Here is a 72,089-nt window from a genome sequence, read left to right as displayed (position 1 = left end):
CACAAGATTTCAAGTGTCTAAGATGTTAAAAGTAAGATTTTTTCCTATGTCCAAAATCTCATTTATAGGCCAGGATTGTTAGGCATCCTTCTTACACACTTTTGAGTTCAGGTATGCTTGATAGGAATCTTTAGCCTCATCTATCATATTGCATGATGAGATGACAAAAACAGATGGCTAGGGCAATGTCTGCACCTCCTTATGGCTTACCAACTCCTCAATCTTTCCTTGAATGAGGGTCTTCCACATGGAATTGGGCCATACTTCTAGGTGTCGAGTCGTAACCCCTTTTGTCAATCTAGATGTGACCTCCAAGTGGAGTGAGGGCTTATGCATATAATACTGCTACTCTTCTGAGCATTTTCCTTGTTGTAATGAAAAGCTCCCATATCTATTGCAATTTTTCCTAGACTGTTACTTGCCTTGAGTGAGTAACCGTTGCCTTAGGCGTGTAACTCTTATTTCATCAAATCCAATGGCCTCTTTAGGTCCTCATTGTCGCTTCACAATTGGTGGCTTTTCTAGCTTTCTTACCGTAAGGCAAGATACTCATCTCCAACTTGCGATGGGATGTATCTACCAAGCCTTCTACAATGTGCGTGCTCACTCACATGTTGGACTATTTACACTTTGTGCCACCTACAACTATTTCTTCACCAAACCAATGAAGTGTTCGTTTTTATTTCCACGCAACTCCACTGATGGTCGATCCCTTGTGCAAGCATGGCCCTCACATTCTGCCTTTACTTGCCTACAAGTGGAACATCTCTCAATGAAGTGGGCATTGATTCCCACCATAAATATTTCCTCAAGTCTAGGTATATCTTTGTACTACCTGGGAGTATGGAATAAGGTGATGAATGGAATAGAGCGATGAATGAGCCTTATCAATTATTTTCCCCTTGATCTCTAAGTTCGTAGGGACCTTGATCTCTAAGTCCATAAGGATCACTCTTTGGCCCTTGTATGGTATGGAGCCATTCTTACTTAGACTAAAATGCATGGGCCCCTTCACCCTTCATCGAATCTCCAATAATTTTAATTCTTTTCATTGCCGCTCCTTTAGTCCATCGTAGTTCCTCACCCTCAACTCCTACACTGAGGCGAGGACTTCATCTTATTGCAAATCTCCACCAGTAGCCTCCTCATCTCAATAGGGAGGGTATCCATGTCCAAAAGTCCATTTGCTCCCTCTACCTGAGACTTTCGACTTAGTGCAGCAGCAACTAAATTAGCATTCCCCAGGTACTTGATCTCACACTGATAGTAGTTTATGACCTCCAGCCATCTCCTCTTCCGCATATCTAGGTTCTTCTGGGTGAAAAAGGTGCTTCAAGCACTTGTGGTCAATGTATATCTCACAAGCTTCTCTATAGAGAGAATATCGCTAAATCTTTAAGGCGAAGACCACCATTGCCAACTCCAAATCATGGATAGGGTATTTCTTCTCATGGTCCTACAATTGTCATGAGGCATATGCTATTACCCTCCCTTCTAGCATCAAGATGCATCCAACTCCATACTTAGATGCATCACAAAACACCAGCTTGTGGGGTTCTAGTAGTACTAACATAGTAGCCGTGCTTAATCTTTCCTTTCATTCCTTGAAATGCCGCTCGCATTGCTCAGTCCATATAAACTTAGCATTCTTCCTAGTCAACGTTGTGACTAAACTCAAAAGTTTAGAAAATCCCTCCATGAAGCTTCGACAATACCCAACGAGTCTTGTAAATCTTCTAACGTCATGGACCGAGGAGCTACCAATCTACGATTACTTCAATCTTTCTTGTTTCCACTGCTACTCCTTCATTGGATATCACATGACCGAAGAACTTAATCTCCTTTAGCCAGAACTCATACTTATTGAGTTTGGCGAATAACTAGTGTTCATCTAGCTTTCCTAGTACTAGCCTTAAGTGGTTTCTATGATCCTCTGTGTCCTTGGAGTAGACCAAAATGTCATCAATGAACACCACCACCAATATATCTAAAAATGATCCAAACATCATGTTCATAATATCTATAAATGTTGCTTGGATATTATCTAATCCAAACAGCATCACCGTAAATCCAAAGTGTCCATACATTTTCCTAAATGTAGTTTTAGACACATCAATCTCCTTAATTCTCAACTAGTGATACCCAGACCTAAAATTAATCTTAGAACATACTGATGCCTCTAGTAATTGATCAAACAAGTCTTGATCCTAAGAGTCTCGTCCTTCTTCGAAAATAGCACCTCCACTCCCCAAGACAATGAACTGGGTCTAATATATCCCTTAACTAGTAGTTCTTGTAGTTTAGCCTTCAATTCCTTTAACTCTGATGGGCCATTCTATAAAGTGCCTTTTGCATTGGAGCTGTTTTAACTCCTTTCACTTTATTTTGATTCAACTCCTTTCTCTATTTTGTATCTGATTAATTCCAAAACTGCCCGACTACTTCATCAATGTCTTTCGTGTTTGCTCTCCCAGATGGATATTCGGAAAACCCTCTCAAAGATTTATACTTCTCTCAGTTTTTGCTAGCTCTCTCGGTGCAATTTTTGGAAAAAACATAGAATCATAGCAACTTGGCTGCCGGTCTCGATGTATGAATTTCTTAGGCCAGACAATTCTGAATTTCTGACCCCATGTATGAAGCCGTGTTGGTGTTTTCTGGTTATTGGCCATCTTTTTCATTGGTGTGTCACTTCCCGCCATTGACACCTCAAGGACGAGGTGTTAATTTACTAAATGCGTCCTGCCCAACATTAAGCTACATAATTTATTGAGCTCGTAACAAGTCCTGGAGGGACTATCCCAACTGAAGGGCCCTAAAACATATAAGGAGGCTCGTAGTACAATAAAAGTCAAGAAGCCCAAAGGATGGGCCTAGGGGCCATAGAGGGATAGTTAAGAAGAGTTTGAAGGAAGATATGCATGGCACCACCTTTAATGGAAGGATAAAGACAGCAGGAAGTAACGTGATTACTCAAAATCCTAAGTAGTGATCCGTACCGGTAAATCCTGAATGAGATAGGTACAGCAGATGAGCCTATATATACAGCTAACCTTTGATAATTAGGGATAAATTAAATAGGACTACCTCTTAACTGACTTAAGCATCAGAGTATTTGTAGGAGAAGCCCCCTCAAGTTTCATCGATGAGTTGTGGTCGCGCAGTGGTAGATTGGAAGTGAGACACGTCTTTAACATTTGTCGCTGTCTGTGGGATCGGTGTGATTCAGCATGGTTCTCACATGCCAATTGTGACACACTCAGTAGAGAGCTGAACGATGGATGCCTTACCATCATCTATGGAAGCGTGACTAGCAGTAGCAGAGGAAAAATTAAGACAGGCTCTAGAAGCCATGGGAATCTTACAAAAAGAGAACGATGGCTTAAGACAGAAGAATGCCAATTCCCATAATGTCGATGTGCTTGCTCACAGTGAGCAAGGTGAGGTAGAGGCACATTGCAGTGTCGAAACGGATATCGAACGAACAGAAAAAGAAAGAATGCATGACGAGTTGAAGGAGCTGGTGGGAAAATATGAAGAGATGGCAAAAAAGATGGACGGTTCTTCCTTGATGGAAAGTCTACTACACCAAACAGATCTGCTGTATAGTACATGTATTATGGCTGTGACGCTCTCGCCAAAATTTAAAGTTTCCCAAATAAATATGTAAGATGGGTCTAAGGATCAGGTAGATCATCTAGAAAACTTTAAAGCTCATATCAGTCTCCACGGTTTCCCAAGGGAGATTGCGTACCGGGCTTTCCCTTTGACCCTGAAAGGGACCACTAGGGGTGGTTTGGGACCTCTAAACCGAAGACAATAGATAGCTTTGAAGAACTGGCAAAGCAATTCTTAACCAAGTTCATGCCTAGCAGGAGATGTCGGTGCCCAACCGCCTACCTATTAACGGTTAAGCAAAAGAAGGATGAGAATTTAAAGGCCTACTTGGCCCGTTTCAACAAAGAACGCTTAACAACGAATGACCAAGATGAGAAGATCACTCTGGCCGCCCTTTTAGGAGGGGTATGGCTACGTAGTCCTTTTATGGCAGAGTTGGCCCATAGAACTCCTTCCACCCTTAGGGAGTTCATGGACAGGGCAGATGATTTTGTCAATACAGAAGATACTCTACAAGCTTTGGTGGACCCTTGTAAAGAAGATACCAAGTTTGAGCAGAGAAACAAGCAGGCTGATAAGAAGGATAAGCAAAGTAGACGAGAAAGAGCAAAGGAAGGGCAGTCAGATCGCAACCTCAGACTGGTGCACAATAATCTAAGCATACGAGAAGAGGAGAGAGAGAGAGAGAGGGAAAGCCATCGTCCTATCAAAACGGGTAGTCGATATTGCAAGTATCATCAAACAAGCTCGCACTAGACTAAGGACTGCATGATCATGAGAAAGAGGGTTGCTGAGTTAGCAGGAATCGGCAAGTTGGAGCGAATGGTCTCGAAGCAGTCAAAACCCAGAAGGCGTTAGGAGACTAGACAAAGAACAAGGCAGAGTTTTAGTCCAGAAAGAATGCGCCACATTAATGATTGCCAGGATAGGGGGTGAGGTCGCCCCCAAAAGGCGATAGGAACAGGGCACCCATAGGAGAAATAAAAACTATAGTGGGAAGTTTTGCTAGGGTGGTGTTTCCACATCCAGCCGAAAGGCGTATGCACGGAAGGCAAGATATGAAGAGGTATTCGTGGCGGATAGAGCATACAAACAACCAAAGTTTAGCAACGAGTGAATGGTGATATCCTTTAAAGAGGTGGACAGGGAAGGAGTCCAATATCCGCATGACGATGCTCTAGTAATTACCCTCGTAATAGCCAATTATACAACCCGGTGGGTATTAGTAGACAATGGGAGCTCGGCTGATATACTATTCTAGGAAGCGTTTGTCAAAATGGGGATCGATATTGGCAAACTAAGGCTCTCCCCTACACCATTAAAGGGTTTCTCGGGGGATAATATCCAGCCTGTAGGAGCAATCACCCTTCCAGTAACTGTAGGAACTGGGGCGCTAACAACAACCACCATGACCCATTTCTTAGTAGTAAAAGCTCCTTCCTCTTACAATTGTATATTGGGAAGACCGACACTCACCATTTAAGAGGAGTAACGTCCACCTACCATCTCAAGATGAAGTTCCCAACCGATAGCGATGTGGGCAAGGCAAGAGGTGAGTAGACCCTAGCTTGAGAATGCTATGTACAAGAACTAAGGAAAGTCAAAAAGGAAGTCTGCATTGTGGTAGGACAAGATGGGGCCTTGCCACCCCTTCTGCCGCCCATAGCAGTAACTTGCGAAAGATACATAGAAGTCAGGGATGACCGAGGTCAGCAACATGCAGAAGTCAATGAACCTCTAGAACTCGTGACATTATATACAGACCGCCTTGGGAATACTACCCGTATCTGGACACAAGTCCCGCTATCAAATAGAGAAGCCCTGATATAGTTGTTGGTAGAATATAGGGGTATCTTCACGTAGAGCCATGAAGAGATGCCTGGTATAGACAACAAGGTCATTGAGCACTGCTTAGGTGTAGACCCAACGCATAAGGCAGTACAATAGAAGAGGAGATCGTTCAGCGCAAAAAAGTACACTACTATTAATGAAGAAGTTGAAAGACTACTCGCAGCCAGCTTCATCAGAGATGCCCACTACCTGGAGTGGTTATCCAACGTTGTCATGGTGAAAAAGGCAAATGGGAAGTGGAGAATGTCCGAAAGATAGCTTCCCCTTACCGCGCATTGACGTCATTGTAGATGCTACAGCAGGACATCATATGTTGAGTTTCATGGACGCGTATTCAGGTTACAACCAAATACGGATGAATGCAGCAGATGAAGAAAAAACATTGTTCATAATAGACCAAGGGCTATATTGCTACCAGGTCATGCCCTTTGGACTGAAGAATGCAGGGGCGACCTACCAAAGGTTGGTGAATCGAATGTTCAAGGAACAGATTGGGAGATCTATGGAGGTATAGGTGGATGACCTACTGGTAAAGAGCAAAGAGCTTGCCCAACACCTTGTGGATTTGCGAACGGCGTTTAGAGTCTTATGTCGTTATAAAACGAGGTTGAACCCAGCGAAATGTACTTTCGGGGTCCAGTCGGGGAAATTCTTGGGCTTCATTATGTCTGAAAGAGGAATTGAAGCCTCTCCAGATAAGATAGAGGCCATAATCAATATGAAACCACCAAAAAATCTGAATGAGACTCAACGACTGGCGGGGAGAGTGGCTACCCTGGGAAAGTTCATAGCCAGGTCAACAGATAAGTGCCTCCCCTTTTTTCAAGTACTGCGGAAGGTACATCCCTGGAATGAGCAGTGCAACGAAGTATTCGAGAGGTTAAAATGGTATCTGGCCAATTTTTCCCTTTTAAAGTGACCAGAGAAGGGTGACGTACTCTATGCGTCTCTAGCAGTCTCCCTACACGCTGTATCCGCCATTCTCATAAAGGAAGAAGGAACCATCTAGCATCCGGTGTATTATGTGAGTCGAGCGCTCAGAGAAGCAGAAACAAGGTATCCTCGAATTGAATTATTGGCATTTTCCTTAGTAGTGATGGCTAGGAAACTCCATCCTTAATTTCAAACCCATACAGTAAGGGTGCTAATGAAGGCTCTGTTGGCGAAATTCTGAGGAAGTCAAATAGCACAGGAAGGCTGATAGGTTGGTCAATCCAGTGTTGCCATTGTTTGTCCTTTAATTACTTTTCTTGGCTCATAACTTTTCAATTTAAGTTATGTCAGTTATGCTATATTGTACGTCAAGTTATGTTTTGATTACTTATGTATGGGGTCACAGCAATTGTAATGCATATACTACGTGAGACACAACAATTGTGATACGTAGAATACATGGGGCCACAACAACTGTGGAGTATGTATTTAAGTAGTTAAAGAGTAAGTTCAGTTCACGTTTCAATTTAAGTTATGTCAGTTATGCTATGTTGTATGTCAAGTTATACTTTAATTACTTATGTATGAGGTCACAGCAATTGTGACGCATACACTACGTGAGACACAGTAATTGTGACATGTAGAATACATGGGGCCACAACAACTATAGAGTATGTATTTAAGTAGTTAAAGAATGAGTTTCAGATCACGTTTATCTTAAGTCAAGTTTCAGAGCAAGTTAATGTTAAGTCAAGTTTCAGATCAAGTTCATGTCAAGTCAAGTTCAGTTCATGTTTCAATTTAAGTTATGTCAATTATGCTATGTTGTACGTCAAGTTATGCTTTAATTACTTATAAATTTGATTATGCATTCATGTTTTTACTGTTATCCATGCATCATTAGCCTGTGTGGAGATTTTTTATTAACTTACTGAGATTTGTAATCAAATTTCACTGTGGTAGTCCCAACTACCATTCCTCCTGAATGGTAAATCTTATTACAGGAGCTGAAGAAGAATCAGGAGCTGACCAACTAGATACAGTTAACTGAGCAACGGTGTAACATCAATGTTAATATAGTAGTTAACGTAAATTACTACTTATACGATGGAGTTGCATTTCCAGTACTTTTTAGATCATAACCATTTTGGACTAGTGTGGTGATCTTAGTTGTTCAATGGATCTTTATGTATGAAGTACGTTTTAAGCATTTTGGATATTTTCAATTTGGTGCATAGTATTGCTAAAGAAAAAATTTATCTGCTACGAATGTTGCATAATGTTAGATGCATGTTAGGAACATTGCATCTTATATGTAATGAACGGGGGCAGGTAACCTTGTGTTGCATGTCTCGACACTTCAAATGTCTATCCGATCCCAAACGGAATTTGGGGGCATCACAGGATGGTATTAGAGGAATACGTCTCTGGGTTATAAATCCACATGTCCTTAGGATATGCACCAAATATTAGGCTTGAAATTTTAGTCGTCATTAGGCTTGAATTTCCTAAGGTATGAGAGGTAGTTTCTGGTTTTAATACGTGTACTCATGTGTTTCAAGAAGAGACACATGACTCGTGGTAGAATATCTCGGAATCCTAAGAAAGAGAACAATCAAGAGGATCAGAATCCCCCGGTGGATGGAGGATTAGATGAGGTGGTACGTTTGCTTACCAACGTGCTTAGACATCAACTATTATAAGTGCACATACCCATTAGAGTGTATGATGTCACTCAGAGAGACGTAGATGCTGGCGCCCTAGGAACTGCAGGAGCTGGCGTCGTCACTGGTATTCTAGGACCTATGTGCGGTTAAATATAGTCAAGGTTGATTTGATTGCAATTGATGGTAGTATTGCATTATTGTTATTTTGGAGTATGTCAAGTCATTAAGGTTGGTAAATTGTACACGTTTGATTCAAATGAATCCTTGTTTTTAGTGATTGTGGTAACGCATGAGAATTCAGTTAGGAATCTGAATTGTTAACTTGGTGGTAAGAGTAACAATTCTCATTAGAAATATTATTGTTCATACCAATGTAGATATATAATACTTTTAAGTGATATGAGAAAGGATATTTAAGGTTGATGAATGGTATCCCACATATTTGGAGAATTGCTTTGATTCTAAGAATACGACGGAATTTGTGTTTGAAAGAGTAAATTGATTACAAGAAGCTTTGACCTGAGTAGGATTCATTTATGATAATAGTTTTACTACACCGCCAGTAAATGGTTTCTGGCGAAGCACTATCTTTATGGATACATAGATCGATCTTCTTTTGGAGACTATTATATGGGGAGTAAAATCTTGGTCTTGAGGATTTATGTGAATAGTAGGAACAAATCCTTTTATTTAGAGTTAGAATAAGTAATAGCTCATGATGGGTAGAAGAGTTATGACAATCATAAGAGAGAAAGTCTCAAGTTTAAATTATTAACTGGTCAGTTATCGAAGAACCACCTAGGAAGATGAATGATTGTTGCGATTATGAAGAAGTAAGTTAGTCCTAGACTAGTAGAACTCCTTGAGGTTTTTATTAGCTTGAAAATTATCGAGAGTTTGGATATGCATGATTAACTGCATATTTATATGGATCATTGGATCATAACATATATATAAAAATCCCTGAAAGATATAAAATGCCTAAAACTTCTAATCTGAATACATCCAGAAATATGTATTCTATTAAGTTTTAAAAATCCTTATATGATCTAAAACAAGCTATTTTCCATATATTTTCAGTATCTATATTAACTTATTGCAATTTATATAGATGATTTAAATATCATTGAGGTTCCAAAAGAGCTCATGAAAACTGCACATATTTGTTATATAAATCTGAAACCCTTGCAGCTTCAAGGGGGAGATGAATGAAATTATTAGATCTGATATACCATCTCTTAAATACAATTAGTATTTTATATTCATATTACGGTTTTGTAAGAAGTGTGCATTATTAAAAGAGAAATAAAATGGAGCACACAGAACATCTACCAGAAGATAGAAACACAAATATGAGTATTTGTGAAATATTATTTTATTATCTCAAAACAAAATTACAGAAATTTGAGACTCTTCGCCTTATTCTTTAAACGCTCTTTCTCTTCAAAAATCTGCATGGCATCCCTATTTAAAAGAGTAGGCAATCGAAAAGAAGATTTAAGCAAGGATTTTAAATTTCTATTATCTTGCTTTAATGCTCCTATCTTCATGTTGGACTCCAAAAGAAGTCGCTGAAGGATGGAAATATTCTCGTTGAGTTTGTCAACCCCACAAGTTTTGGATTGTAGTCACTGAGAAAATGCGACCATGGTTGATGAGTATCGGGTACCAAGAGTCACAAGCTCGTAGATAACTTCATTATCTGACTTATTAGTCAGATCATTATTGTATTGCATTATAGCACCTACGGTAGAAGCAGAAACAACTGGTGAATGAGATGCAGAATACCTCATATATTGGTCATGAGAAGATTGCTGAGCCATTGCAGAGTGAGAATGCAGAAAGAGATTGCAGAGTAAGAATGTAGAAAGAGATTGCAGAGTAAGAATGCAGACTAATTACAGAAAAGTGAAGAAGATGATATGCGAATGAAGATAAGCTGAATATTTCTTTTATAGATAAAATTATGACAAAGCATCTCTATTGCTTCACAGTATCTCTCTTGAAGCATCTCTTTATAAGAGACAAGAGATGTAGCATCATAGTTCTGTGGCGCCTGACAGCTACAGAAGAGCATCATAGAATCATAGCTCTACGGAGCCTGCGGTGCTTGTCTAGTCTAAAAAGATGGCCACCGCTTTTGTTGAAAAATGAGGTTAGCGGCTTAATGTTGATGAATTCTCTACTAACTATGTTATTTACAAGAACACTTAAAGTATATCGCTTATATTTTTCTAAGGAAGAAGTTTTGGAAGATTATTTACTTGAAGTTTTAGGTTTGGAGAGTATGTTGATACAACTTGGCTAACCTTGTGGAAAGAATTATAATATAATTGTTGATTAAAATGAGAGAGTTAAGGAATGACATAATCTCAAAGGTAGATATATACGGGATAGACAACAGGTTGGTAAGTAACACCTCTTCCTTAACTTGCTATTTCTTACTTACTTCGATTTCGAGGACGAAATCTTTTTTTCAGGAGGGGAGATTGTAACAGCCCACTAGAAATTCAATTGTAGAATTTCTATTGGCTTTAGGAACCTCGTAAAGACTCCATAAGTTTTCACGAATCTATTAATCATATAGGTTTTAGTCTAATCACATAGTTAGTGTTATCACTCACTACGATATCAAAAGTTTGTTTTTAATTATTGGAAATAGTTAGAAGTGTCAGAATGTGTTATGGTTTGTGCCATTAGATTCGATGGATTATTTAAGATCTTATAGTGCAATAACTCTTTTTTTATATTTTCGGACGAAATGCCTGTTAGAAACTGTGATTTTATTTTTAGGGTCACTTTGGGGCTTGTTGCGACTAAACTTTGACTCAAATTAATGAATCAAAAATCTAGTGCAGTTTTACCTGCAAGTATACAGGCGTTGTAGTATCTTACAGGATCGAATCCACAGGGAAAGGTTACTTAAAATTAAACTTGTTGAAAAATGTGAAAAAACTTCACAAAGAGAAAATAAGAGGATGATATGTACAATGGATGGAAAAGTGCAATGAAAATCAAAATTTACTGGTCGTGAACCAGATTCATGTTTGTTTGTTGGATTTAAGTGCAGCGATGAAATGTAAGGAATTAAAATGCAAGAAAGTAAATTAAAATTGCTGAAATTAATAGACTGAAATTTAAAGGAGAAAGAAAAATAAATGACATTAATTTAAATAGAGGAATCAAAGGTGCAAGGAAAAATAAATGACAGTAATGTAAATAGACATAAATTAAAGGTGAAAGGAAAAATAAAAGAGCATGAAGAAAAATAAACTTGTAAACTCCAAACGATGAACACAAACTAGAGAACGGAAAAAGAAAGGCTCAATGCTACAACCGAAAGAATAAAAACTAAATATGAGAAGTAAAACAAGTAAACAATTAAACAAAAATGAAAGTGAAACAAGTAAACTAAAACTAAAACTTTACGTGGTGCTACTACTAGATTCTAAACAGAAAATAAAACACGAAAACAAGAACTTCAAACGGAAACTCCCCCTCCTTCCATCTGAAAGCCGAATGAGATAACAAAGAAACAGAAAAAAAAACAACTTCACTTTGCTGTCCCGAATAAGAATACAAAGCAAACAGAAAATAAACAAACTTCACTCTGCTGTCCTGAAGGAGAATACAAAGCAAACACAACAAGTTCAACTCCTACTAAACTCCTACTGCTATCCCCCCAGCTGGTCTCACTCCAGCTCCAGTGGAAGTCCCTAGCACCTGCTGCCCCAACGAAAATTAATACCCTCTACTCCTCTCCGAAGGACTATCCATCCGAATGAATAAAAAAAACAGCACACCATTTCAACTCATTTGTGCCTCCATATTCAAAGCAAAGCCAACCCCAACAAGAATACCACCCAGCCGTCCCTCTCCACTCAAGGTAAGCATCATTCGGTCTCTCCACTCCAGAGTAAAGCAAAAAGTCCATCATCAAAGCAAAAGCAAGCTCCACCCAAGCACCACCAGCCGTCGCTCTCCACTCAAGATTCCTCCACTCAAGCTCCCCCACTTATCACTTCTTTTCTTTAATGAGAGGGTCCACGTTCAGCACACTCACATTCCCTTCTCACTTTTTCTTCACACCGGTGCACTTCTTCCTCTTTCCTTCATGTGCTTCTCTCAACTCACAGCCGATAGCCCCACAATCCACCTCTTCCACTTGCCTCTTGAAGAATAAATTATTCTCCAATCTTGCCATTCTCACATGCATTGAATAGTCTCTTTTCCTTTCTATTCTAATCATGCACCGATCGGCTTGTTGAGTGCTGCATGTGGCCCATGGTGTGAGTGGAATGAAGAATGTGTTGAGTGCTGCAGCAGCTTCCCAGTCCAAGCCGAAAAAGGATGAGCACGACTTGATGAGCTTTCTTTTCTTTAATGAACGAAAAGTATGAAGATGAGCACTTCGGCTGCTTTCTTTTCTTTAATGAACGAAAAGAATGACTAAACGAAAAAGTAACTCTCCACTCAAACGAAAGTGTGAGTGGAGTTGCTTTGCTGTCCATGTGTCCCATATCCGAATTTCTGTTCTTTGCTGCAGCATGTGTGTGTGAGTGGTTGCATCGTCCTGCTTGGTGTTTGGCATGTGCTTGGTCTAGGTTGCTGCACTTTGTGATGCTTTTCTGCATGTGCTGTGTCCAAAATGGTCTCCAAAGCCTCATTCTCTTATTCAATTTCTCTATCTCTTTCAATTTCAGATATCTTTCCGTCCTTTCCGGCTATATTCTTCTCCAAAGTCTCAACAACCGAAGCCTTCTTTGCAACTTCTTCCCTCAACCCATTCATCGTTGCTTCAAGCTGAGAAACCTCAATGACAATCTCATAATTCCTCTGCTCCATCTATTTGATGCGGAGTAAACTCTAGCTCTATCTCAAAATCAGCATCATTATCTTCATCTTCATCATCAAAATTTTCGTTCTCTTGATTTGGCTGATCATCACCATCTCCACCATGTAGAACAGAAGCAAGAAATCGTCAACAGTTCCAATTGGATTTATTTGAACTGAAAATAAAAATAACACTAAAAAAAAAAATTAAAAGAAAAATAAATTATCACAAATAAACTATATATGTGAGGAAATATTGTCCCATTAAATAATAGTTATAAAATTAAGCATAAACTCATGCTTTTAATCAATTTAAATCATAACTCGTATTTATGCTTATTAACTATTTTTCCATCTAAAACCAATAATAATGTCATGATGAATTTAAAATACATTGGTTTTAAATAACTAAAATATGCAATATTTCAGCTCAATCAGGGCTAATTATTGATAAATGATTGTCACCGTAGTTTCAAAATTACATTATGGAATGTCCAAATTAAGTTAGAAAAGTTTTAATTGGACACATGGAAAGATCTTAGCCATCTCACTCTTCCAAGTCTACACTCCACCTTTAGAAAATATCTTGAGCTGATTTTGTGGATATTATTGGATAAAAATATCTTGAGCTGATTTTTGTGGATATTATTGGGTAAGAAAGGCCAATACTCAACGCTCACTTCAGCCTCATCCTCTTCCATATCTTGTGCATAAATATCTTCAGCACACTCCCCACAAAATCATCTTCCTTTACACATTTCATTGAAAGAACACCAAACACTCTCTCGGACAGCTTTTAGGTATTCTTTTGCACGCCCATTTCAAAGCTTTTGTAGGTGTTTTATCATAAAGTCTCATGTATACAAGTTGTTTCTTTTTTAGTCTAGTTGATGTGGATAGCTTATTTGTTCCATTTGAAAATTATTTGGTTAGTCAAATATTATTTAAACTCTAGAAAGGTCATTCTGGGATATAAACTAAAGAATATGTTGTATTTTGGAGTTTTTGACCAAGCTAATGGATAGCTCTTGGTCCAAAATTTTTATAGAGTATTGTTAACATGTGTAGATGATTATTGGTTTGGGAGTTTTTGCATGATTAAAGGTTTTGATGAAAAATTTTCTTAGATCTAGAAACTTAGAAACTGGAAATGGAAAACCTATTCAGAAATCTTTGGTGGTTTAAATCTATTCCAATGGCTTTGATAATTTTATTGGAGGATCATAAGCCTCTCATATACATATTAGAATATTATTTTGAAGATATTTGATATTAGTTTTAAAGATATGAAATATTATGCAAAGAGATGTTCGGATAGGCCAAAGTGTGGATGTTCTTGGCTCAATTTATGTTTTGGTTAATGTTTAACCATGTGATCTTGAATTGGAAGCTTAGATATGGTTTAGGACATCTTTTTAAATCATGTGACGGTTTGGTTTGAAGATCACATCTTTATAAGTCATAGATAAAAAGGTTAATCAAAACAAGTTAAAAACAAAAATCAATGGAAATAACATATAAGAATTTCGGTCCTATGAAATTTTAATAGTTGTGATTAGTGTTAAATTTTTCTAAATTGATATTTGAGTTTAGGATAAACTTTACATGAGGCATGTAAATTTTGGTGACTTTTGGAGTTAGCATGCAAAACCCTTAAGTTAGGGGTAAAATGGTCATTTTCCCACATGTAGAGGGTAAAATGAAAATTTTACTCTTAAGTTAGTATTTTTCCATATTTCAAATTATTAGTGATTTAGTTCTAACTTTTAAAATTACTAATTACAGTTCCTCGTGATCGCGTTTGAGCTTTCATAATAAACGCGGAGATCGAGGTAAGTTAGTTTTTAACTTACTAGCAGTTTACTATGTATGTTTACTAATAAAAGAACTACAGTGTATGTATGTGTGTTATCATATATACCATGCCATGCCAAGTTATCATATATTTGTCTGTTACACAGAATTTAATCTGTCATGAGTTTTTATCTGTTACACAAGATATTCTGTCACTTATTACTATACATTGCAAGTACATTATGTTAAATATGTCATCTATTACATGTATGTCATGTCATGTTCACTGTTGCAGCAAGTATGTCATGTTAAATATATTGTCTATTACATGTTATGCTATGTTGTACGACTAGTTATGCTTTGATTACTTATGTATGGGGTCACAGCAATTGTGACACGTAGAATACAAGAGGCCACAACAATTGTGGAGTATGTAATTAAGCAATTAAAGAATAAGTTTAGTTCACGTTTCAATTTAAGTTATGTCAGTTATGCTATGTTATACGTCAATTTATGCTTTGATTACTTATTTATGGGGTCACAGCAATTGTGACGCAAACACTATGTGAGACACAGCAATTGTGACACATAAAATATATGGGGCCACAACAACTGTGGAGTATATATTTAAGCAATTAAAGAATATGTTCTGTTCACGTTTCAATTTAAGTTATGTCAGTTATGCTATGTTGTACGTCAAGTTATGCTTTGATTACTTATGTATGGGGTCACAACAATTATGACGCATACACTACATGAGACACAGCAATTGTGACACGTAGAATACATGGGACCACAACAACTGTGAAGTATGTATTTAAACAGTTAAAGAATGAGTTTCAGATCACGTTTATGTTAAGTCAAGTTTCAGAGCAAGTTCATGGTTAAGTCAAGTTTCAGATCAAGTTCATGTCAAGTCAAGTTCAGCTCACGTTTTAATTTAAGTTATGTCAGTTATGCTATGTTGTACATCAAGTTATGCTTTAATTACTTATGAATTTGATTATGCATTTATGCGTTTACTGTCATCCATGCATCATTAGCCTGTGTGGAGATTTTTTGTTAACTTACTGAGATTTGTAATCAAATTTCACTGTGGTAGTCCTAACTACCATTCCCCCCGAATGATAAATCTTGTTACAAGACCTGAAGGAGAATCAGGAGCTAACCAACTAGATATAGTTAACTGAGCGAAGGTGCAATGTCAATGTTAATATAGTAGTTAACGTAAATTACTACTTGTACGATGAAGTTGCATCTCCAGTACTTTTTAGATCATAACCATTTTGGACTAGCGTGATGTTCTTAGTTGTTCAATGGGTCTTTATGTATGAAGTACATTTTAAGCATTTGAGATATTTTCAATTTGATGTATAGTATTGCTAAAGAAAAAATTTATCCTCTGTGAATATTGCATAATGTTAGATGCATGTTAGGAACATTGCATCTTATATATCATGAACAGAGGCAGGTAACCTTGTGTTGCATGTCTCGACACTTCAAATATACGTCCGATCCCAAACGGAATTTGGGGGCATCACAATTCCCAACCTTGACCAGAGATATAAAAGAATTTGGAGGTCCACACCTTAGCATTGGAGTGGTGAGTCTCGAATCGGGCCAAAGCTTGCTCGTTGTCTTTATTGCGGAAGCTAACAACATTGCCCTTGGTAGCTTCTCTCACGTTATAGAATGCCAAAAATTCCCGACCACTCAGGTCAGGGTAAGGGTCGCCAAGAGGCTCCAAAACCATGCAGAATACAATACAAGCGCAAAGGTATGCCCTCAGTGTGAAAGGGTATAATTGAGCGGGAGCTATGTTGAGAAGATCCAAAAGGTCACGGAGAGGGCAGCAGAAGGGGAGCCTCAACCCATTCTGCAGAAGGGGAATAGTAATAGCCACTTTAGTAGCAAAACCCTCGTCATCGCAATATCCAGATTCAGGAACTCCCAAGATAATGTTTTCAGGAATACGAAAATCCTCCCAAATCTTGGCAAAATGTTTCTCTCGGATGCCTGAGCGCCATCGGTATCCAGCAAAAACCGTGCCCTCAGGGACCTCGAAGGGGTTTTCAGAAACCTCGCCTTCACTATGGGGGGCCATTAAAGTCAGTGGGAAGAAGATGGCGAGAAAGATCAAGGTAAACGAAGAACAAGAATGGGAATGGAAGAGCAAAGAGTGTAACAAGGGAAGGGATGAAAGAAAATGGAAAAGTGGGGTATTGGAAGGATAATGAAATGCAGAGCGCCAATGGGTAGGAAAAAAAAAGGTAACCCTGCACTGAAGAAGAAGATTAACCGACGCAAGAAAGCTTTCTTTCTTCTCTGCCACAGCAGTGGGAAATAATAGAGAGTCCTCGATTTAAAATATATATATATATATATATATATATATAACAGAAATCTTTTTGGGGAAATGAAATAGTATAAAGTGGCTAGGAAAGAGGGCGTGACGGGCCTAAGGGCACCAAAAAGCCTTGAGTGGTTTGGGCCTGTGTCCTCGTCTACTTGTTTTCCAGGCACCCAGGCTCATATGATCACACCCAGCATTTCTGCAACAAGTTTGATCAATATTAATTTTGTCTGCCAAAAGGCGAATGAAATTGGCGGGGGAACTAGAGAGACTATCCCAACCGAAGGGCCCTAAAACATATAAGGAGACTGTAATACAATAAAAGCCAAGAAGTTCAGACGATGGGCCCAGGGGCTATAGAGGGATAGTTAAGAAGAGTTTGAAGGAAGATATGCATGGCACCACCTTTAACGGAAGGATAAATACAGCAGGAAGTAATGCGATTACTCAAAATCCTAAGTAGTGATCTGTACTAGTAAATCTTGAATGAGATAGGTACAACAGATGAGCCTATATATACAGGTAACCTTTGATAATTAGGGATAACTTGAATACGAATACCTCTTAACTGACTTAAGCATCAGAGTGTTTGTAGGAGAAGCCTCTCAAGTTTCATTGACGAGTTGTGGTCGTGCAGTGGTAGATTGGAAGTGAGACATGTCCTTAACAAGTCCTTCACCCCTTTTGCAGATTAAATCATGATTGTATATAGGGGTTAGGGGATTAACCATGAGCGGAATCCTCAAATACTCAAATTTATTTGTATTTTTTTCTTGACACGCATTGATGAACCATGACCTTTATTAATCTATGGGCTTTTCCTATTGATGGATTCAAACCTAATGTGTATCTCACATATTATTAAGGCCCACGATTGAGAATCATGGGCTTTGTTTAGTAACAAGGAAATGCTTCAAAATTCCGTGCAGTCAAGTAATACATAAGTATCATGCAATCATTTTGATAAAAAGTAAGATTTATTATTAAAAAATTAATTTTTTTTATGTAAATCTCGTATTTATTTATTTTTTTAAAGTAATTATACATTATTTGCACATTTACGATAACAAGTATCATTTAATTATTTTCATGTAACTCTCAAATTTATCCATTTTTTTTTCAAAATAAATACAAGCAACTTACGCACCCAAATATAGATAATTTTTCTAATAATTATTCCTTCCATCAACTACTTAGAACTCAATTTGAATTAGAACTCCATTAATATTTTACTTTATTGGAATAGAGTATCAAACACTCCAATCAAATTAATTTAAATCAATTTTATCAAACAACACGTGGTATGTATGTATGTGCGCCACACTTTAAGGGAATAGTCTACGAAGGTTCCAAACGGAAACTTACAATACAAATTGTTATTTGGCCAAAAACAAATAGCATTGAGAGAAAATTGCCAACAAAATGACGTGTCTTCTACACAAAGTGCAAACAAGAAGTCAAGACTTTCGGCAGGTAAAGTCAGAGATGGCATGAATGCACGAGTTAAACTAACAACGCATGTGCTCTCATGCCAACCTCAATTAATACCTGAACAGCATAAGTGGTAGAGGGCAGTGGCACCAACTTTTGTCTCAAACAAAGAAAACTTGCACATACAAACGAAAGGTTCGGTTGAGTTTTGACTCTTGCAGATGTCACTGATTCGGGAAGGCTACATACTAGAACCAACTCTCAAAATTAATATGAAGTTTTCAAAAATTTAAGTTGATAGAAAATGATAAATTTAATTATTTATTTTATATTTTAATATTTTTTTAATATATATGAGTTATATTCTTTCTAAATAGATGGCTTAATATGTAAAATATTTAATTAAATAAAATAGGATATAAAGTTAAAATTTACTGACACCACTAAAATAGAAAGGAAAATTCTATATATTATATTATCATCTCTATCTCATTAAGTAAGATATAGTATATTTATTATAATTAAATAATAATTTATTATATATTTTTTTATTATCAAATGATATAAATATATTATATTATTATAATAGAATATAAATGAGATGATAATGTGATATATATTATTTTTTAAATAAAAAACACCTTGGGGTTTCTTAATTAGAGGCAAAAGGATAGAGCTATTTCCTCTGTAATCCTTAGGATAGGACAAGCAAATTTAGGACAAAGATTTGGAAAATGTCACTGAAGCCGGTGGAGTTATATAAAGTTGGTGCAGAGATGGGCACCTCAAAACAGTGAACACAGATCATGAGTTCAGGTTTTGGATTCATTATTCAATTATATTATGCAGCAGTATTCAGAAGATCAGAACAGATAGGCCCCGCCGCCCCAGTCAGTCACATGGGACTGAGTTGCTCATTGAAGTCAATTTAAAAAACTCTCCCTCTGACTCATATCTAGCCAAAATAGATCGCCAAACTTAGATCTAAGATAACTTATCAGCATGTGGTCTGATCACCTGGTCTCGACGGCTGCCCACATCCAGATTATATAAAAACTTGATCTTCAAGTGCACAGATCTGACCCACATGTGTTTTAGACTTATCAGGGAAGAGACCCATTACCCAACATCATACTTCATGGTCCATCTGAAGTTCGTGGTGTGACAACTTTGTGTTTTGTGTCGAAATAAAAACATATTTTAATTGTGGTCTTCGAGAAATGGATAGTAGTGTTATTATGGTAGACAGGTGAACAACCCACGTGATGATGTTCCCATGTGAGCATTGACACATGAAGGAGCTAAATGATGAAAGCAATAAGTAGAGTTGAAAATTGTTTGCTAGGGTGTTTAGTGTCTAATTGATTCATGAATAATGGCCTTTAAATCATACATAATTTGATAGAACAGAGGGTATTTTTTTTAAGATTTAAAAAAAATATAGATATAATGAGTAATTTTTTATATATGTAATGTTGAATTGCATAACCAATAAGAACGAAAATAATAGTATTTTTTAAATAAAAAATAGTAATTACAGTTGTAAGTATAGAAGCGTCGTGTAAATATTTTTTTAAAAAATAAATAAATTTCACTCTTTTTTAAAATCACTGTACGTCGCTTGTATTTTATAAGTCTGTATGCAGTATTACTTAAGTCAAAATTTTAAAAGTTATATTTTTATTTATTTTAAAATAATAATGTAATGAACTATTAAAAAAGTAATATTTCTAAATTTTTTTATTTCTTTAGAACCTTTTTATCTTTTTTATAAAAAATAGTTTTCTTGGGGGCTTCTAATATTATTTCTTAATAAAGATCATTAATAATTTCCTTTTTAAAGAGGTGTGGGGGCATTGAGGTAAGCAACTGCCTAACTTGCCAGCATTGAGCCGCCCCTGCTTTGTCAAAAACTCACTTGAAGTCAGCTTGACATGTATCACTATTATTTTGGAAGACTCTTGGACTATTCATTTTATAAGACAGAAAATTTAACATTTGACATTAATGGTTGAGTCATGTGTTAAACAGTTCTATACCGCCGACATTTATGGACAAAAGAGAAATAAAGGTGAGAAGACTTGTGGCAACCTTTGACATAATCTTGTGCATGGCATATTCCTCAATAGATCCAAATCAAATATAATAATAATAATAATAACTTAAACAACGATGAAAATATAAGAACATCAAAAGATGCTGCTTTAGACTAACCCAAATTTCAGGAAGTTTATAATATTTCGAGTATTTTCCATTCCAACAACGTAAGTAAACGTTGGATCACGCTTTCCATAGTGCGCATGGATAGCAAAGGGGTAATTCCCAAGCCATCATTATCGAAAGCATTATTGCATGCTCATTGGATTCAAGGGCTAGCTTTTCCGTTTGTGGGGATTGTCCCGTTTGATTGAGTTATTATATTTTTATTTGAATGTTATTATATATATTCACTTTTATATATATTTTTTGTATATTTTATTAATATAATTGATCAAAATAATTATTTTATATTAAAAAAAATACGCATTCAATTTTATTAGTACAATACATAAGAAAATACGTAAAAATGATTATATATATAAAATTTTTATTTTTTTTATTTTTGTATGAATAAAAAGATTTTTACAATTTTAAGAATTTTAAGGTGTCTAAATTATGGCATTAAAAAAATAAAAAATAAAAATAAAAAAAATAAAAAAGGAAGAAGAAGAAGAAGAAAGAAAGTAGGATACATTATTTAGGACCTACATGAAAAATTCACTATCATAATGAATTCTTATTCTTTTTCAAAAATGATTGTGTAAAACATGTGCGTACATATTATTATTGCATCTAACATTACATGCATATAAAAGAAAAAATTGGAATCATAAGAATATTAGTGAGATGAAATGAGATAATTTTAGATGAAAGTTGAAAGTTGAATAAAATATTGTTAGAATATTATTTTTTAATATTATTATTATTTTGATATTTGAAAAAAAGTTGAATTGTTTATTATATTTTGTGTAAAAATTTGAAATAGTTGTAATGATTAGATGAAATTAGGTAAAACTATCTTTATATCCAAGTCTAGCCTTAATCTTAAATATTGTCATCTCGGGTTGTATTTATTGATGTAGATCAATTTTAATATCGTGAATTTCATTCAAGAATCCAAGTCGAGAAGATAAGGAAGGTACATAAGGGAATTCCAACCGAGAATCTACCACTAGATTCATTTCATTTGTTTCATTCTCAAACCTAAGGTCTAACCTAAATGAAAATAGTTTCAATGTGAATCAGCCTACGCATATCACTCCATTACTTGTAAAAATGTGATCTAGTTGAAACCCCACCAACAAATAACAATTATCATTTGATTCATTTTAGCATTTTGTATATGTTGATCCATAGATATTATGGTCCCCAAACCTTAATAGGAATTTTTCAATCAAAATAGCTTATCACATAGCGCCTTGTAATTCTTGCAATACTCAGCAAAGCTTTCTGATGCCTTTTTTTAAAGCTCTCTAGTGACTGAAATCCATGATCATCATAAGCTGTTACTTGGGAAAATATTATGGAATATTCTTTCCACTAGAAAACAACTAAGCAATGTGATTCCCCAGATTTACTCAGAAATCTGCCCATTGTGTAATGAAGCAAAAGAAACTTCACTCCACCTCTTTATAGAATGCCCCATCAATTGGATCCTATGACAACAAAGCACTTGGCCTCTAAATCTCGCAACACTACCTATAAATTCTATATCTGATTGGATGCAAATGATTCTCAACCCAGAGAAAGAGTGGTGACTAAATGACTTAGAAAAACATAATTTTCAACTATTTGCAGTCATCATAATGGACTTCATCTGGAGACAAAGAAATGAAATCGTCCACAATGACACAAACTTCTCTCTCAAGAAAGCAAAAGAGCAATTGGACCAGACATATCTAGCTTACAAACATGCATGGGAAGAAAAACAAATTAATCAAAGGAAAATTTGGAAGCCTCCTCACAACCATTGGAGATACGTCTTTGATGCAGCAGTCAGAGATCACAATAGGATGATACTAATGATAAGGACCTCAAAAATCCTAACGATAAACCCATTGATAGCCGAAGCTTCAATAGCTCTTTGGGCATCATAGTTAGCAACCCATCTTCAAAAAAACCAAGTAATACTATAGGATGATGCACAAATTGTTATAATAGCCATCGAAAGCACGAATTCATCTCTAAATTGGCAAATCACTCCAATCATGGATGACATTTAGCAAATCTTCAGACCACATAAGGATTGGAGAATAGCCAAAATCCTTCGATTTCAAAATCGATACGTGCACTCAGCGGCATAATGGGCAGCAACCAATCTAGTTTTTGGTTGTATATCCTTAGATAATTATCCAAGATGCATTCTGTATATTAACAATGGAAAGTATCCACCGTAAAAACTCTCGTACTCTGCTTTTTAGTATTTTTAATATTAAGCATGCTTAATTAGGGAAAAAAAAAAAGAACAAAGAGATATGTTAATCTTTACCTTTAATTTTGTCATCCTAATTAGACTGACTGATATGACACATTGTAAATAGTTTTATAAGTAAGGAGGCAACATATGTCATCATATGATCTCACTAGGATACTGCTAGCAGGCCGGCTAGCGGTAACGCCTACTAGTGTATTTTAATTTTTTTTTCTGCTATTTTCTTTTCAACATTTTTTTAACGTCCTTAATTATTAAGAAAAAAAATATATAACTTCACTAATAGTTACATCCTTAACTATTAAATAAAAAATAATTAAAATAATCAAGTGATAAGTTTTTTTTTTTTTTTGATAAAGAGATATTTTATTGCTTATAAAAAGACTTACAACATCTCACTGAGTACAATTGAACGAATGCAACTCAGAATCTCTTCTATGTCATACAAGTCTTTAGGAAGATTAAGAGCATCTTTAGCTAATTTCTGAGTTGCCATGTTAGCTTCTCTCTCGATATGGATAGCACTCCAATTTGCAAAGAAATTCAACACTTGCCTTGCATCTTGAATCAACAAACCTCCTTGACTCCAGTCTGATACTGGCTTCTTCAAATTAGTCACCACCTACATAGCATCTCCCTCAAGAGTAAACTTTGTAACACCCATTTCTTTACATAATATAGCAGCTAACATCATGGCGTAGGCTTTAGCAGTAAATGAGTTAGGTTTTAAACTTCTTCTAGCTCCAAGTGTCCGAATAACTAGCCCTTTACAGTCTCTTAAGATTGCACCAATACCAATTTTTTCATCTGCATCATCTATGGCTGCATCCCATTTAATTTTGTATCCTCCATCAGGAGATCTCAAACATAGAGCACTCGCTACAAGCAGAGGCTATGTCTGAATTTGGTGATTGAGTTCCTTTTGTGCTTTTATAAGCTGCAAGTCCTCTCTTGCTCTATTGATGATTGAGTTTGGATGAATATGGCCATTCCCATGTACAAGGTCATTTCTTCTAGTCCAGTTGAGTTATGCAATCATAGCAGCTTCCTCAAGTTCATTTTGCTGTAAATTTTTAACAAGCTAGCCCATACAAGTCATGTTGTTGAAGGACATCTTTTGTATTTTTTTTTTTGGCTCCCTTGGCCCCATACATCTTTTGCAACTTCACAACCCCATAATACATGGCCTGATGTTGGTGAGTGTAGGTAGTGAATCACTAAATGCTCTCCGAATAAACACTTTCATAGCATTAGGAATCTGAAGCTTCCAAATGGTTTTTCCAGATCTTAGCTTGCAGTCTTCCAGATGAGGGACCTTCTTCATGTTTGGTTAGTATTTCCCAATGTAAGTGATAAGCACTCTTTACTGAAAATGCCCTATTATTTGTGCCACCCCAAACCAGCTGATCTTCTCTACCTCCAAGGTGACTCACTCAAAAATGAGTAGTACTAAATCTATCCCAAGTGCAGGAGGATGTCATGTAATAATTAGGAATAAATTCCTAAATCGTCTCCTCAGGAAAAGTTACTTAGAAATCAAACTCGTTAAAAAATGTGAAAAACTTCACAAAGAGAAAATAAAATGATGGTATGTGCAATGGATGGGAGAGGACACTAATCTTGGACTAGATTCATATTTTTGGATGTTGATTGTCGGATCTGAATGTAAAGGACTAATAAATTAAACTCAGAAATTGATAAAACTAAATTAAGAATTAAACTAAATTAGGAAGTAATTGACAAAACATGCACTGAAATTGAAAAGTTCCAAAATCAATGTTCTAGGGTTCATCATTGTATTCAAATCACAAATTCTCAAATTAAACCACCGTAATTATAATCACTATTAAAATGAAAGATTAACGAAACGATAAAAAATAAATAACATGAATTAAATGAATAACAAATAAATTACTCAAACGTCTAAATCAAAATTCTCCAAAATAATTCAGAAACTCAAAACTGAAATGAAATAGCAAGTAGGGAATTGAAAAGATCAAGCCAATTGAATGGAGATGAAGATTCGAAGCGGTGGAGGAGGCTGAGCTGTAGTGGTAATTGGACCCCTCAAGGAGTTCTTCAATCTGCTGCAGTGTGAGCGAATGATCCAGTAGAAATTATGTAGCTGCGTGAATGATTGATTGTATAAATCCCCCTCTCCGAATCTGAATGAAAATCAATGGAAAAAATGAATTCTCAGTGTTTCTCTACTCAAAACCGAGTTTTCCCAGCCAAGAGTCCGCCATAAGATATAAAAAATCATTTATATAATCTGACGGCAGAATAAATCCTGATCTGTAAAATACGATATTCGCTCGGGCGGAGTGTCAAGCGAACATCGAGCGTTCGACTCTGCCTGAATTTGCTCGAGCGGCCTGTCGAGCGTTCGACTCTGCTTGAATTTGCTCGAGCGGCCAAATGCCTCCGCTCGAGCGATCTCTTTTCCAGCAACTCGCTCGAGCCCACTGTTGAGCGGAAGTCGAGCGTTTGAATCTGCCTGACTTCGCTCGAGCGGCCAGAAGCCGCAGCTCGAGCGATATGTACCATAAACCATATTAATCAACAGTTGATAAAATTAGAGCAGAAATTCATGTTTTTAATTAATTAAAATCACAACTTTGATTTATTCATTTTTTCATATAAAACCAATGATAAAGTAATAAAAGAATTAATATATATGGGTTCCAAAAGCATTAAAAATGCAATAATTTAGCTAAATCACAAGGATAATTGGGATAATTTTGATAAGCTCCACTTCATGGGGACGAAAAAGATAATGTTGCAGGTTGTCCCTCCACTGTCCCAAACCAGGATCTATGAGATCAACTAGCAACTCATAAACTTCAAACTCATTCCTTCTTGATTGAATTCTAAAAGAATGAGGTCTTCCCATATTTAGACTTTTTTACCATTACCAATTCTTCACAACAAGCCTTCCTTTAACAATTCCATACTTGCTATTATGCTTCTCCATGCAAATGAGGGTTTGTATCCTAGCTTGGCATCCATGAGATTGAATTTAGGGAAATATTATTTTCTTGAGAATCTTAGCAAGGAGGGAGTCTGGATTTTGAAGCATATGCCAACTTTGTTTTGAGAGCATAACAATGTTGAAGCTTCTAAAGTATCTAAACCCCAATCCACATTCATCCTTAGATTGGTTGATCAACTTGCTTCACTTAATCCACTGAATTTTAGAATGATCTTCATTGTAACCCTATCAAAACTTCTTCAATAACTAATTGAGTCTTTGAGTTATTGAGTGAGGAAGGAGAAAAATCTCCATAGTGTAAGTGGGATTGCTTGAAGTATAGCCTTAAGAAGAACTTCCTTTCTAGCTGCTAAGAGACACTGTGTTTTCCAATTGATAATTTGAGCCCAAGTTCTATCAGTGAAAGAGTGAAATGCAGTAGTCTTAGCTCTACCCACCATAGCAGGTAAGCCCAAATACTTCTCAAAAGATCCTATTGATTTTACCCCAGCTATGTTCAGTATAGTACTTTGAATATTAGAATGAGTGTTTCTACTAAAGAATATAGAAGTCTTTTCCTTGTTGAGTACCTAACCAGAAGCTTTCTCGTAGACCTCCAGGATCTGAATTATTCTATCGATTCCAATGAATTTGCATTGCAGGATAGGAGATTGTCATCTACAAAAGAAAGGTGATTAATACACGTGGGCCCTTGCCGATTAGCACACTTGAGATGCCACCCTTTGCTTCAGCTTGAATCAGGAGACAAGTCAATGCTTATGCACACAGGACAAGAAGGTAAGGGGAGAGGAGATCTCCATGCTCGAGGCCTCTAGTTGGTGTGAAAGAAGCATGGGGCTCTCCATTCAGTAGGATTGAATACGAAACAAAAGTAATGCAATTCATTATTAATGAAGTCCATCTTTGGTCAAAATCTAGCCTGCATAGAACTGAATTGAGAAAACTCCACTCTATTAGATCATAAGTTTTACTCAAATCGAGTTTGAGTGCCATCTAGCTAAACTAACCCTGCAATCGAGAGAGTTCATAGAGTGAAGAGTTTCATATGCAACAAGAATGTTGTCAATAATCAGCCTCCCTGGAACAAAATTACTTTGATATAAAGAGATTATATCAGGAATGACTGTTTTAAATCTATTGGACAACACCTTTGCAACAATCTTGTGAATTACATTACACAAACTTATAGGTCTAAAGTTAGAAACTCTCTTTGGCTCCTTAATCTTGCATATAAGAGTGATAAAGGTGTCATTGACACCCTTCAAAGTGCCTACCTAATTAAGAATATTGAGAAAAAACTTTTAGATATCTTTCCTAATGGTATCCCAGTTAGCTTGATAAAAGTGAACTGGGAAACCATCACGGCTTAGGAAACCTAGAGAGTTCATTTGAAACACAACATCTTTGACTTCCATCTCTAGAGCTCATATCACCAATAATTTTTTGTTCCATTCCTTGAAGGCAATCTTTAATACTAAAAGGATTAGCTGTAGAAAATAAATGAGAGAAAAAATTTGTGAAAAAATCAGCTATCAAAGCCTGCTCATAACCACACTACCATTCTAACTGATAAGTTTGAGTAGCTCCACTAACATTTTCCTATAATATAAGATTTGGATCGGCCACTTTACTTATCGTTTGATACTCTTGGAAGAATATTCTACTCACCTTATAATAGCATATATATTCACTTGACTCAGTCTTTCAAATTTATTATCCATAGTGGTTACATGATTTACGTAAACTTCATTAAAATGTACCTAACCCAAAATTTTATACAGTGATTGATGTTACATGCACTGATTTGGGATGAAATAATAATTATTTAGTCAATTTAATTGATTTCTTTTCTTTGTGGTCCTCAAGAAATTGAAGGCGAATTATTGATTCAATAATGAACAACCCACATCATTTCTGGTTCCGTATTGAAACGGACACCTAATATATATATTATAAATGCATGAAAGGGACATTTGGTACAATTATTTGGAATTAAAAATAACTTTTAATAAAATTTTAGAATAGAATAATACTACGTGTACGTATAATTTTACTTATCATACTCATTTTGTTTGTTTTTTATCTTGAACGATGCTACAGTTACCAAATCTGGGCCTCAAATTCTCACCGAATCATTTTTTTTTTTTAGAATTTTCTTTTTATTCAATTTTTATATTCTTAAATATTTTTTTAAAAAAAAAAAAAAAACTCACAACATTACTTAAAAAAAAGTTTACTTAATCACTAGGTAGAAAAAAAAAAGGATTCTGTGAAAAAAAAAGGAGCTTTAGCATTTCTCTTTTGTTTTTTTTTTTTTTTTTTTATAATTTCCAATATCACAATTTTTAACATATCAATAACTGATATGTGAAGAAGTAAGTTTTTTCTTAAGTACATTTAAGGTCTATTTGTGATTGAAGTAGGAGTCTTATAAAATGTTTAAATAGTCTTAAAAAATTTTTAATGTAAAAATTAAATTGTTTGAGTATTACATATTAAAACACTTTTTAATCTCAAATAAGCTAAACAATATATTTAAAGAAAAACCATTTTTCCTCAAATGTGTTTTTTCGGATAATAGAAAAAGTAATTCAAATTTTAAAAACATAGTCAATTTAATGAGCGAAAATACATATACAACTTTTAAACTTTTAAGGATATGATGATAATTTTTTTAAAAATCAAATAATTAATCGTCATTTCTATTTCAGAAAATACTTTTTAAATTTGTTTTTAAATAAATCTAACCTATTTGAAAGTGCAACATATGATTGTCAAACAGTAAATAATTTTTTAATAGTAGAAGTTATTACTTAAGTATAAGCTATAGCCCTAAAGTTATAAGTTATATTTCACATCACAATGCCAAACATGCACTTAGTACTTTCTAAAAATTAATTCTTTCACGTGGGTCCTATTATTGTCAACTTTTTTTAAAGAAAATATGTAGAATTTACATCTATGATTGCAAAAATATTTGTTAGTGTAACCTTAAAAAAATGTTTAATTAATTTGTTGCTTTCAAGGGCCATGCTCTACAGGTTTTATTAGGGTGCGAGTTTGATAACTAATTGAGGTTTTCTTTTTCTCTTTTTTTTTTTTTTTTGTGGTTTTTGATAAAGAGGGTGGAAGGGTTTTGAACTGAAGTTTTCCGTTTAGAAAACTAGATTATATGTCATCAGGCCATCAACCTCTTGTTAACTATTGAGGTTTTGACTTGGTAACTCATTAATGCATTTTGATATTATAAGCATTTAGAATAAGAAGAAACTCATATGGTAGAATGCATAGTTGGTTAATGGTCATGTGGTCTACTTTCAAATAATCCATTTGAGCCCCGTTATTGATATAATCATCTGTGTCCATCGGAGTCCCTAAATTGAACTTTAGTTCCATTCATTCATTGAATGAGCCATTTGTGAACAAAAGAAGATATTCAATTATTAAAATATACAACTTATATTAAGTTCAATTTAATTCGATCGTATAAATTCAACTTATCTATTATATATAATTATTTTTGTGTACTTGTTGTACACTTCATTAGGTCAAATCAATTATTTTATATTAAAAAATAATGAATTTAATGATATTAGTAGAGTGTATAAAAGTGTCCGTACATATATTTTTTGATTAAAATAAAAACAAATGGATGAATTCAAATTCAATTCCTATATATATGGGAGTGCGGAACCTTTGGAAATTTGTGCATTTTAAATACACTGGAACCCAATTCTTCCACTACATAGAAAAGAATCACACGTTTTAAGCAATAGAACACAAGAAATGGAATATATCAAAGCATATTCTACATATCTCCATCAAGAATAGCACATTTATTCCACCAAAAAGAAGAAAAAAAGAGAGGAAAACGATAAACATATATAGATTCCATACTCAAAAACACGTTTATGTTCCCATAAACATCCATTCCCAGATGATCATATGCTTTCTCACTTCCTTATCTTTTTCTCGATGAAAAATTACAAAAAGACAAGGCGGGGAAAGACTGGGATTCTCCAAACCATATGTATCTACTTTCTCAGTTTGAATCTGAAGAGCCCCAGGCGGACACACTCTCTGTGCTTCATTGCTCTCTTTTCAAATGACTGTTGAGCAAAAAAGCCGGATTTCTGGAACCACATGTAATGGGAGAATTATTATGCGGCAGGGAAATATGTACAGAAATGAAACTGCGTTTGCTTGCTAAGACGCTTGCTTTGTTGATTATTCTGTAGTAGCTTCACACTCTACTGCATAGCTGTTCCTTCGTTTAGGATCCATGGGTGCCCTGCATTTTCCAAAGAACAAAACAGTTGGTACCAGAAAACTAAAAGAATCCCATGAATTACAGAACACAGAACCAAAGTGATCAAAGTAGTCCTATATTTTCTGGTCGGTTATGAGATCTAAGTAAAACAAAACATCGAAAAATACAACACTAGAGCAAAGAAACAAATATTCTCTAAACAAACAAGCAGAACAGAATAGAACTTACTCAAGGCTTGCTCTGCAGATAACCTTCTTGACAGATCCCTACAAACCATCTTCCTCACCAAGTCCTTTGCTGCCGGCGATACTGTCCGGAAGATCCTCGTTGGAAATCTCAAGTTCGCCCTTAAAACCGCCTCAAAAATCTCAGCCGCCGACTCGCCATAAAACGGCGGAACCCCCGCCAACATTATGTACAAAATGACTCCAGCACTCCAAACATCTACCTTCTCATTGTACTCCCGCCCCATCAACACCTCCGGCGCCACATAATACGGCGTTCCCACAACCCCTCTCACGCTCCTCCCCTCCGGTAACCACACAGCCGACCCAAAATCCGCCATTTTCAGATTGTTCCTTCCATCGAACAATAAGTTCTCTGGCTTGATATCTCTATGCACAATCCCTAGTTTGTGACACTGAGATAAAGCCTCGAGAAGCTGCTTCATAAGCAAAGCAGCTTGGTTCTCAGAAAGAGTTCTTTCGATTATCATGTCGTACAGAGTAAAGGGTTCGCAGAGCTCCATTACCATGCAGAGAAAGTCGTCGTTCTCGAAGATGTCGAAGAGTTTGACGATGTTGGGGTGGGGAGTGAGAAGGGTCATGATCTTGGGCTCGTTCTCGAGGCATTCACGGTCGGTGGCATCGGCGAGAGATCTTTTGTCAATGATTTTGCAGGCGAAGAAGTCACCGGAGATCGGGTGAAAGCATCGCGATACTGTGCCGAATTTGCCACGGCCAATTTCCTCATACAGCTGGTAGTTTTTCTTCAATGCCTCACACATGGGGTTCTATGGCTTTTTTTATGATGTTTCTGGGGTGGTTCGTTTGTTACCGTCTTTCCAATATATATAAGAGAGAGAATCGGAATTGCAATCTTCAAAATCCTTGGTGATAGAATAAAAGATAGAAATAAATAGATGAAATGAATCATATTATTATATTTATTTATGTTATAATATAACTCTAATTTATCAATCTCTTGCTTTTAAAAATTTGAATAGTATAAAAAAAAAATAGAGGGATATTCTATTGACTCTAGAAACGGTTAGAAATTGAGTTTTATTATATACAAATAAATTTATGTAATAATCTATATATTAATATTAGTATATTCTTATTTAAAATTTAAATTAATATTATTTTTAATAAAATTTATTTTTTAACTAATTATATTAATTATATACATATATTAATATATAAAATCGTTTATAACTAAATTTTCCTTTAAAAATTAATAAATTATAACTCGAGAGAGGAGTGAGCTGGACGGAGTTGGGGAGGTTTTGGAATTGAGAGGGAATATTCGTTTAGGGAGAAAGGACAGGTTGTGATTGGTTTTTTAACACCAAATTGAAGTGTACTAAACAATAATAACGCAGAGCTGTGGAGGCAAGGAGTGCATGAATTGGGCTTTCTTTATTTTTTTATAAATAATGCAAATATTTTAACTATAAAATTTTATAAAAATTAACTTATAAATTAACGTGTCTCGATTTGATATTAATTTTATAAAATAGATCTAATATTATATGAAGTCATATTTATTTATAAATTTATTTTATATAATATTTTTATAATTGTAACACTTTTTTTTTTATTAATAGCAATTCAAAAGTATTGATTTAGACGTGTAGATTGATCTAAGGAGTTTAAAAAAAAAACAAATTCTGTCTAAAATCCATAGAAAAGGAAACTACAAAATGGGATTTTAATTGTGAATCTATCACTAGAGTCATTTCACTTGCTTCATTTTTTTTATTTTATATTTTACAAACAAAATAAGGTTGGCCTGTATTTAGACTTTAGAGTACTGTTATAGCATCATGACTTGTATTCGCCATTCCTACTTTCTAGCACGCGTAAGGCCACTTTACATAATCAATAATGCAAATATAAAAGGCGACTTTCTCACCGATGAACTTCTAGATTTACTTTATTATTCTATCGTGGAAAAGATTTGATATTCGTGAACAATAATTTTTATAAAAAATACGTGTTCTAAAAAGAAATTATATAAAAAAATTTACAAATTAATATAATTATTACATTATAAAATAATTATTGAAAAGCATATTTGACTTATCAAATTAAGTCTTCTTAAATTTTTATGTGTAAGTCTTTTCTCTAAGCCATGAGTAATTTTCTTTTCTGTAAGCATCTCTCTTCCGAAAACCAGCTCACTGCCTTACTCTTTCTCTCTTTTTTTATTTTTTCCTTTTTCATTTTCTTTCACTCGGTCAGCTTTTTCTACTTTTTCATGAAAACCTTTACACCGTTTCTCCATAAAACACTCCCCAAAAATACCATTTGTGTAAGTCTAGACTCTGCACATGAAAAGGTTAGCCTTTTCTTTTCTTGTTGCAAAGTCCGCCACATCTCACTTTGGTCCCAAGTTTATTTCCCTCACAAAATTTCTGGTTTATGTGCTGCATGATGGTCAAAACGTGCGTTGCCTTTTTCACGTACTTGATGGTTGAAATGCAGTTGCCATTTGTGTGCTTTTGCTTCCCAATCCATGTACTTCTATAAAATAATGAGTAGGTCCCACGTAACCATGTGCATGTGTTTTTCCTTTAACTTTCTATCTAAAATCAAGCCGGTTATGTGCTAAAACTGTATGCATTTTACCCAAAGGCAGGAACTCAGTAACTAAAAATCAAAGGAAAAGTAACAACACACCAAAAAAATAATAAACTAAAAATAAATTAAAATATACAAATAAAATATCAAAGAAAAACATTGATCATATGAAGAAATATTGAATCAATTAAATTAGAAGATATAAATTTAAATATAAACCATAATATTAACCAATTTAAGTCGGAACTCAAATTTATACATATTAACCATTTTTTCATCTAAAACTAATAATAATATCATGAAGCAATTAAAATATATTGATTTTAAATATATAAAATATGCAATATTTTAGATCAATCACACTCCCAACTAACTTTTTGCTAATATTTGAGTAAAATAGTAAAAATTAATTGAGATAAACATTACATAAATCTCGAAATTCAAACAAAAGCAATCAAAGATAAATATGAATTATCACAAAAAATCGATTTGTGACTTTTCAATATCAGGAGTTGTATCCACAAGAAAAGTCTCAACAATTGTTTACATAGAATTGAGGCAAATGTATTAGAACTCGGATATGTGTATGTGTGGCTAAACTTCTGTATGTTCCTCATTAATAAGCATAATTTATCATAGGATTTTTCAATGTTAAGATTAATCATTATTGATTCTAATTATTTCAAAGCCCAAGGGACTAACAGTTTTCACGCTAACTCTATTTAAAGGTTGAACACTCAACCCCCAAAGTTTTGGGTAACTGTTTCTAGACCTTTGTTCAGAAAAGCCAATCTGCTTTCATCTTCATCTTTTTTTAATAGATTTTCTTGTTTTCGTTCTCCTTCTTCTCTCTCTCTCTCTCTCTCTCTCTCTCTCTCTCTCTCTCTCTCTCTCTCTCTCTCTCTTATTTGATAAGACTCGGTAGTCTTGCAGTTTACTTCTCCTGATTTAAATCAATGAGCATTAATGAGGAACACTACAAGTGTAAGCATGTGCAAAATGTTCTTTCAAAACTTGTCATTCCTTCTATATAAATCATACTAATTCTCATATCTACAAATATCGCATCCTAGAGTTTCAAGTCACTCTTAAACAAAATATAATGCATCATTAAGTCATGTTCTATACTTAGGGTTGAAGATAAATTTTTACAAAATAATTCTGCTCAATTACTCCACCAATATGCTCAAATTTCATAAAAATATCATAAGAAGTGTGTGCTAATCATTTATGTTTCAATGCACATCAATTTTTTTTTTTTTAACTAACACATTTTTAACAGAAAACTCTCCCCCCAACTACATGTGACATTGTCCTCAATATTCAGCAAATGAATGCTTGATAACACATGTTATATAGGCATGAATTGGAGCAAGATAAACACTGTAGAACATATATTAAAACGAAAATGATTAAACAGAGAGGAAGGAAGTCAACTGAGATGCTTGAGTGCACACAAAAGAACAAAAGACACAAAAGACACAAAGTTAGAAGACACAAAAGAACAAAAGAAAGAAAAACAAAACAAACAAATACGGTATATACAATGAGAAATCAGAAATTAATTCTGATAAACAGGATCCCTTAGAGTAGTGGACTCAACTTCTGGAGTAAAATCACCCAAAAATGGTTTCAACATTTGTCCATTAACTTTAAAAACATTACCATTCTTTGAGTTTTCTATCTCAATGACCCCAAAGGATAAACAATTTTTACAACAAAGGGACCGATCCACCGGGATCGAAACTTGCCAGAAAACAAATGGAACCTTGAATTATATAACAAAACTTTTTGAGAAGGCTCAAAAGACTTTCAAAAAATATTTTTATCATGAAAAATTTTCATTCTCTCATTGGAAACACGAGAGTTTTTGTAAACTTCATTCTTGATTTCCTCTAACTCATTAAGATGATACTTATGAAGAGAGCAAGCTTTATCCTCATCAAAATTAAATTGCTTAATTGCCTAATAAGCTTTGTGTTCTAATTCCACAGGCAAGTGACACGCCTTTCCAAAACTGAGCCTATATGGGGACATATCAATTGGGATTTTAAAGCAGTACGATATGCCTAAAGTGCGTCTGTTAGTCATAAAGATCAATCTTTGCGACTTGGGTTAACCGTCTTTTCTAAAAAAATTTGATCTCCCGATTGGATACCTCAACTTGGTCACAGTTTGTGGGTAGTATGGAGTAGCAACCTTATGAGTAATACCATATTTTCACATTAAAGTCTCGAAAAACTTATTGCAAAAATATTTACCCCCATCACTGATAATGGCTCGAGGTGTTCCAAACCTTGATAAAATATTTTCTTTCAAAAATTCAGCATAACTTTGTGATCATTTTTCTTGCATGGAACAACCTCGATCCATTTGGACACATAATCAACAGCTACCAAGATATAGAGATTGCCAAAAGAAACTGGTAAGGGTCCCATGAAATCGATGCCCTAAGAATCAAATATTTCAACAACCAAAATTGGATTTAATGGCATCATATTTCGGCGAGTAATCCCTCCCAATTCTTGACGACGTTCACAAGTTTTACAAAATTCATGAGTGTTCTTGAAAAGGGTTGGCCAATAAAAACCACATTGCCAAATTTTAAAAGCTGTTTTCTTGCTAAAAAAATGGCCACCACATGCCATAGAGTGATAAAAAGACATCACACTTTGAAATTCATTATTAGACATTGCCTAATTATCTAATCCGGACAATATTTAAACAAATATGGATCATCTCAAAAGAATTTTTTTACCTCTACAAAAAAATTTCTCTTGTCTTGTTGAGTCAAAATGTGAGGAATTTCACTTGTAGCAAGAATATTAGCAATGCCAGCGTACCAAGGCAATTAAGATATACCAAAAAGTTGCTTATCTGGGAATGCTTCTCTAATATCAACTGTCTCTATGGAATCTCAAAAAACAAGTCAAGACAGATGATCAGCAACAAAATTCTCAACTCTTTTTTTATCTTTAATTATCAAGTCAAATTCTTGTAGCAAAATCCATCTAAGCAACCTCGGCTTTGCATCTTTTTTAGCTAAAAGGTATTTCAAAGCAACATGATCAGTAAAAATGACAATTTGAGACCCAATCAAATAAGAACGAAATTTATCAAGTGCAAAAACTATTACAAGTAGCTATTTTTCAATTGTTGAATAATTTATTTGAGCATTATTTAAAATTCTACTTGCATAATAAATCACACAAACCTTTTTGTCCTTACATTGGCCCAACATAGCTCCAACAATATAATAACTAGCATCACACATAATTTCAAATGGTAAATTCCAATCAGGTGATTGCATAATTGGAACTTGAATCAACATGCCTCTTAGCTTTGTAAAAGCTAGCTCACAATCATCAGTCCACACAAACGAATTTTTCTTTGACAATAAATTGCACAAAGGTCTAGAAATTGTGCTGAAATCTTTAATGAACCTCCTATAAAAACCTGCATGATCTAGAAAAGATCTAATATCCTTGATATTCTTTGGGATAGACAAATTAGAAATTAATTCAATCTTGACTTTGTCCACTTCAATACCTTGAGAAGAGACAATGTGATCAAGTACAATCCCTTGAGTGACCATAAAATGACATTTTTTCCAGTTTAAAATCAAATTCTTTTCTTTATATCTAATCAATACTTTTTCCAAATGAGTCACCAAAAATAGAAAAATCATTCATGAATATTTTAACAAAATGCTCTACTATGTCACTGAATATGCTCATCATGCATCTTTGAAATGTAGTAGGAGCATTACAAAGTTCGAATAATATCCTTTGATATGCAAAGGTAATAAATGGATATGTAAAAGTGGTCTTTTCCTGATCCTCAAGAGCAATCTCAATTTGGTTATATCTAAAATAACCATCTAGGAAGCAATAAAATTTATTGCCCGTTACAAGTTCAATGATTTGATCCATGAATGGTAGGGAAAAATGATCATTCCTAGTGATTGAATTTAGTTTTCTGTAGTCAATGCACATATGCCAACCAGTAGTAAATCTAGTTGGGATCAATTCATTATTAGCATTCTTAACAACAGTCACACTCGATTTCTTAGGTACCATCTACGTAGGATTAACCCATTTGCTGTCAGAAATAGGGTAAATAATCCTTACATTAGAAAGTTTTAACATATTCGCTCTGATAACCTCTTTCATATTAGGGTTCAGTCTACGTTGCATCTCTCTAGAGGGTTTAGCATTATCCTCTAGATATATCTTGTAGGTACAAATCAAAGGATTAATACCTTTGATATTAGCTATGGTCCATCCTATTGCCTCTTTATGTTCAATGAGAACACCGATTAATTTTCTCTTTTGAATTTCATCCAGTTTTGATGAGATGACCACTGGTAATATCTTTGCTTGGCCTAAAAATGCATATTTCATATCAGTAGGTAGAGGTTTCAAGTCGAGTTTTGGTGTTTGCACACTTAAGGGGAGGGACACGACATCACGGGGTGGCAATTCATCAAAAACATGTCCTCCATTTATCAGTGTCCATTATAGGAATAGATTCCAACAAAAATTCATAAATGCAAGCGCAGAATCATCATCAAAGTTTTTACCATGAACCAAACCCGCCTCAAGAGGGTTAGAAAAAATTGAAAAATCAAATTTATTTTAAACAAGAGTTTGGATCAAATTTACTTCATGCACATCATCATCATCACTAGGTTGTTTACAAATATTGAAAATATTCAACTCCAAAGTCATGTTGCCAAAAGAAATTGTCATCACACCACTCCTACAATTTACTAAAGCATTTGAGGTCGCAAGAAATGACCTACACAAAATTATAGGAATTTGAATGCAAACATCAAAGACAAGTTCTGTGTCCAAAACAATAAAATTCACTGGGAAATAAAATTTGTCTACTTGCACTAACACATCCTCAACTATTACTTTCGATATTTTTATTGCTCGGTCAGCAAGTTTGAGTGTTAATTTGGTGGGTTTAAGTTCACCAAAACCCAATTGCTCATATATCGAGTAAGGTAGGAGGTTAACACTAGCACCAAGGTCAAGTAAGGCTTTCTCAATTTTAAAATTTCCAATCACACAAGAAATTGTTGAACAACCTGGGTCTTTATACTTTGGAGGTGAATTATTTTGAAGGATGACGCTTACTTGTTCTGTGAGGAAAGTCTTCTTTTGAACTTTCATCATACAGTTCACTATATGCAGGTCTTTCAAAAATTTATCGTAAGATAGAATCTACTTAATCGCATCCAACAAATGAATGTTAAGTTTCACTTGTTTGAAAATCTCAAGAATATCAGTATTTTGAACCAATTTATGAGAAGGTTGTAACCTTTGGGGAAAACGGGTAGGTATGGGCTTTCACAGGCATATCTAACTCAATCTTGTCAAGTTCACCAACACTCTTAGAATTTAAAAAATTGTTGGTTTCACCAAATTTTATTGAAACACTTTTATCATTTGTTTTTCTATTGCGTAGAGTGGTGATAGAATTGGTATGTTTAAATTTTGAATTAGAAGAATTTGAATTTCTTACCTCAAATTTTCTCTTGGGATTACGTTGAGGTTGAGCATGAAAATTATCCTTTTCTTGAGCGTGCAATGCGGAGGTCAAGTTGCTAATAGAGCTTCTCATCTCATTAATGGCTTGCATTGTCTGAGTGTTAATATTGGATTGCCCCTGCATAAATGTTTGTAATGTCTCCTCAATGGTTTTCTTATGTGGAGGCACATAAGGAGTAGCAGAAGAATGCCCTTGAGAATTTTGATTTAAATTGGACTCGTTCCTCCAACTAAAGTTAGAGTGATTTATCCATCCAGGATTATATATTTCCAAATAAGGGGAAGAAAATGGTCTTGTATAAGAATTCATGGCATTTGTTTGTTCGTGCAACACCTCTTTAAAAGCGGGGATTGTTGGACAATCCTGAGTTAGGTGTCCACTATTCTCACATATGCCACAATTCTCTTCTTCTTTTTCAATGGCCTTAACCGAATTTACCTTCATAAATTCCATGGCCTCTACTTTTCTTGTCGAACTTGTTATCCTAGCATTTACATCATCATTTCCTTTAAGGACATACATACCCTCTTAAGACATGACATTAAGCTTTGGCTTATTTGACATATCAAAACAATCTGTGTTGTCTCAAGATTGAGCATTTTCAGTCAATTGGTTAAAATAGTCCTAAGTATCATCATGATCTTTATTTAAAAATTTACCATTACACATCATTTCTACAAACTAGCACATTTGAGATGTTAAATCTTCATAAAAAAAAATTAATGGTGCGCCAAGTTTCATAGTCATGATATGGACAAGTTAGCAATATTTCTTTAAAATGCTCCCAACACTGAAAAAATGTTTTATTTTCTTTTAGAGAAAAATTCATAGTGTTTCTACGAAGAGTGTTGGTCCTGTGAGTAGGAAAAAACTTTTTCAAGAATTCTCTTTGCATTTCTTGCCATGTGCCAATAGATCTTGATCTCAAGGAATTCTGTGACGCCCCCAAAATCCCCACGCCCGAACACGGGGAAATTGAGACGTCCGGATGGTGACAACCCGGGTCACCATCCCATCGTCGGGTGCCGAGTGTGTGCAAGGCAACAGATGTGTACAGAGAAACTCGCAGCGGATAAAGAAAGTCATAACTAAGTACCAGAATTTTTCTTAACGTAATACAAGCTGTTTAAAACGTACATAGATAAATATTACAAAACACGACTACAGTTTTAAACAAATATAAAGATAGCATCAGCAACCCGGCGGAGCCGCATCCTCGGGCTCAGCCTCCTCCTCTTCGTCCTCTAACTCTGCACCAAAAGCTACGGAACCACGAATGGTACCGCAGGTAAGTAAAACCCCAAACACTACCAGATAAAAACACATAAAACTCATACAAGATGCATGAAACATGCCCAATGCACAAAGCCCACAAAAACCCAAGTTTTCCACACACGCCAAAAAACCCATTTGGCCCAAAAGCATATCCTTTCTGAAAAACACGCCAAAAGCCACATTTGGCCGCCAAAAGTCCATTTGGCCCAATATCTCGCCAGAAGTCCATCCGGCCCAATATCTCACCAGAAGTCCATCTGGCCCATGCCAAAAGTCCCATTTGGCCTCATAAACCATTATCCAATTTTAACCGTATGCACCATGACCTCCCCTAGGGGTCATCCGCACACCCTGGCTCCAGTGTCACACCGTAGAGTACCACCACGCATGTGACACCTAACGAGCGATGCCCAGTTCCGCGCCTCCCGCGCGTGCGTAGCCAAGCATCCTCTAGCCCTCGCCAGCGAAGGGCCACGGAGTCGGTGAGTAGGGCGATGCCCGGTTCCGCGCCCGGCGCGTTCGTAGCCAAGCATCCCCTAGCCCCGCTCCCGTTGTCTCTCTCGACAACTCAGGGGACATCACTCAGTTTATTCCGCTCCCGAGTGACCAGAGGAGCTCCACCGAGATAATAACCCATCCCGGCTTGGGCTCGTGATACACACGCACCCGTAAAACCACTCACGCCAATACACAGGCTTTTCACACGTGAACAAAAACACACATGCATGCACCATGAAATGCCAAATCAATGCATGATAAAATAACCAACCAACATAAACAATTAAACAGACAACTCCGTCCTCCATCCATCCGACCCCCGAAACTCCTCGGACTCAGTCCGGAATCAACAACCAACAACAGTAAAATATTTGAATGAGCAATATATATTTAAATATGAAAATAGGGTTTGGAAAATACTTACAGCGCTATACGGCAATTTTAGAAAACAAGCGGCGTTGCAAGCGGCAGAAAAACAGCAACGTCACAGTGAAAATTCATTGTGGCCGTGGGTCTGAAAAACACACTTTTGAACGGGGACGAACTAGGACACGAGATTGATGGGGGATGATCAAGGGATGGGTGTGAAGCTAAAGGAAGTGATGGACGGCCGTGGGTGGCGGCGGAATGGCCGGAAATGGCCAAAAAGAGCAAATCGGAAAACAAGCTCGTGGGAGCTGCTCTGGTGGTCGTTGGAGGCCGGAAATGGGTGGGTTAGGACGGCAAGAGGCCGGTGATGAAGTGGTGAAGAAATGGTGGCCGGAGGTGGAGCGACGGCGGCGGATCGGAGTGAAATCCGTGGGTGCTTGCTGGGCTTTTTCCGGCCAAATGGCCTGCCGGTTGGGGGTGGCTTTCGGAGGGGTGGTGTGCCGGAGGGAGGGGGAACTTTTGGGACCGGTGGGGGTCTGGTTGGTGGCCTGACGGCGCTGGGCTGGAGGAGAGAGAGAGACGACGCGGGGGAGAGGGAGGAGAGAGAGAGAGAGCACGGGGGGGTTCGGTCGAGCGGGAGAGGAGAGAAAGAAAAGAAAAAAAAGAAAAAGAAGGAAAAAGGAAAAGAAGGGAAAAGAAAAAGGAAAAAGAGGAAAAAAGTAAAAGATGTAGGGAAAAGATGAGGTCCAATCCTCTTTTAGGGAAGCAAAACTAACCCGCCAAAAAGATTAAAAACCACAAAACAACTAAAAAAAAACACAACATCAAATAAACTAAATTAAATTAAAAACCCAATTTTTAAAACGCAAATAAATTAAAATAAATAGCTAATATATTAATTAAAATAAAAACAAATATTTCAGCGAAAATACACTCAAAACGGGTCATCACATCCTCCCCTCCTTAAAAACAATTTCGTCCTCGAAATTGCAAGATCACCACCAACTTAAACCAAGCCACACAAACGTACATAAGCCAACTGTGATAAAAAAACAAGATACATACCTTCTTCATTCAAACAAATATGGGTACTGCTCCCTCATGTCCGCTGCTCGCTCCCAAGAGAAGTCTTGAGCTAACGGATCTCCCCAAGCCACTTTAACTAAAGGTATCGCCTTGGACCTCAACTGTTGCTCCTTCCAATCCAAAATCTGCGACGGAACAACTTCGTAAGTGAGATCCGGTTGCAACTGAATACCTGCTGGGTCGATGAAGCGAGGCTCTTGCTGCCCAAAGCTCTTCTTCAGGGATGATACGTGGAAGACATCATGAACATCCCCGAAATAATCTGGCAAGGCAACTCTATAGGCGACGGACCCTACTCTCTCCAGAATCTGAAAAGGGCCGACATACCTCGGATCTAGTTTCCTTTTCTTACCAAAACGCTTAACACCTCTCATGGGAGAGACTTTAAGATAAACCCAATCACCAACTTCAAATGACAATTCTCTCCTCCTGGTATCAGCGTAGCTTTTCTGGCGACTCTGAGCTGCCGCCATTTTATCTCTAATGATCCGGACTTGGCTTTGCATTTCCTGAATTATTTCGGGTCCAATTACCCTACTCTCCCCAACTTCATCCCAACACAAGGGCGACCTACACTTTCTCCCATAAAGAGCTTCATAGGGAGCCATCTGAATGGTCGCATGGTAGCTGTTATTGTAGGCAAACTCAATGAGCGGCAAGTGATTTTCCCAACTTCCTTGGAATTCCAGGACACATGCTCGCAGCATGTCTTCCAGAGTCTGAATGGTGCGTTCTGACTGGCCGTCTGTCTGCGGGTGATAAGCAGTGCTGAACTTCAACTTAGTACCCAAAGCTGCCTGCAAACTCTTCCAGAACTGCGATGTGAACCTCGGGTCTCGATCCGACACTATAGTCTTTGGTATGCCATGTAGCCGCACTATCTCCTTGACATACAAACGGGTCAACTTACCCAAAGAGTCGGTGTTGTTAACAGGCAGAAAATGAGCACTCTTCGTTAACCGGTCCACGATCACCCAAACAGAGTTCTTCCCACTAGGCGTTCTCGGCAAACCCACTACGAAGTCCATTGTGATGTCATCCCACTTCCACTCAGGTATAGGGAGGGGTTGGAGCATGCCTGCAGGTCTCTGATGCTCAGCCTTTACCTGACGACACGTGTGGCATTTCTCCACATATAAGGCAACGTCCTTCTTCATTCCATCCCACCAGTAATTTTTCTTCAAGTCACGATACATCTTTGTACTGCCGGGATGAACTGAATACGGGGCCGCATGAGCTTCCGCCATGATTCGTTCTTTGAAATCTGAGTCCTTCGGGACCACTCTGCGATCTCGAAACCGAAGTACCCCATCACTATCCATGCTATAATGCAACGGCCCTCGAGATTTTCGGACTCTTTTCCTGATGTTCAGCAGCTTCTGATCCTTTCTTTGGAGAGCTTTCAATTCTTCAAAATCTATTACCCGAATGTCCAGAACTGAAGACAAAATCTCTACTTGCTGCGAACTCTCTATAAGGAGCCTTCTCATCCCATAAAGTAACGAATCCATTTCTGACGGTTCGGCTTCATCCTCCAAATGAGACTTCCGGCTCAAAGCATCAGCAACTATGTTAGCCTTCCCCGGGTGGTACTTGATCTCACACTGATAGTCACTGATTAGCTCTAGCCAACGCCTCTGCCTCATATTCAAATTTTTCTGGGAAAACAAATGCTTCAAGCTCTTATGATCAGTAAATACCTCACAAGCTTCCCCATACAAGAAATGCCGCCAGATCTTGAGTGCAAAAACAATCGCAGCCAACTCTAGATCATGCGTCGGATAATTCTTCTCATGGTCCTTAAGCTGACGAGATGCATAGGCTACAACCCGTCCTTCCTGCATAAGGACACAACCCAAACCGAACTTAGACGCATCACTGAAGACTACAAATGGCTTATGCGGTTCTGGGAGTGCTAACACTGGTGCCGTCGTCAACCTGTTCTTCAATTCCTGGAAGCTTCTCTCACATTTCTCTGACCAAACAAATTCTGTATTCTTCCGAGTCAAAGCTGTGAGAGGTCCGGATAAGCGAGCAAAACCCTCTACAAACCTTCGGTAGTAACCGGCGAGCCCCAAGAAACTCCTGATCTCGCGTACTGTAGTTGGGCGTGGCCATGACAAAATGGCTTCTACCTTACTAGGATCAACTGCCACTCCACCCTGGGAAATTACATGCCCAAGAAATTTAACTTCTTCCAACCAGAACTCACACTTGCTGAGCTTGGCGTACAACTGGTGCTCTCTCAATTTCTCAAGTACCAGACTAAGATGATACACATGCTCTTCAACATCTCGGGAATAAATCAGTATATCATCGATAAATACTACCACAAAGGAATCCAGGTAAGGTTGAAACACCCTATTCATCAAATCCATGAACGCTGCAGGGGCATTAGCTAACCCAAACGGCATCACCTTAAATTCATAATGCCCATACCTCGACCTGAAAGCAGTTTTAGGCACATCCTGGTCTCTGATTCTCAGCTGGTAGTATCCCGACCTCAGATCAATCTTAGAGAACACGGCTGCTCCTTGAAGTTGGTCAAATAAATCATCTATCCGCGGGAGAGGATATTTATTTTTGATGGTCACCTTGTTCAACTCCCGATAGTCAATGCACATACGAAGGGTTCCATCTTTCTTTTTAACAAATAGAACTGGTGCACCCCACGGCGACGTACTAGGCTGAATAAATCCCTTCTCTACCAGTTCTTGCAACTGAGTCTTCAACTCTTTCAATTCAGCCGGTGCCATGCGATAAGGAGCTTTCTGCACAGGAGCCGCTCCAGGTTCCAAATCTATGACAAACTCCATCTCTCGAACAGGGGGTAGTCCGGGCAAGTCATCCACAAACACATCGGGGAACTCTTCCACAACTGGAATGTCTGCCAAGGACTTCTTCTCAGACGGCGTGGACACCATCTGAACCAAGAATGCATCCGCTCCCCATGCAATCTCTCTTCTTGCCTGTATCGCCGATATAATCATCGGCTTTTCTTTTAATCTACTCCCCGCGAATTCCAGACAATCACCATCCGGAAGCTGAAAGCTAATTGTCCGACTTCTGCAATTAATAGTCGCAGAATATCGGTATAGCCAATCCATCCCGAGGATGATATCAAAACCCAACAGCTTGAATACCACCAGATCAGCATCCAAAAACCTTCCCTCAAAATTTAACGGGCATCCCAAAGCAACCTTGGAACACCACACCATCTCGCCATCGGGTAGCGCCACTACCATAGCCTTCGGCAACGGTTCCGTGACCAAGTTACACACCCGAGCAAACGTGGAAGACACAAACGATCGTGAAGCACCGGAATCAAACAAAGTACAAGCATAAAACTCATACAAACGGACTCTTCCTGAACCAAACACACAACCCATGAAATCCAAAAAAAACAACGAAGAAACCAAATGCACCAAAAATTAAATCCAACTTAAAAATTAAATTAATCCATACCTGTGATTACTCCAGCATCATGGGTCGCTGGTGCCTCATCGTCCACCTCTCCGGGTGTGACAGCATAAACCCGGGCTTGTACTGCTTGTCTCGGGTTGGTTCTTCCACCGTGTCTACCTCCACGGCTTCCTTGAGCTCTAACGGGGCAATCCCGAGCAATATGCCTCACTTGGCCGCACCGATAACACTGGGGTCCGCTACTCGTCCGACACTCGCCCTCATGAGCTCTATTACAAACTCCACAAACAGGCATACGTCCTCCCATGCGAACACTGGAGGATGCTTGAGATCGGGTTCCAGTCCGCTGAACAAACTTCTGAGGCGAACCCGAGCTGCTTCCTTCACCAGAAAAACTCCGCCTCTTTTGCCCTGAAGGGGAGCCCAAACTCAGATTATTTTCCCTCTCTATAAGGGTGGCCACATCCACTAACTCCTGAAAAGTGGTTATCCGATGGCTGACCACCATGCGGCGTATGTCCTGACGCAGCCCCTCCTGGAAACGATCTGCTCGCATCTCCTCAGTGGCGACAAGATGAGGAGCAAACCGCTCAAGTTCTATGAACCTCCGGGCGTACAGCTCCACTGTCGCGCCCCCTTGGACCAGATTAGAGAACTCTCTTGCCTTTTGCTTCCTTACCGATGCGGGAAAGAAGCGGTCGTTGAACTCTTTCTTGAAACGCTGCCAGGTCACCGCAGCGAAAGATCCCAATTCAGATTCCAACAGCACCCTCTTGGTATCCCACCAATCAGAAGCAGTGCCCTGCAAGAGGTAGCTGGCGTAAAGTACTTGTTGTGCCTCAGTGCACCCACACACCTCAAAAGTCTTCTCCAGATCTTTGATCCATTTTCCAGCCTGAACTGGATCCTCATTTCCCGCGAAGTGTGGAGTCCGATGCGCTAGGAAGCGCTCATAGGTGCATCCGGCCTGCACCATGCTGCTGGACCCTCCTGGATACATCCAAGGCCCTCCCTGATATGGCCAAGGACCTCCTGGTTGTGGCCAATACCCTCCTTGTTGCGGACAAGGTTCTCCTGACGGAGGATAAGGTCCTCCTGATGGTGGACAAGGCCCTCCTGATGGTGGCCAAGGACCCCCTTGTGGTGGCCAAGGTCCTTGTGGTGGCCAAGGCCCTGCCTGTTGGGACCTCGCACTCTGTTGCATAAACTCCGTCATCTGCCGAATTGCTTCGGCTATGGAGTCATCTCTGAAGGTATTTTCTTGCGGTTCCTGAGTATTTTTCCTTGGTCTCCCTGGTCTCCCCATATTCCCGTCACAACACTACTCTTGACCCTCCTTTAAGAAAACAAATAAAACCATCATAAAACCAACAAAAACAAAAACAGCACAACACAGCAAGAAACAAAAGAAACCAGCATGCCAAAACATAACTAAATAAATAAAAACAAACAAACAAGCTCACACAAATAAAACAAATAAGATAACTATACTTAACATAATTTTCAAAACACAACTTTAAAAACATTCTGGTACTACCTACGGGACATGTGGTTTTACCCAGAGCCAAACCGCTCTGATACCACCTGTGACGCCCCCAAAATCCCCACGCCCGAACACGGGGAAATTGAGACGTCCGGATGGTGACAACCCGGGTCACCATCCCATCGTCGGGTGCCGAGTGTGTGCAAGGCAACAGATGTGTACAGAGAAACTCGCAGCGGATAAAGAAAGTCATAACTAAGTACCAGAATTTTTCTTAACGTAATACAAGCTGTTTAAAACGTACATAGATAAATATTACAAAACACGACTACAGTTTTAAACAAATATAAAGATAGCATCAGCAACCCGGCGGAGCCGCATCCTCGGGCTCAGCCTCCTCCTCTTCGTCCTCTAACTCTGCACCAAAAGCTACGGAACCACGAATGGTACCGCAGGTAAGTAAAACCCCAAACACTACCAGATAAAAACACATAAAACTCATACAAGATGCATGAAACATGCCCAATGCACAAAGCCCACAAAAACCCAAGTTTTCCACACACGCCAAAAAACCCATTTGGCCCAAAAGCATATCCTTTCTGAAAAACACGCCAAAAGCCACATTTGGCCGCAAAAAGTCCATTTGGCCCAATATCTCGCTGGAAGTCCATCCGGCCCAATATCTCGCCAGAAGTCCATCTGGCCCATGCCAAAAGTCCCATTTGGCCTCATAAACCATTATCCAATTTCAAACCGTATGCACCATGACCTCCCCTAGGGGTCATCCGCACACCCTGGCTCCAGTGTCACACCGTAGAGTACCACCACGCATGTGACACCTAACGAGCGATGCCCAGTTCCGCGCCTCCCGCGCGTGCGTAGCCAAGCATCCTCTAGCCCTCGCCAGCGAAGGGCCACGGAGTCGGTGAGTAGGGCGATGCCCGGTTCCGCGCCCGGCGCGTTCGTAGCCAAGCATCCCCTAGCCCCGCTCCCGTCGTCTCTCTCGACAACTCAGGGGACATCACTCAGTTTATTCCGCTCCCGAGTGACCAGAGGAGCTCCACCGAGATAATAACCCATCCCGGCTTGGGCTCGTGATACACACGCACCCGTAAAACCACTCACGCCAATACACAGGCTTTTCACACGTGAACAAAAACACATGCATGCACCATGAAATGCCAAATCAATGCATGATAAAATAACCAACCAACATAAACAATTAAACAGACAACTCCGTCCTCCATCCATCCGACCCCCGAAACTCCTCGGACTCAGTCCGGAATCAACAACCAACAACAGTAAAATATTTGAATGAGCAATATATATTTAAATCTGAAAATAGGGTTTGGAAAATACTTACAGCGCTATACGGCAATTTTAGAAAACAAGCGGCGTTGCAAGCGGCAGAAAAACAGCAACGTCACAGTGAAAATTCACTGTGGCCGTGGGTCTGAAAAACCCACTTTTGAACGGGGACGAACTAGGACACGAGATTGATGGGGGATGGTCAAGGGATGGGTGTGAAGCTAAAGGAAGTGACGGACGGCCGTGGGTGGCGGCGGAATGGCCGGAAATGGCCAAAAAGAGCAAATCAGAAAACAAGCTCGTGGGAGCTGCTCTGGTGGTCGTTGGAGATCGGAAATGGGTGGGTTAGGACGGCAAGAGGCCGGTGATGAAGTGGTGAAGAAATGGTGGCCGGAGGTGGAGCGACGGCGGCGGATCGGAGTGAAATCCGTGGGTGCTTGCTGGGCTTTTTCCGGCCAAATGGCTGGCCGGTTGGGGGTGGCTTTCGGAGGGGTGGTGCGCCGGAGGGAGGGGGAACTTTTGGGACCGGTGGGGGTCCGGTTGGTGGCCGGACGGCGCTGGGCTGGAGGAGAGAGAGAGACGACGCGGGGGAGAGGGAGGAGAGAGAGAGAGAGCACGGGGGGGTTCGGTCGAGCAGGAGAGGAGAGAAAGAAAAGAAAAAAAAGAAAAAGAAGGAAAAAGGAAAAGAAGGGAAAAGAAAAAGGAAAAAGAGGAAAAAGGAAAAAGATGTAGGGAAAAGATGAGGTCCAATCCTCTTTTAGGGAAGCAAAACTAACCCGCCAAAAAGATTAAAAACCACAAAACAACTAAAAAAAACACAACATCAAATAAACTAAATTAAATTAAAAACCCAATTTTTAAAACGCAAATAAATTAAAATAAATAGCTAATATATTAATTAAAATAAAAACAAATATTTCAGCGAAAATACACTCAAAACGGGTCATCACAAATTCAGCCAATTTTTAGATTTTTCTTTCAAAGAGAATGAGAACAATTTCAATCTAACAACATCATTATTGACAATTTGGTTTTGTAAAATTGCACAAATGTCTTCAAATTCTTTCAAATGCAAATAAAGACTTTCTGAGTCTAAGTCATGAAACTTGGAAAATAATTGAATTACTCCCAGTTTTAAATCAAAATTTCTCATATTCGTAAGAAAAATCATGTAAGATGGAGGAGTACTTGTCCTTGTTGGCTGCAAATACTCATGCAAACTTCTCAATGGTGGATTATTTTGTGCCTTATCGTTTTCAAGTTCATCATGAACACTATGATTGTTAGCCATGGTATTAGAATGAGAATTTTTAGAATCACCAGACAACCTATCAACCAATTCTTTTAAAACAATTTCCTCTTATATCAATCTACCAGTTTGATCACGTTGCCACGAGATCATTCATCATAAAGGTTCAAGCACATTCATGAAGACTAAAAGATTTGGACAAGTCCTCGACAACAGCACCAGAAACTTGTTGTGCCTAAATTTTGACTCAAACTAGTGAATTAAAAATTTAGTACAGTTTTATCTGCAAATATACATGTATTGTAGTACCTAACATGGTCGAATCCACAGGGATTGACTTATGTGATAAAGAAAATAAACTTAAATAATAAAAATAAATTACTGAAATGAACGTGCAATCAAGTAGAAAAGAAAATTACTAAAATGAAGATTTTTAAAATAAGAGAATAAGATTAAAATGATAAAATAAATTGATATTGAGAATGACTAAGGTTTCAAGGATCCGTATAATAATTTAAAATATTGTTTCCGATCGATTTATTTCAATTAAACTAGAATAATGATTCTGTTTAATTAGAAGATTTAACATTTAAAGTCAAGAAAAATAGTTACTAATGATTAAGCATGAACAATTGATAATTATAATCTTCACAAACTCATTTGAATATCACAGTAATTTTTTCAATCATTCACTGTATTCGAAAATCACAATAAATCAAGATAAATATATAGACAATCAAAATATTAAATAATAAAATCCTCCAATCAATCAAGCTCACAACATAAATTCCAATTTTGATCCAAAAACAATGCCTAAATCCTTAAACTTCACTTCTAACCTTAGTATGAGAATTTAGCCAACTATGTTCAACACAAGAGTTATAAAAATCACAAAAATATTCTCCAAGATATAACTAAAATAAATTACAAGAAATGAGTCACAAAAAAGGTAAAAGTGAAGAGAAAATAGAATTAAAAGTTCCCTTTCCGAAAAGTTGAAGTTCACATAAGGAAAAAAAGTGAAAACTCCCTCTCCGTTTTGTCCCATGTTCAAAGCTACTCCACCGTTTCAGTTTGTAAGTCAGTACTTTTTTTTTTTTCAGGAACAAGCGTGGAGACATCCAGAAGAACCCAGCTTTTCTTTCTCATAAACCTACTGCCCTTCGTTCCTATGAAGCTTTCGGTGCAGCCCAAAAACCAGAGCAGTGTCAAAATCCACCAGAAAGCCTTCGTTTCAGCTAAAGTAAAAAAGGTTCCCAAAAACCAAAACTTCCCTCTACATCCATAGCTCTCCTCTCTCTGTTTTCATTCTCTAAAAACAGAGCAAGTCTCCTCAACTCCAGTCCAAAGCCCCAGCCTTCCTCCAAACCAGCTCTCTCACCCGAACGAAAAAGAAACAACACCTCCTCTCTTCGTTCGGTCTCAGTTCCACAAAAAAAAAAAAAAAAAAAAAAAAAAGCCCCTCTCGTCTGTAACCCAAAATGAGAAGCTCAACCTCCCCCTCCCTTACAGTCCGTCCCGTAGCTCCCAAACGAAAAGTCACTCAGTCTCTACGTCTTAAACCAGAACGGAAGAAAAGTCTCCAAAACTCCTACCCTATTTTTTTTTTCTCTCAAAACAGAGACCTCGATCCTCTCTTTTTTTGTTCACGCTCCAATTCCCCTTAGCTGCTCTCCCATCTCCTTCTTGGCTTTTTTTTTTTTTTCTCTCTCAGTTCGCTCTCCCCTCTAGAATAAAAATGCTCATCCGTTTAGCAACCCAGGAAATAAAACTAGTTCTAGGTCTCACGCCCTGAACAACTGTAGCTCCCCTCCAGTCCGTCTCCTTGAAGTGCAGCATTAAGAAAAATTAGAGCTTCCAAGTGCTCTATTTCTTTCCCTTTTTCGTAAAAACACTCACACACCTTTCTTTCCTTTCGTTCAGCATCCAAAAACCCCCAAAAGTCTTCATTTTTTTTTTTTCCATAAGCCATGAGTCCTTTTCTTTTCCATATGCGTCTGTCTTCCAAAAACCATCTCACTACCTTCCTCTTTCTCTTTTTTTTTTTTTTCTTTTTCATTTTCTTTCACTCCATTAGCTTTTGCTTCTTTTTCAGGAAAACCTTTACGTTATTTCTCTGTAAAACACTCCCTAAAAATGCCATTTGTGTAAGTCTATACTCTGCACATGAAAAGGTTAGCCTTTTCTTTTCTCGTTGCGAAGTCCGCTTCATCTCACTTCGGTCCCAAGTTGATTTCTCTCACAAAAGTTATGGTTTATGTGCTGCATGATGGTCAAAACATGCACTACCTTTTTCACATGCTTGATGGTTGAAATGAAGTTGCCATTTGTGTGCTTGTACTTCCCAAATCCATGTGCTTTCATAAAATAATGAGTAGGTCCCACGGAACTATATGCATGTGTTTTCCTTTTGACTTCTTGTCCAAAATCAAAGGAAAAGTAAAAACAATGAAAAGAAAAAATACACCAAAAAAATAAAAAATAAAAAATAAATTAAAAAGTAAAAATAAAATATCAAAGTAAAACATTATTCATGTAAAGAAATATCACTCAATTAAATCAGAGGATATAAATTTGAGTATAAACCATGATATTAACTAATTTAAATCACAACTCAAATTTATACCTATTAACCATTTTTTCATCTAAAACCAATAATAATGTCACAAAATAATTAAAATATATTGATTTTAGATATATAAAATATGCAATATTTCAGCTCAATCAATTAGCCTCCTCCATTATGGTTGGATCAATCATTTTTGTAAGAAAATCTGCAGCTACTTTGACCTATCAGAAATGATACTCCCACTCAGAATTGATCCCGATAAATTTTTTATGGGAAGTTAAAAATAAACAACACATACCTTTGAACATCTCTTGTCTCTTTCATAGTCCAAACCTAAGTGAAAAGGCGAGATCTAGTGGAGTGGGGGGGAGGGGCATATGGGAAAAAATTGAGGGGGGAGGGGGAGGGTTGAAGATGCGGGGAAGTAAGAATTTGAATAAAATAAAAGAATTCACTTAAGCTTTCAGAAAGGAAAAAAAAAACAACATGTCAGCAATTCGTACAGTATGATTAAAGTGGGGAATTCGAGTAAAAGACTCTTAATGCAACCTCAAACACGCCCGTATAAAATTACTCTAAGAGTTTTATTTGTAAGTTTGTTCCCTTTTTTACTCATGTTTGATTCATTAATGTGTTCAGCTCTGTTATGTGAATAACTTGAGACTCATTTTTGGGTCTCGTATGTCTGATGTCTTATACTGAATAATGAGTTTCACAAACTGGCCATTATTTATTTTGGGACTTTCCGATTCTGTACCATTTATGGAAAGTTAAAAAAGATATGGGACCCACTAATGATTAGAAAGTTGTTATAAGATTCAATAATAAATTTATTAAATCATTTATTAATAAATAACAAAAACCAAACATAAATTTCCTCGCTGCATGTAAAACAATTACAACAAAATAAAAATAAAATATTCCTAACAATATAAAAACAAAATTTTCTTACTCGAAATTTATGAAAATAAAATAAAATAATTATCAATAAAATTATAACAATATTGTGCCCACATTTTATTCTATTATTTTTTATATATTATTTAATTAGTGGTAAAAGAATGCATATAATGCGAAGGAAAAAAAAAAAATTGAGTCGCCCAGCACTAGAGACATTTGTCTCTCGCTCAAGCGGGCTTAGTCAGTAGCTCTAGGTCTGTTATGGATAAAAGAAATTGAAGTAGATCTTTTTGTCTTTCTATACTTTTTACTTTTTGAAAGGAAAGAAAAAGATAAGGAAAGTCAGATATGGACCTCCAGTTTTAACTTTTGTCATTTGTGAGTCTCAATGTCTCACAAAATCTTAAGATGAAATACACTTAATAAAGACTCAAGTGTGTTTCGATGTTGAATGAAGTCCAAAATTGAATTGCACTCAAATAGGTTTAACAACCAAACAAGCCCTAAATCTTTGGAGAAGCTAGCACAATAATCTATTGCCATGACCTCCTACTTAAATCATAGTTTAATCCGATGGAGAACCGAACTTGTGACATAGGGCTCATGCAGACAAATTCGCCTTCTTTATCATAATTTCTCATGAAGATCCTCCCATTTTTTTTGTTACTAATTTAACTAGATAAATATTTGGACCATACTTGGTGTAAAGAGGCTATTTACACCGTCCAATGACGATAGCCTCTCAATGTTTAGCATAAAGTTCGAATTACATTCAGTTTTTTCTTAAAAGAAAATAATGGACACATAATCTTTTTTACCACCTTTAATGAAACTATATTTTAGATAAGATACCTCTTTATAAAATAACTTATAATTTATAAAAATGTTAATTCTATTTCACATTTGTCTTGATTTCTAAGGACTCATTCTCTCCTTGCCACTAATCACTCACTAACTTAAGTCCATTAGCCTTCTCCATTATGGTTGGATCAATCATTTGTACAATAAAATGTCACTACTTTTACCTATCAGAAATAATACTCCCACCGAGAATTGATCCTGATAATTTTTTTATGCGAAGTTGAAAATAAACAACATGCATCTTTGAAAATCTCGTCTCTTTCATAGTCCAAACTTGGGCGAAATAATGAGATCCGGTGGGGTGGGGGGACAGGGAGTATGGGAAAAAATTGGAGGGGAGGGGGGGGGGGGGGTTGAAGATGTGGGGGAGCGGAAATTTGAATAAAATGAAAGAATTCGTTTTAGCTTTGAGAAAGGGAAAAAAAAAAGCATGTCAACAATTCGTACGGTGTAGACAAAGTGGGGAATTCGAATAAAAGACTCCTAACGCAACCTCAAACAAGCCCGTATAAAATTATTTTAAGAGTTTTATTTGTAAGTTTATTCCCCTTCTTACTCGTGTTTGATTCGTTAATGTGTTTAGCTCTATTATGTGGACAGCTCGAGACTCTTTTTTGGGGGTCTTGTATTTTTGATTCCTTATACTGAATAAAGAATTTCACAAACTAGCAATTATTTATTTCAAGACTTCCCAATCCTGTACTATTTTTGGGAAGTTGAAAAAAATATGGGACCCACCAATGATTGGAAAGTTGTTATAATGATTCAATTATTAATTTATCAAATCCTTTATTAATAAACAACAAAAATCAAACATAAATTTCCTCACTGCATGTAAAAAAATATTATAAAAAATATTCCCAGCACTATAAAAATGAAATTTTCTTATTCTAAGTTTATAAAAATAAAATAAAATAATTATCAATAAAATTACAACAGCATCGTGCCTACATTTTATTCTATTATTTTTTTATATATTATTTAATTAGAGGTAAGAAAAATGAATATAATGTGAAGGAAAAAAAAATTAAGTTGCCAAGCACTAGAGACATTTGTCACTCGCTCGAGCGGACTTAGTCACTAGCTCTAAGTCTGCTATGGGTAAAAGAAATTGAAGTAGATGATTTTGTACTTTTTCCTTTTTGAAAGGAAAGAAAAAGAGAGGGAAAGTCAGGTATGGACCTACAGTTTTAACTTTTATCATTTGTGGGTCTCATTATCTCACAAAGTCTCAAGTGTGTTTGGATGTTGAATGAAGTCCAAAATTGAATTTCACCTAGATGGGTCTAACAACCAAATGAGTCCTAAATCTTTGAAGAGGCTAGCACAATACTCTACCTCCATGACCTCCTACTTAAATCACAGTTTGATCCGATAAGGAACTGAACTTGTGACATAGGGCTCATGTAGACAAATTTTCTCTCTTTATTAGAATTTCTCAGGAAAGTCCCCCCTTTTTGTTAATAATTTAACTAGATATATATTTGAACTAGATTTTGTGTAAATAGCTAACTTGGTGTAAACAGGCTATTTACACTGTCCAATAACGTCAGCCTCTCAATGTTTAGCATAAAGTTCGAGTTATATTTAATTTTTTCTTAAAAGAAAATAATGGACACATACTCTTTTTTAACACCTTTAATGCAACTATATTTTATATAAGAGACATTTAAAAAAAAAAAAAACTTATAATTTATAAAAACATTAACTCTATTTCACATTCGTCTTGATTTCCAAGGACTCATTTTCTCCCCTCCACTAATCAATCATTAACTTAAGTTTCATTAGCCTCCTCCATTATGGTTTAATCAATTGTTTTTGTAATAAAATCTGTGGCTACTTTTACCTATTAGAGGAGATACTCTCATCAAGGGTTGATCTTAATAAATGTTTTGTTGGAAGATGAAAATAAACAACACATATCTTTGAAAATCTCTTGTCTCTTTCATAATCCAAGTATGGGCGAAAAGGCGAGATTCGGTGGGGGGGGGGGTTGAAGACGCGAGGGAGTGGAAATTTGAATAAAAAGAAAGAATTTGCTTTAGCTTTCATAATAGAAAAAAATAACATCTTAGCAATTTGTACAGTGTAGACAAAGTGGAGAGTTCTAATAAAAGACTCTTAAGGTTCTGCTTGGCCACTAAGAATTTTCAGATGAAAATTTTGAGTTTTAAGATAAAATATTAAAATATTATATTTTAATATTATTATTGTTTTGGGATTTGAAAAAGTTAAGAAAAAATTGAATTATTTATTATATTTTGTATTGGGATTTGAGAAAGTTATAATAATGAGATGAGAATTTTGAGTTTGAGATAAAAATTTTAAGTGGCCAAACACAACCTAAATCAACCTCAAGCAAGCCCATAAAAAATTACTCTAAGAGTTTTATTGGTAAGTTTGTTCCATTTCTTACTCATATTTGATTTATTAATGGATTTAGTTCCATTATATGGATAACTTGAGACTCTTTTTTTAGTCTCATATGTCCGATTATGTTCAATTCCTCGTACTGAATAATAAGTTTCACAAGCTGGCCATTATTTATTTCAGGATTTTCCGATTGTATATAATTTATGGGAAATTGAAAAAGATATATGACCCACCAATGATTGGAAAATTGTTATAATAATTTAATAATTAATTTATTAATTCCTTTATTAATAAATAACAAAAATCAAACCTAAATTTCCTTGCTGCATGTAAAAAAATTACAATAAAATAAAAACAAAATATTCCCAGCATAATAAAAACAAAATTTTCTTACTCCAAATTTATAAAAATAAAATAAAATAATTATCAATAAAATTACAAAAATATCAAGCCCACTTTTTATTATATTATTTTTTATATATTATTTAATTTGTAGTAAAAAAATGCATATAATGCAAAGGAAAAAAACATTTTGAGTCACCCAGCCTCGAGACATTTGTCTCTCTCTCTCTCGAGTGGACTCAGTCGCTAGCTCTAGGTCTGCTATGAATAAAAGAAATTGAAGTAGATGATTTTGTCTTTTCGTACTTTTTACATTTTGAAAGGAAAGAAAAATAGAGGGAAAGTCAGGTATGGACCTACGGTTTTAACTTTTGTTATTTGTGGGTCGCAGTGTTTCACAAAGTCTCAAGATGAAATACACTTAATAAAGACTCAAAGTGTGTTTGGATGTTGAATGAAGTCCAAAATTGAATTGTACTTAGATGGGTGTAACAACCGAACGAGCCATAAATCTTTGGAGAGGCTAGCACAATAATCTACCGCTATGACCTCCTACTTAAATCACAGTTTGATCCGACGGGGAACTGAACTTGTGACATAGGACCCATGCAGAAAAATTCTCCCCCTTTATCAGAATTTCTCATGAAGGTCATCTCATTTTTTTGTTACTAATTTAACTAGATACTATTTAACTAGATACATATTTCGGGGGGTGAGGGGAGGGGGAGGGGGTTGAAGATGCATGGTATTGGGAATTTGGATAAAATGAAAGAATTCGTTGTAGCTTTCAGAAAGGAAAAAAATAACATGTCAACAATTCGTATAGTATAGACAAAGTGGAGAATTCGAATAAAAGACTCCCAATGCAACCTCAAACAGGCCTGTATAAAATTATTCTAAGAGTTTTATTCGTAAGTTTGTTCCCTTTCTTGCTCATGTTTGATTCATTAATATGTTCGGCTCTACTATGTAGACAACTTGAGACTTTTTTTTGGGTCTCGTATGTCTGATTCCTCATATTGAATAATGAGTTTCACAAATTGGCCATTATTTATTCCAGGACTTCCCGATTCTGTACTATTTATGGTAAGTTGAAAAAGATATGAGACCCACCATTGATTAGAAAGTTAATATAATGATTGAATAATTAATTTAATAAATATTTTATTAATAAATAACATAAATCAAACATAAATTTCCTCAGTGCATGTAAAAAATTTACAACAAAATAAAACAAAATATTCTCAATGCTATAAAAACAAAATTTTCTTACATCAAATTTATAAAAATAAAATAAAATTGCAACAGTATCGTGCCAACATTTTATTCTATTATTTTTTTATATATTATTTAATTAGTGGTAAAAAAATGCATATAATGCAAAGGAAAAAAATATTTTGAGTCACCCAGCACTTGAGAAATTTATCTCTCTCTCAACCAGGCTCAGTCACTAACTCTGGGTCTGCTATGGATGAAAGAAATTGAAGTAGATATTTCTGTCTTTCTGTATTTTTTACATTTTGAGAGGAATGAAAAAGAGAGGGAAAGTCCAGGTATGGACCTTTGGTTTTAACTTTTGTCATTTGTGGGTCCCAGTGTTTCACAAAGTCTCAAAATGAAGTATACTTAATAAAGACTCAAGTGTGTTTGGATGTTGAATGAAACCCAAAATTGAATTGCACTCAGATGGTTCTAACCACCAAACGAGCACTAAATTTGTGGAGAGGCTAGCAAAATAATCTACCACCATGACCTCCTACTTAAATCACAGTTTGATTTGACGGGGAACTGAACTTGTGACATAGGGCTCATGCACACAAATCCGCCCTCTTTATCAGAATTTCTCATGAAAGCCTCACTTTTTTTTTTTTTGTTACTAATTTAACTAGATATATATTTGAACCAAACATGGTGTAAAGAGGCTATTACACCGTCCAATGGCTTCAGCCTCTCAATGTTTAGCATAAAGTTCAAGTTACATTCAATTTTTTCTTAAAGAAAATAATGGACACATAATCTTTTTTACCACCTTTAATTCAACTATATTTCAAATAAGAGACATTTTTATAACATAACTTATAATTTATAAAAATGTTAACGTTATTTCTCATTTGTCTTGATTTCCAAGGACTCATTCTCTCCCCGCCACTAATTACTCACTAACTTAAGTTTCATTAGTTTCCTACATTATGGTTGGATCAATCATTTCTACAATAAAATCTTTGACTACTTTTACCTATCAGAGAGGATACTCCTACCAAGATTGATCCCGATAAATTTTTTTATTGGAAGTTGAAAATAAACAACATATATCTTTAAAAATCTCTTGTCTCTTTCATAGTCCAAACCTGGGTGAAAAGGTGAGATCCATTGGGGGGGGGGGGGGGGGGGGGGTGGGGGGGGGGGGGTGGGGGGAGGGGCGTATGGTAAACAATTTGGGGTTGGGGGGGTGGATTTGGGGTAGGGGGTTGATGACACAAGAGAGTGGGAATTTGAATAAAAAGAAAGAATTCGCTGTAACTTTTTGAATGGAAAAAAATAACATGTTAGCAATTCATACAGTGTAGACAAAGTGGGAAATTTGAATAAAAGACTCATAACACAACCTCAAACAGGCCTGTATAAAATTACTTTAAGAGTTTTATTTGTAAGTTTGTTCCCTTTCTTATTTATGTTTGATTCGTTAATGTGTTCAGCTCTATTATGTAAATAACCTGAGACTCTTTTTTTGGTCTCGTATGTCCGATTCCTCATACTAATTAATAAGTTTCATAAATTGGCGATTATTTATTTCACGACTTTCCGATTCTGTACTATTTATGAGAAGTTAAAAAAGATATGAGACTCACCAATGATTGGAAAGTTGTTATAATGATTGAATAATTAATTCATTAATTCCTTTATTAATAAATAACAAAAATCAAACATAAATTTCCTCGCTGCATGTAAACAAATTCCAACAAAAAAAAGAAAAGAAGATATTCTCAGTGCCATAAAAACAAAATTGTTTTACTCCAAATTTATAAAAATAAAATAATTATCAATAAAATTATAACAGTATCGTGCCCACATTTTATTCTATTATTTTTTATATATTAATTAATTAGCAGTAAAAAAATGCATATAATGAGAAGGAAAAAAAATTTTGAGTCGCCCAGCACTCGAGACATTTGTCTCTCAGTCAAGCGGGCTTAGTTGCTAGTTCTGAGTCTGCTATATATAAGAGAAATTGAAGTTGATGTTTTTGTCTTTTTATACTTTTTACTTTTTGAAAGGAAAGAATCTAGTTTTAACTTTTGTCATTTGTGGGTCTCAGTGTCTCACAAAATCTCAAAATAAAATATACTTAATAAAGACTCAAGTGAGTTTGGATGTTGAATGAAGTCCAAAATAGAATTGCACTTAAATGAGTCTAACAACCAAACGAGCCCTAAATCTTTGGAGAGGCTAGCACAATAATTTACCGCCATGACGTCCTACTTAAATCACAGTTTGATCCGACGGAAAATTAAAGTTGTGACATAGGGCTCATGCAGACAAATTCGCCCTCTTTATCATAATTTCTCAAGAAGGTCCTCCCTTTTTTTGTCACTAATTTAACTAGATACATATTTGGACCGGATTTGGTGTAAACATGCTATTTACACCATTCAATGACATCGACCTCTCAGTGTTTAGTATAAAGTTTGAGTTACATTCAACTTTTTTCCTAAAAGAAAATAATAGACACATATTCTCTTTTATCACCTTAAATGCAACTATATTTTAGATAAGAGATATTTTTATAAAATAACTTATAATTTATAAAAATGTTAATACTATTTCACATTCGGCTTGATTTACAAGGAATCATTCTCTCCCCGCCACTAATTACTCACTAACTTAAGTTTCATTAGCTTCTTCTATTTTGGTTGGATCAATCGTTTCTACAATAAAATCTGTGGCTAATTTTACCTATAAAAAATGATTCTCCCACTGAGGATCGATCTTGATAAATTATTTATTTATTTATTATTTATTTTTCTATTTAGTGATTAAGGAAGCATTTTTTTAATGATGTTGTAAATTTTTTTAAAAAAAAATTTAAAGATATAAAAAAGGAATAGAAGAAAATAAAAAAGAGCAATTGCTTTTCTTGGGAGCCATTCTCGTGCTTTACCTATACCACATGTGGGTCCCATTTTTAGATTTATATGTTAGTGTTTGATATTATTGATTAATTAGTAAAATATATATGGGGAAAAATTAATTGAAATAATAATATATACCTTAAACTATTTTCATATATACAAAAATCTTTATATGTGATGTGTTAGATTTTTTTCATAATAAAAATAATTTTATAATCTGACGTATTATATTAAATTATATTAATTTATAAGTTTATTTTTGTATAATTTTTATATGACTAATTAAAGCATTTCTCTTTGTAGTATAGGCTCCGGTTTCTTATGTAGGCCAATGATCTCTCATATGCATCAAATAGAGCTCATTATTGTGCTACAATAATATTTTTTACACGTTGAGCAAGTATATGTAAGAAGCACACATCCCATCAATTTCTACCCACTTCTATACATACATCTATATATATAATACACACGCACATATATATAATACCCACGCGTACATTATTTATTGCTATTGTATCATCCATCCAAAGCATTCAATGCGTAATCAAAAATATTCTTACGTTAGTTCTCTATAATAATAATCTATCGCCCCACCCCTCATTCTATTAGCCCCCTGGCTAGTTCAAATAAAAGAATCATCATGATGTGTTCATGTGCATGCCTTTAAAAAAGGAGGGAATAATAAATGGTTTAATACTAGCAATGAATGATGTCTCCGAACAAATCCTACATAATTGCCACGGTAGTTTTCACTTTTCAGCAAGCCATTCATGTCAATGTACGTATGGTTGGTTTCACTTTTCCATTGAACATGGTTTCACCATTGCGCACCATAGGCCTAATAAGAGCTCGGACCGGGACCTAGTTAGCTTCGTTACCAATCACACAACGTATCGAATGACAGAGCACCTAAATCACATCCCTGCTTGCAAACCATATATTTTGTTTCTTATGTAAGAATTTAATTCAATGTGGTGTCCCACACATTCCATACTTCTATTGGGATTCTAATAACCTAAATTATATTAATTAATTAATGATGGAGGGACATATTCGTCCCTCGCCTAACTACGCACAGCCCTTCTCAGCTAAGGCTCACAGTCTAGATGTTGCGGGCCCAACGACCAGTAAAGTAGCAGAGGACCCAAACCAATATAAATAAAGTGGACAATATCTGCACGGGCACTCCACTACCTAGATGGCTTGCGGGGAACAACTCTGCATTAAATGCTCCAATGTGGACTGTTCACAGGAGATTCCAACGGTAGATGTTGTCTCTAACATAGGGTATCACATTAAATGTAAAGACGTACCATCTAGAATAGGAACAAATATTCCAATTACAGAAAGACAGCGACCCCATTTAAAAAAGGGAGTATATATAAAAGCCTTGGCAAATTACAATTTAGAAGTTATATCATTCTCTCACTTTCTCCCTTGTTGGAATAAAAAAACTAACTTAGCTATAGAGGTTTTTTCTGGCACTCTGGACCATCAAGCTTCCTTATCTTAGGTGGAATGCAAACAAGGCGCGAAACATGTTCTTAACAGTTGCGTTGTTTGTGTGATTCGCTTTTGATAAAATTAAGGGGGATTTCGGTATGGTCTCAGGAGGTTTTGTAGACTGGATCAGACCTATTCGATCTAGAGTTTTCTCACCCTAAACTGGACTAGACCGGACCGAAGTCCATAAGGATCGATCCGGTCCCATTCGGGGCCGTCCGGTCGGGTCGGTCCATTCAGTCCACCCTATGACTTTTTTATTTTTATTTTTTGTAATTTTATCTTATTCAAGAGCATTTTGTTTTATACTTATATAATTATATTGTGATATATTTAATATATATATATAGTATACTATTATATATATTAGTAATATGCTAATACTATTAGTCTATTAATTAGTATATAGTAAATTAGTAATAGTTATTAACTTATTTACTATAACTAATAATGTGTACTAATATTATAACTAATAATACACTAGTACTAATACTATAACTAATAACTATATGTAATAATAGTAATACTCTTGTTACTAATACTCTATGTAGTTATAGTGATTTAATACTAACGTATTACATATTAAGTTAACTATACTAATTCTATTGTAAATTTATATATATATGATATATTATAATTTATACTATAACTTTTATAATATGTTAATATATTAATATATACACTAGTACTATATATTATCTATATATTATAGTTAATAGTTATACATTAAAAAATATAATAATACATTGATACTAAATATATATAGTTATAGATTTATAATGATTTAGTTATTATGAATTTATGATTAGTATAACTATAGAATTGTACTAGTATTAGACTATTAATAATTCAGTATAGCTATATTATATTAGTAATATTAGTTTTGTTGAATCAGTTAGTTAGTATAACTATATTCTACATTATTAGTATTAATATAAATATTATTATTAGCTATAGCTATATAACCTATATTAGAATTGAGAGTCTTAGACTATAAATAGACTAATAGTATTAGTATAACTATATAACTATATATTAATATTAATTATAGTGATTAGTATAACTATATAATAGTAGACTATTAGTATAGCTATATGTTAGTATTTTTTTTTGAAAAAAAACCTGTATGTTGTATTCATGTGTTAATCGAATTACACAGCTTATCAAATATAACATTTTTCAGTATCTCCTGAGGATGATCTTCCATCCAAACTAACTCTTCACTTACATTTAAAGCCATCTTTGCAAGACTATGTGCAACACTATTACAAGATCTCTTCACATATGACACTATCTAGTTCCTTCCGTTGTTCAATACATCTTTTAAATCCTCAATTAGTTGACCATGTCATTCCCAATTCACCTCTGAACTATTAATAGTGTTTACAACAGTTAATGCATCACCCTCCAATTGTGCATTCCAAAAATTGAGCTCATCACATAACTTCATAGCCCTTTATAGAGCAAAGACTTCAACTATAACAAGATCAGAAACATATTCTTTTAGATAGCATAGAGATACTAGCACCTCTCCACAACTGTCTCTGATCACTATCCCAATCCCACCTCTGTTTTCATTAGACTTCAAAGCCGCATCCCAGTTAACCTTCACCATATCCCCAACAGGTAATTTCCAATGAGAAAAGTTGCTACCAAGTGTTCCACCATTTTCCTAATCTTTGCCTCGTTGAACTTGTGCTAACTGATACTCTGACAAACATTCAACAGCTTTGTTAATAACTTCATTAGGTCCTTCAAACTTATTTTCAAACACCAACCCATTTCTTCTTAACCAAACTCCTCTTAGCACCATAGCCATTACCTCCATCTGATCTTGGGATAGCTTTGAATACCAGTCAGACCAAAGTTCAAAAAAATCATTTTCAATACTTTGCCATTTTTGCACTGGACTCCTCTCACAAGCCCAAACATCACTTGCCCCCATTACAACTCCACAAAGCATGACAGATACACTCATCCATGTTCTTATAAACTAGACAAGAAGCTTCTTTTAGGACAGCTATTCTCATTAAATTCATCTTAGTTGGTAGACAATTATTTATAGCCTTCCAAACAAAGATTTTAACTACCCCTGGGATATTCATTCTCCACAATCCCTTCCAAACGTCACTTGATCTGCCTGAAACTTCCCCTTTCTCCTTTCTTTTCCCATTAACTTTAAAATGATATGCACTTTTAACACTATACATACCATTCTTTGAAAATGCCCATATCTGTTTATCAAGAAGCCCAGAAAGACTGGTCGGTAATTTACAAATTATTGAAGCCTCATACTCATTAAACACTTGCTTCACTAGTTCAACATCCCATCCCCTACTATCAACTCTTATAAACTCCTCCACCTTTGCTTCAACATGCAAAATATTGATCGGTGAATTCTATAAGTAATAGCCATAGGTATCCACCTACCTTCTCAAATCCTTATACTCTTCCCATCACCAACCCTCCAAACCAACCCCTCCTTCAACAAATTAAGAGAACTCCACAAATTCCTCCATATCACAGAGGGTTTAAACGCTAAAGCGGCGTGCAATATATCTGAATGTTTGAAGTATTTATCTTTCAAAACTGTAGCAGCCATAGAAAGAGGATTCATCATCACCCTCCAACATTGCTTTCCAAGGAGTGCTTGATTAAAAGCTTCTAACTCTCTAAAACCCAAACCTCCATCACACTTTGACATTCTCATCTTGGCCCAACTCTTCCATTGTATTCTGTTTTCCCTTTGTTTAAAACCCCACTAGAATTTAGCCATTTGAGATGCTATCTCCTTACATAATTTTTTGGGCAACCTGAATACACCCATATAATAGGTAGGAATAGCTTGAATAATTGCCTTAAGTAGCACTTCTTTCCCCGATGGAGAGAGGAATTGATTTTTCCAATTACTTAACTTTTTCCACACACGATCTTTAAGAATGCTAAAAGATTGATATTTAGACCTACCAACCATAATTGGCAAAATTTTTCACAGTTGTTCTGCACACGAGCCCCACAGTCCTTAACAATTGCATTCCTCACATCCAAACCAACTGCAGGACTGAATAATATAGTTGTATTGTGCCTATTAAGACTCTGGCCAAATGCCTTTTCATATACCTCCAAAATCCCACTGATTTTCCTTCATTCCATCCATGTAGCCTTCCCAAAAATTAAATAATCATCTGCAAATAGCAAATGAGTCAACTTAACCCCTCATCGAGCCATTGCTACCCCTTTAAGCTCACCTTTCAATTTTGCCTTCTCAAGCATTGAACTTAATCCCTCAGCAGTTAGGAAAAAAAGGTAAGGAGATAATAGATCTTCTTGCCTTAATCCTCTAGTAGGAACAATGAACTCACTTGGCCTTCCATTCACAAGGGTAGCATAAGATACCGAAGAAATGCAATTCATGATCAATCCTGTCCATCTAGCCCCAAAACCAAGCTTTCTCATTACTGCTTCTAGGTATTCCTATTCCACCTTGTTATAGGCTTTGGAGATGTCAAGCTTCACAGCCATGCTTCCCACCCTGCCCTTCTGTCTACATTTCATAGAATGTAACACTTCATAAGCCACAATAACATTGTCAAAGATCAATCTCTCAGGAATGAAGGCACTATGGCATCTTGAAATGATCTCATCCATCACCTTTTTAAGCCTATTTGCAAGGGTCTTTGCAACGATCTTATAAAATACATTGCAAAGACTAATAGGCTTAAATTCATTAACATTGTTTGGATCTGTAACTTTGGGTACCAATGCTATAAAATTCTGATTAACAGACCCTTGTAAACTGCCTCCATTTAAAAATTTTAAGATAGCATCACTCACTTCATTTCCCACCACATGCCAAAATTCTTGGAAAAAATAGGCCCCAAAGCCATCAAGCCCTGGAGCTTTCATAGGCCCCATCATTTTCAGTGCAATCTCCACTTCTTCTCTTGTAAAATTCTCCTCAAGAAAATCATTCATAGCTTCTGACACTCTCGGCTCTATCTCACCAATGCATTCATTAATGACTTCTACTAATGGCTTGGCACTAGAGTAAACCTCAGAAAAATGACCTCGAAAAGCCATTGTAATACCCCTCCTCATCCTCCCTCAAAATTGATTAACCATCCAGGATTGATACAATTTTATTTCTTTTGCTTCTCTAATTGGCACACTCATGAAAGAATCTAGTGTTTTTATCCCCCAAAGTATACCAATTCCTTTTAGCACGTTGTCTCCATTTAATATCTTCTTGTTCCAATAACAGACCAACCTTCTCTTACAGTAGCTTCATCTCAACCACATTTTCTTGATACATATTCCCTTGCAACACCTTGATCTTCTTTGAAATTAGGTCTATCTCTTGAACTCTCCCCTTGTCTTTTCTTTTGAAGCAAGATGATAAAGAATCACTGCAAAACTGCAGTCCAGTTTGGACTCTCTAAACAAGTTCTTTCATTAATAGTCCTCTCTCCCAACCCTGCTTAATAATTTGCTCACAGCCATCCTGCTTCATCCAACTAGCCTCAAACTTGAAAGGATAATTCTATCTTCTCCTCCAAAGCTCTCCTTTAGTAATAGAAAGCAAAATAGGCTGGTGATCAAAGCATCTTTCAGTTAGCGCCTCTACTTTCACCCAGACCACAATCCTCCAATGCATTCCTAAACAAATTGAGTTGACCCTCTGGCCTTTTCTTGCCTTCCACCTTCTCATTTTGCCACAATATCTCATTGAAATCTCCCCCTACACACCAAGCTGTATCATTATCAGGCTTTAACTGCCTTAATAAGAAAGACCTCTTTTTCTTATTTCTGGGTGCCCATAAAAACTTGTAAATTGCCAATCCCTTCCTTTCTTCTCACCTTTAACCATCACACTTATATGCCAGCTTGAGTAATTAATCACCTCAACAGCATTCTCATATCTCCATAGCAGGACCAAACCTCCTCTCCTCCCATCAGAATCCACAATAAGGCATCCTTCCATGCCTAATCTTCTCTGTAAGCTTGAGATTTTATAAGATCTAGTTTTTGTTTCACAAACAAAAACCAAAGTGGGCCACTTGTCCTTAACCAATAGGCTAAAATCCTGAACTGTCCGAGGGTTCCCAAGCCCTTGGTAGTTCCAACATATAATATTCATAATGCCAGGTGGTGCTGCTAAACACCCACCACCCCTAGTCTGTTTTCAACATAGACCAAATCAGAATTGCCTTTGAATCTCTTTCCTTCCACCACCATTTCACTAACCTCCTCAATATCCTCATAATCTCTTTTAACCAAGGAATGACTAGAGGTCTTACCTGAGTCTGGCCTAGCTTTAGTCCTCCTCCTCCATCTTGAAACCCTTTTACTATCATTCCCATCACCTGCACACATATTCTCAATCAACTGCTCATTTCCAGACATAGTAATCTGAAAATCCTTTTGTTTCTCAATACCAACTGACCTCTCTTTATTCACTTCTTGCAACAGAACTGGAGATTGTGAAGCCCCAACTTGAACCTCAGCCAATTTGGAACCCTCATTTCTCACATCACTTCCCATCTTAATAGTCTCCTCCCTAACCTCATCCTTATGGAACACCCCATCTTCCTTCACATTATTCAAACTCTGAACCCCTTGATCTCCCTCTCCTCACTCTTATCTTTCTCTTTCGGATCTCCTTTCTTAATTGCATTCTTCCTTGTTTGAGGTATAGCTCAAAGCCAGACACCATATTGGCTAGAATTTTCTGCAGTTTCCTTACAACCATCCTTCTCAGGAACTATCATTCCACATTTAAAACACATCCTAGGCAACTTCCCATACTGAAAAGGCACCCAACACTTCCTCCCATCCACTATAATGGTTCTTCCTTGAGCTATAGGTCTTCTCAAGTCACATTCCACCTTCACCCTCAGACATCTACACCAATCTGAACCATCCTCCTACACATCAACCTCCATAACCTCCCCCATTGATCTCCCTATTACCTCTCCCATCATCTTATTCATATAACTCAACGCTAGATTTAACATCTGAATCCATAGACATGCATGATCAAAATCAATCATACTAGGTTGAGTCTCTCCATCAAAATATTTTAAAACAAACAAGTGATTGTCGAATAGCCATGGACAACCATGAATCACTCTCAATTTATCTTTATGAGAACCAAAAGTGATAACAAAACAATTTCTATCAATTTCTTGAAATTCCAGTGGCTTACCTACCTTCCACACTTTTTCCATCATAGCTCTAGCTATTTCCTTCCCAATCCTTCGATCTGAGACAGTTTTCCCCACCAAACTGCGATCACCCTTCCCTCGCATCGCACCATTCGATTTGTATCTCTATCGGACAATCTTCCTCATCATTCAACTTCAGTCACCTCCACACTTCCTCCATTTTCTCCATTCACACACTACTCAACCAAAACAATACTCTGCTCACAATCGCAAGCAAAGAGACCAGATGCTTTCTTCCTCAAATGAGAAAGAAGACTACACACTTCTTCTCAGTCGCTTTCCAGGGCGGGAAAAGCAGTTGAGAGAAAACTTAAAAAATATGAAATATTTTCTATATGTTAGTATTAGTTATACTGTTATAGTGATTTAGTATATTATAATTTCTATATTATATTTATACTATAACTCTTATAATATACTAATATATACTAGTACTATATATTATAGTTATACATTCAAGAATATAATAATACATTCATACTAAATATATATAGTTATATTTCTAGTGATTTAGTTATTAACTTATTATGATTAGTATAACTATATAAATTATAATAGTATTAGACCATTAATATAACTATATATTAGTAATAATATTAGTTATGAACTTATGGTGAATCAGTGCTATAGTATAACTGTATAAGTATTAACTATAGTGATTAGTATAACTATATAAATTATAGTATAGTGATAATTATATTAATTAAATATAAGTATAGTGATAATTAAATTATATTAATTATAGTGATAAATATACTATATAGCTATACATAGTATTAATTATAGTGATTAGTATAACTATATAAATTATATAATAGTATATTAGTATTAATAGTAGACTATTAGTATAGGTCACTATAGCTATTGTTGAAGTATTAGTTATAGTGATTTAGTATAACTATATTAGTATAAGTATAACTATAGTCTATATTAGACTATTAGTATTTTTTTTATACCATATATAATTATATAATTAAATATATACAACTATTATATAAATACTATATATAATTTTTTTTTTTAATTTCCATTTGGTCCGGGTCCGGTCTAGGGTAAAAAACCCTGGATCGGGACCGAACTGAACTCATTCGATCCCTTGAAAATTGGACCAGACCGAATTGGGTTCGGTCCAAAAATGGCTGGTTTGGTCGGTTTATTCAGTTCAAACAGACCGATTCTTAGCCCTAGGTAAAACCAACATACATTTCTTATGCCAGCTGTGACACGATCCCAGGCAGCAATGACTAAAAAGCTACCTCTAGCAAAGAAGAAAGCTAGAGCAACCTATCAAAGACTGGTAAATCAGATGTTTAAAGAGCAAATCAGACGGAACATGGAAGTCTATGTAGATGACTTGCACATAAAAAGTAAGGATTCGGAGCAGCATATAGCCAATTTGCAAGAAACATTTGCAATCCTGTGAAATTACCATATGAAACTTAGCCCCATGAAATGCATCTTTGAGTTGGAGTCAACAAATTACTCAGCTTCATGGTTTCAGAAAGGGGAATCGAGGCTAACATGGAGAAGATAGAGGCCATCATCAACATGAAGCCCCCCAACAACCTCAATGAGGTATAAAATTTGATGGAAAGAATTGCGATGCTTAACAAGTTTGTTTCTTGGTCAACAGACAAGTGCCTACCATTTTTCCAAGTGTTGTGCAAGATGCATGATTGGAATGGAGGGTGCAATGAAGCATTCACCCGATTCAAAGAATTCCTCTCTAATCCCCCCTCCAGAGCCAGACTATGCTAGGAGAAACTCTCTTCCTATATTTATCTAAATCTCTTAGCATGGTCAGTTTCTAGTCCACTTAGGTGTTAGAAATGGAATTTTATTTATTCTAGATATTTACGAATGTGAGAATGAGATATGGTTGGCGTCATTAGTCTTAAATGAATATTTAGAATTTTACGGTGCAATAAAATTATTTTCATTTTCAAGACAATAGTTATTCAAAAATGCATTTTGATTTGTTCAAAACACTTAGGAGTTTAAATTTGCAAAATGAAGTATGCTCCTAGTTTCGTAGAATTATTTAGGATTTTATGGTGTAAAGTTATTTTCATGCAGTCTAGTTGTTTTCAAATCACAATGTAGAATGCCCAAATCAGTCTAGTGAAGTTTCATTTACACACATTTTGCAAGATCTTAGCCAAAATTGGTGAATCATTTAGGACACTTGACATTAAGAGGAATCATGAGATGGAAATGTGAAGAAAATGAAGGAAGATAAACTTTTGTGATCATGCTATCTAAGCCAAACACTATTTCATCCAACCATCTATTTTTGTGCCAAACCAAAGAGGGTTTCAACCTTAGTGAAACTCCAAATACTTAGAATCCAATTCTTGTGGAAATTGGTATCCTAAATGGCTTCTCAAATCCTAAATAAAGCCAGTTCAGTTTAGTATTTAATCCCTCGATTAAATTACTTCCATTCAAATTCATGTCATTACACCCTTATTCATTCTTATATACCATATTTTTTTTATTGAGCCAAGAAAAATTAGATTTGGACTTGATAGAAACCGAAACCCCAAAACAAATCCAATTGAAACCCCGAATGAGGCCAAATCGATTTAGGCCCATTTAAGCCCACCAAAATTGCACCACCTATGCATGGCATCTTGAAGAAGTTTTCTCATTGCCATGAGTGTGTACTTTCACTACCCATCATGTCAGTCCCAAACAGTGGTTGATGGGAAGGCAAAAAGCCACCTCACCCACCTCCCCTTCATATAGCAGCAACAAGTAACAAAATTGTGTGCCATGGCCCCTAGTTTTGGGCATGGTTTTGATTGACAAACAATCATAAAAAAGTTAACCCCCTATCCACTCTCAACCCCTCCAGCAGTATAAGTGTTGTCCATGGCTATTTACTTAGTCTTATGTCACTTTTGAAACATTTTCTTGGAGAGAACGCAAGGAGAAGGCTTTAGACAACTTTTCTGGCATTTCTTGCTTGAATTTTTCTAAGCTTTTTTTAGTAGAGTCTCACAAAACTCTCTTCACATAAGTTGTTTCTCTTTAAGTTTAGTTTCTGTTGGTATATTAGTGAAAAATCTGTTTAAGCATGCAATGATCATATTGGGCAATAAACTGGACAATGTGTGATTTTTTGATTTTTTTTAATGATGTTCTTTACAATATCTTGGTCTTATATTTTTATGGTTAGAGTTAACATATTAAAAATTGGTTACATATTGAGAGTTTGTACTATGAGTTCTACATGATTTGAGAAAGTTGGAAACTGGAGATGTAAAAACAATTTATGTTTTGAGTAAGTTTGGATTTTTTGTTATGAAAGCCTGCTCCTATGGTCTTGTTGTTCACATATCTTGTCTTTAGGACTTTCATATATGTGTTAGAAAGTTTTTTTAGATATTTATGATTATGATCTTGAGGGAATGAATTTTTATACATGTTGAGGTTTGGTGGAAACACAAACTGGAGGGTCGCGGGTTTTGTTGTGATTCTATGTAATTTTTGCCACGTGATCTTGTTCTTATCCTTAGATCAATCTTAGTACTTGAATATGAAGCATATGGTGTTGTTTATTGATGGTTTACTTCATGAAAAAGTCAAATTTAGTGGTTTGATTAAAGACCAAAACATGTGGTACTCGGTTTTGGAGAAAATGTGCAAACTGATTCTATTGGATGATATTTGTGGTCTTTGATTTATTTTTTCAAGCATGATAATCGTTAGGATTAATTTGTGAACATGATAAGAGTATGCCATGACACTACAGGTTTATCTATTACACATTTTATTTTGTCACTACATGTTTATCTGTTACCTATTTATTCTATCAAGAAATGTTTATCTGTTACACATTTTATTCTATCACAAAATGTTTATTTGTTACACACTTTATCATGTCATGAAATATTTATCTATTATACTTACGC

The 72,089-nt window shown here is 36.1% G+C and overlaps 1 protein-coding gene across 1 annotated transcript; it reads right to left on the bottom strand.

Moving 5' to 3' along the window:
* Nucleotides 1-29,730: 29,730 nt before the first annotated feature.
* On the bottom strand, nt 29,731-31,319 carry LOC122318066 (phosphoenolpyruvate carboxylase kinase 1). The gene is made up of 2 exons (XM_043135195.1): nt 30,442-31,319; nt 29,731-30,234 (listed from the first exon to the last, which is right to left on the bottom strand). The coding sequence occupies exons 1-2, from the start codon at nt 31,217-31,219 to the stop codon at nt 30,194-30,196; spliced, it is 819 nt and encodes a 272-aa protein (XP_042991129.1). The 5' UTR covers nt 31,220-31,319; the 3' UTR covers nt 29,731-30,193.
* Nucleotides 31,320-72,089: the final 40,770 nt, after the last annotated feature.

The sequence above is a fragment of the Carya illinoinensis genome, chromosome 8 (genome assembly GCF_018687715.1).
Source record: "Carya illinoinensis cultivar Pawnee chromosome 8, C.illinoinensisPawnee_v1, whole genome shotgun sequence".
NCBI classification, from domain to species: domain Eukaryota; kingdom Viridiplantae; phylum Streptophyta; class Magnoliopsida; order Fagales; family Juglandaceae; genus Carya; species Carya illinoinensis.
This window is presented reverse-complemented; position numbering and strand designations above follow the sequence as displayed.

Coding starts and splice junctions, on each gene's coding strand:
- LOC122318066 (XM_043135195.1), bottom strand. CDS start 31,219: ATGTGTGAGGCATTGAAGAAAAACTACCAGCTGTATGAGGAAATTGGC. Junction 30,235..30,441: donor ATCTGCAGAGCAAGCCTTGA/GTAAGTTCTATT, acceptor TGGAAAATGCAG/GGCACCCATGGATCCTAAAC.